Source organism: Apodemus sylvaticus, chromosome 10, assembly GCF_947179515.1.
Source record: "Apodemus sylvaticus chromosome 10, mApoSyl1.1, whole genome shotgun sequence".
Taxonomy (NCBI): domain Eukaryota; kingdom Metazoa; phylum Chordata; class Mammalia; order Rodentia; family Muridae; genus Apodemus; species Apodemus sylvaticus.
In genome coordinates, this window is record NC_067481.1 from 26,009,894 (window position 1) to 26,078,001 (window position 68,108).

Consider the following 68,108-nt stretch of genomic DNA (forward strand, 5'->3'; position numbering starts at 1 on the left):
ATACTGGCTTCTGGGCATCTAGGATGAGGGTCTTACTGTCCACACCCACAGTGGCACATACTCCAATAGGGGCACAGCTGTATTTATTTATTTTTAAAGATTTATTCATTTTATTTATATGAGTACATTGTTGCTGTCTTCAGACACACCAGAAGAGGGCATCAGATCCCATTACAGATGCTTGCTGGGACTTGAACACAGTAAACACATGAGCAGGAAATGAGGAGCTGACCGGGTCCCCAGTGGCATGTCTGCTGTCCATGGTGCTGGCCCACCAGGCAATAGGGCTCTAGTTATGACATTAAGCAGAAAGACCAACCACGAACCCAGAGGAGGTCTCTCATTTGTCTTCTTCTAGCCCTCTAGTTAAACTTTAGTATCTCCCACTAAGATGCAGCATCCTGAGGGTTGTACACTGGGCTGAACTTGATGGGAGGTGAGTCTGTCACACAGCAGACCACAGAAGAAATCACCAAGACACTTCAAAGGGCAGAAATCCTATTTATCTCACTTTCTAACCACAATCTAATTACGTTAAAATTTTAATAATGAAGACAAACACCAGCCACCATATATTTGAAAATGAGAACACCTCTGAATAATTCATGGGTCAAAGAAGAAAACCTAGTGGAAAATTTGAAATACTTATGATTGAACTAAACGATAAAATGGAAAGAAAATATCCTTCTTCCTTATATCAGATCAACAGAACAAAACCGTGATCGACTCCACAGATGTGGAAGAATTGTTGGTTTTGACTTTTTTCAAATCCTACTTTTAATAAGGGTTCTTCAACACTTTAACCTCCCTTCTAGCCCACCACCCATGAGAGGTAGTGGAAAAGAAAGGTTATTAGGATACGGGGGAAGTGGACCTGTTTGGAAATAGTCTTTGGAGAAAATTCAGTCTGTGTCATCAGGATATATACCAGCAATCCAGTTCAGTAGGGTCAGGATAGCAAACACGAATCAGCACAGTGGCGGGACTCAGCAGAAACAGCCAGGCCTCCCTCTGCCCAGTCGGCAGGAGTCAGCAGGAGTGGCCAGGTCTGACAGGGGCACCAGGAGGCGGTCTCTGCTGTGTGTCTCTCAGTGAAGTGGAGATCCAGACAAAGTGTCACAAAGCTAGCTCTGTGACCCATCCACCCCATACCACTGTCGCCTGAGTCCTATTTCCCCTCCCTCCAAACATCACATGTCTTTCCACGGGTCCTCCCTCAGCATGAGTTTTCCCCTTACCTCATCAGTCTGTCTTAGAAAAACCCCACGTAGGTTTGTACCAACTGATATGACTGCCAATCGGCGAGAAGCCGCCAGAACACCACCAGAAGTTTTTCCAGTGCATTTCTTTCTATGAGGTGCTGACAAATGACAATCCTTAAGGAATGGCAAGGCACACCTATACCATCCAGCGCCGTCCACGGTTGGGTCCTTCATGTGTCCTTCCATGTGTTTGCTTTAGCAAAATCCCTTTTCTCTGTGTCTGCTCCAGGAAAGCATCGTTTGACATAACTGACTTTTCAAAGAAACCAGACATTTCCGCTTCAAAGAATGTTTTTCAATTCAGTGTTAATTTAGACTTCAAGAAACAACATCTTAGCCAGACAGTTGTGGCTCGTGCCTTTAATCCTAGCACTCGGGAGGCAGAGGCAGGTGGGTCCCTGAGTTCAAGGCCAGCCTGGTCTACAGAGTGAGTTCCAGGATAGCCAGGGCTGTGCAGGGAGACCCCGTCTTAGGAAAAAAAAAGACAGAAAAGAAAAAGAAGAGACATGATCTTGGCTGGGACAACACAGCTCAACAGGGAATGCTCGCCTAATATGTGTAAGGCCTCAGGTTTGGTCTCCAGCACTATTAAAAGCAGGGGCGGAGGGAAGGCAGCTGTGAAGGAAACATCTTAGTGGATTGTTTATTTATGGGCAAGGGTGTGTGCTTATGCACACATATGTGTGTAGCCATCGAGACCAGAGAAGGGTGCTGGATCCCCTGAAGTGGGCATACAGGGGGTCGTGAGCTGCCTGATGCAGCTTCTGGGGGTGGGGCACTGACTGCTCTCAGCTCCTAGGCGACCCCCAGCTCCAAGGATGCTCTTACTCACAAGAAACAAGTCTAAAGGAACTCTGTAATAGGCATCACTTTAAATGGCGAGATACTGACGTCGCCTTAGCCCGAGGGATTGGTGGGTTGCGGAGACTTTGAGGCATCGCAGTCAGTTAATTTAGCAGCTTTTGTGGTTGTGCTGGTATTTTGTTTGTTCAGGACTGGGTTTGATGTAGCCCAGGATGTCCTCAGGATAGTAGCTGAAGATGGCCTTGAAAGTCTGATTCCTTTGCCTCTGGAGCCCGAATGCTGATATTGCAAGACTGCACTGCTCCTGCTTTATTCAGTGCTGGGATCGAACCCGGGGCTTTGTAGGTACTAGGGGCTTTGCAGGTACTAGGTAAGCGCGATACTCACTAAGCTCTTTGCAACAACCAGAAATCTATTGTCAATCCTGCAGAATATAGTTCCCCCATTTACCTATTTCAGGATAAACAGTCATCAACATGCCCTCAGGAAACAAAGGCATTAGCAAACATCTCCTGCTTGATTTTGGGTAAAATGTTTTATGCTCTTGGTGCATAAAACTATCCACCTGGAACATCCAGAGTATCCAGAGTGGAACAAGAACAAGAACTATGCTCTAAAGCTGTCCAGTGACAATTGTAATAAGTAGCTTTTGTTTCAAAACCTGTAAAAAAAATTGCCTGTAATCCCAGCGTGGGGGGCAGAGAAAGAGAGTGAGCTCAAGGTTAGAGGGGGTGGCATGGCAAGACCCTGTCTCAAAAAACTATAAAAAGTGTTTTGTGTTTTATAGTCATAATCACACATTAGAAGCTATAGCCGGTGCAAGGCAGTGCAAAGAAAAAGAAAGGGCTGGGGGTGCAGCAGAGTGGCGGCCTACTTTCCCAAGATACACGGAGCCCTGGGTTTGAGTTCCAGCACTAAGAGAGAAAAATGAGAATTCTGGAAAAGGTGGAGAGATGGTGTACTGGATGGTTTTGTGTGTCAACTTGACACAGGCTGGAGTTATCACAGAGAAAGGAGCTTCAGGTGAGGAAATGCCTTCCATGAGATCCAGCTGTGAGGCATTTTCTCATTAGTGGGCCAACCCATTGTGGGCGGTGCCGTCCCTGGGCTGGCAGTCTTGGGTTCTATAAGAAAGCAAGCTGAGCAAGTCAGGGGAAGCAAGCCAGCAAGAAACATCCCTCCATGGCCTCTGCATAAGTTCCAGTTTCCTGACCTGCTTGAGTTCCAGTCCTGACTTCCTTTGGTGATGAACAGCAGTGTGGACATGTAGGCTGAATAAACCCTTTCCTCCCCAACTTGCTTCTTGGTCGTGATGTTTGTGCAGGAATAGAAACCCTGACAGAGACAGATGGAGAAAGGAGGCAGAGTGGAACATGCTTATAATCCTAGCTTTGGGAGGTGGTCAGGACAAGAGGAGCAGGAGTTCAAGCCCACCTTCACACTGGGAGGGTAGAGCCAGACTGGTTTCAAAAGAAGAAAGGATGTTGGGCCTGGTGGTACCCACCCTTAGTCTCAACACGGGAGGCAGAGAGACATAGGTGAACTTTTGTGAGTTCAAATTCAGCCAAGGCTACATAGTGAGATCCTGTCTCAAAAAAGAAAGAAAAGAAAAAAAGAAAAAAGAAAAAAGAAAACAAAAGGAAGGGAGGGAGGATGGAATGAAGGGAGAGGGGGAGAGGAATGAAAGGGGAAGGGAAGGAGGGAGGGAAGAAGGGAGGGAGGAAGGAAGGATACACGTGTGTTTTTACAACATGGTGGATGAGAAGTCTCTATCAACAGTTCTGGACTGGGAACTGAGAAAGGCCATCTGTCAACTGACTCTAGGGTTCAGCCGCGTAAACAGTAGAGAGAAGTCTCTACCCAGTCGCCCGCAGAGCCTGGCCCGGAAGTCCGCTGTGTCTGGCTACATTGACGGCTGAAGATGGTGGGGTTTTGGTTCAGGGGTCTGTTTGCACCTGGCTTCACCTACCTTCTTTGTCAGCTGAGATTTTCCCACCCTCTGCAGCTTTCTGTCTTCAAGTACTCTGGTGTACAAGAATCACTTTTGGGGAAAACAAAAACAAAACCAAAAAATACTGACTCGGGCTGGAGTGATGACTCAGCGGTTAAGAACACTGACTGCTCTCCTGGAGGTCCTAAGTTCAATTCCTAGCAACCAATGATGGCTCACAACCATCTGTAATGGAATCTGATGCCCTCTTCTGGAGTGTCTGAAGACAGCTACAGTGTACTCATAAATAAAATAAATAAATCTTAAAAAAAAAAAAAGACTCTGCCAGGTAGTTAGGAACAGGAAGAAAGCCTGGACTCTCCTTGTGACCTTTATTTCGGGTCACCTGATGACCTCTGCAATGGGTTCCTTTATCTCTCAGGAGCTCCTTTATCTCTAGAAACTGCTAACACCTAACCTCATTCTTCCTTAAGGCTGAAGGCACAAAGATAAGAAAGGCTGAGGCGTCACGTACAGCGACCCAGGACGGCACCTGACAGTCTCCAGGCACCATCAGCCAGCAGGACAGCCCGGAACCTGACAAACATGACGGGCCAGGCCACCTTGGCCAGGCTCAGCTGTACAATACCTCTTGCTCATTCCCAGATTTTCTGCCATTTCTTTTTAGACTTATTTATTCGTGTGTATATGAATGAATGATCTGTCTTCAGACACACCCAGAAGAGGACATCAGATCCCATTACAGATGGTTGTGATCCACCATGTGGGTGCTGGGAATTGAACTCAGGACCTCTGGAGGAGCAGCCAGTGCTCTTAACCACTCTCCAGCCTCCCAGTTGTGTGCTTTAACACAAAGCTTCATGTCAGTCCATGAAGATGAACTTGGGGATAACTGGACGGCTTTGTCTGTTCCTTCTCTCAGTGTGTGCTGATTAATACACACACACACACACACACACACACACACTGTTCATCCCTTTGATTGGTTTATTGAAATAAGTGGTCAAGTACACACAGCCTGTTCAGGTTTCTAAGGCAAAAGCTCATGACCTAAAAGTTTGGTTTTAGGTGGACCCTGGCACATCCTTTGTATGTCCTGCTTTATCTGCCTTACCAAAAGGAAGTCCAAAACTAAGGCACAAGGTTAAATTTGGGGTCCCAATTCCAGAATGTGTGGGTTGTGGGGCTCAGGAGAGTTGTTCATATGACTTAGGGAAAGGTCTTCTGGCGGCTCCAGCGGTAGAGAGTCCTGGCCCCACTGTCCCAGAGCCCTGGTACCTGGTAGTGAGAGGCCCAGCTACCCTCCAGTGGCTTCTAAGTATGGTTGGGGTCTACAAGAATAAGAGGTTTGCTAACTCTTGAGTGCTCTGAGTTATGGTGGGGCAGGTGTGATCTAAGTGGGCATTCGTAGGATGTGCGTTGGATGTGGTTTCTTTTGCTCTCATTTAACAGTGCCAATGGTTACATGCTTGGTTTTATGATCATAAAAAGAGAAAGGAGTTTAGAGAATATAGTATACGGTGGTGTGGGGGAACGGGATGCCCCAGCGGGCCCATGCCAAGGCATCCCTTCCCCCAAGGGACCAGACACACACCCCGGCATAGTATAGGACAGAATTTATTCAGGGCATGGGATGGGAGTTAAGGGGGTAGTGGAGGCAGAGAAAGGCAGAGAGAGGAAGAGAGTAGAGAAGCAGAGGCCGCCATGACCACGTGGAGGGAGCGGGGAGGGGAGGAGGGCCCAAGAGGGGCAAGAGAGAAGCTGAGAGTGAGAGAGGTAAGAGAGAGAAAAGAGAGAGAGGAGGGGTGAGCAGCCCCATTTATAGTAGGCCAGGCCTACCTGGTTGTTACAGGGTAATTGTGGAGTGGAGCTTAGACAGAATCCTAACACTTGGGATTCTTCGAGTCTCTGTGTGTGGCAAAATTGTTTATTTCTAGAGTGCAGGGCGCCCTCTTGAGGATTCTTTGAGAATTGCTTTTTTGAGGGGGGGGTTGAGTGTGTGTGTGTGTGTGTGTGTGTGTGTGTGTGTGCTCCTTCCAGCAGTGTCCTGACCCTTCCAGTCCATTCTCCCACTTACCCTTTCCATAATCCAGCCCACCCACTTCCTTCCCGAGACAGATACTTCATTTTGAGGTACCTTTTATATTAAGGATCTAGAATGTACCAGATCAATGGCTTGGGGCCTCCTTTTTGGAACTGCCTGTGTGAAACAACTCTTCTGCTTAGGATATTTTGGGACTTTTTTTCTAAATGCAACTTAGGTATCTCCATTATATTTTCAGTAATAAAATTAAAAATGGTGTTCAAATCCCAGCACCCACATGGTGGCTCACAACCATCCATAAAGAGATCTGTTGCCCTCTTACATATAATAAATAAATCCTTTTTAAAAAATTAAAAATGGCAAATGTATCTTCAGGTAGAGCTGTGTGTGGTTGGAAGACGGAAGGCATCTGGGATAAGAGGGCTGCGACCTCATGGCCCGGCCTTTCTTCCTCCAGCAGGGGGGTGGGGTAGGGGCGGGGCAGGGGGGGGAGCATCTACCCCATGCTTGCCCCAGGCCTCCCTGACTAGTCAGGCCTTACCTTTTCTGTCCCCTTATCCATCATGGAAGGGGCTTGGCTTAACACGCAGCTTGGCTTCAAGGTTTTTGATCATTAAGTCCACATTCCTCCCCTTCACCCCAGCCGGCCCTGCTTTCCAGCCAAAGCCAGACGTGTAGGTCTGTCCAGAGGCCCAGGAGTTAATAGTGCTGTCAGGACCAGACTGAGGGGTCTAGGGTGGAGACCACCATTCCCTTCTATCGAGCAGTAAAAGATGATCACTGTCTATTTGAATGGCTGTTGTAGGCCCCGAACCCTCTCCACAGATCCCATCCATAGCCAGACTGCCAGCTCTCCTTAGGCTGGCCTGATCCTGTCAGCGACAACCTGCCAGACCCTGTCAGGGATGGGGCAGTGGATTCCATACACTTATTACCCTGGTATTTGGGAGGCTGAGACAGTAGGACAGTCCTGAGTAGAAGGCCAACCTGGGCTGCCTAACAAAACCCTGTCTCAAAAAGTGGGGAAACCCCACTGTAGCTAAACTCTGGTGTGTCTGTGCGTGTCAGCATTCGGCAGGCCAGAGGATTTCAAGCTGAAATCCAGACCGAGGTACGCAGCTGCATTCTGTCTCCAAAGGCGATTGAAAAGGAAAGAAAATGCCTTTCTGGAGGGAACAGACTTATGAAACCAGTAAGACTGACTCTAACCTCATCTTGTGACTCTGTCCCCACCCGCACCTGCCCAACTGCACCCGCATCCAGATGAGAGAGGACACCACGCGGCTGAGATGCAGACGCTACAGAAGGCCTGGTCCCTGCCTCTCCGGGACTATCATATCGGAAGTGGGTCTGTTTCAAACCCCACCCAGCTTTTTTGACTCTGTGGAGGAGGGTGAACGCAGACTGGTCTAGCTGGTGTTCTGCTGCTCCAAGGGGAGGGAAGGTGGGGGGTTGGGGAAGCGTTTGCTCAGGGTTATAAAAAGGTCCTGGTGTACGGAGGCTTCAGCTGGCTTGGGGGATGGGTCGGAGTTATTTCCGGCGTATGGTGTTAGGTCAAGTGTATTCATGTTAATAGTCTCCATAAATAAACTGGAGATGTGAGGCAGGAGGATCACAAGTTCAAGGCCAGGCCACATAGCAAGACAGTCTGGGCTGAAGAGATGGCTCAGCAGTTAAGGGCACTGACTGCTCTTCCAGAGATCCTGAGTTCAATTCCCAGCAACTACATGGTGGCTCACAATCGTCTGTAATGGGATCCCAAGATGCCCTCTTCTGGTGTGTCTGAGGGAGTGACAGTGTACTCACACACATAAAATAAATAAATAATTCTAAACCAAACCAAACACATGAAAAATAGACTCTCTAATCTGATAAGACGAAACCAAACTAATCACTGCTGGCACCACCATAACGCTGCCGGGCATAATGGCTCATGCTTGTGACCTTGGTACTTGGGAGGCTGAGGTAGGAGTGCTACTGTGAGTTGAAGACTAGCCTGGGCTACATAGTGAGTTTCAGGACAGCCTTGGTAACATTAGAACATATCTTGAAATGAAATAGAACAAAAAAGAAAACCTCCTGCCACCAACAAAAGCCCCTGGACATGCAGAGTCCACTCTTCCTTGAGATGGGGGATAGAGGAGAAAAGGCCCATGCAGAAGTTTCCACAGGCTTTTGCTTCAGCCTAGCACATGATTCTGGACACCCGGAGGTGGAGGTGATGGGACCTTTTAAGCAGGAAAGGTGCTAATTTGAAACATCACTCGGGAGCTGGGATTGGTAGCTTAGGTAATGTCAGTGTGCAAGAGGCTGAGACAAAAGGATTGCTGAACATTGCACATTCAAGGCCAGCCTGGGCTACATCAGGGGTTTCAGGGAGCCTGGGTAATCTATACCCAGCATAGACACTCTGTCCCACAAAAGACAACTGGAGACACACACACACAGAGCGAGAGAGAGAGAGAGAGAGACAGAGAGAGACAGAGAGAGACAGAGAGAGAGACAGAGAGAGAGACAGGGACAGGGACAGAGAGACAGAAAGAGACAGAGAGACAGAGAGACAGACAGAGACAGACCAACAGGAAGGTAGGCAGACAGACAACCTGCTCAATAAGTAAAGCGCTTGAGGACCCACGTTTACCTTCCCAGAACAATCCATGCTGTAACCCCTCTGGGGGTGAGACGGGAGATTGCCTTCCTGAGGGTTTCATTGCTGTGAAGAGGCACCATAAGGCCACTCTTACAGAACCAGCATTTAGTTGGGGCTGTCTTACAGCTTCAGAGGTTCAGTCCATTGTCATCACAGCAGGAAGGATGGGATTAGGGAAGGCAAGGCACTGGAGGAGTTGAGACTTCCACATCTTGTTCTGAAGGCAAACAGGAGAAGGCTAACTTCCAGGCAGCTAGGAAGAGGGTCTTAAAGCTCAAGCCCAGAGACACACTTCCTCCAACAAGGCCATGCACGCCTTCTAATAGTGCCACTCCCTGGGGCAAGCATAATTAAACCGCCACAGAGATAGATACAGGGAGTGGCTTGGCCAGCTAACCTATAGATGTTCCAGGCCAGTGAGACCCCATCTCAAACAAACAAAAGATAGAAGGTTCCAGAGGAAAGACACCTGATCTCCACATGAGAAGATACACATGTGCACACCCCAACCCGTGTGTACACACACATACACACACACACATACACATGAACGTGCACATACACAGACCAGGCAAATGAAAACCTACAGCTGAGGCCAGAGGTCTGAAAGTTGGGGCGTGAGCAGGGATGGTTCCTTCTTGGGGCCTCAGAGCCACCGTCTGCGTCTGCTGGTTTACAGTGTACTGGACATTTCTGGTTGTGGAGGCCTCTTGCTATTCTGCCTGCATCCCATAGTGCACTGGCCCTGAATGGCCCTTTCCCACAGTGCTCTTCCCTGTGGCCAACTTACTTGTTCACACAGGAACCAGTTGAATCTGCCAGGCCCTGCTTCCAAAGACCACAGTTCCAGGAACTAAAAACATTGTGTGTGTGTGTGCGTGCTCATTTGTGTACACGCATGTATGTTCTGTGGTTCACATGGATTCCAGGGATCAGACTCAGGCTGTCACACTTGCATGACAAAGTATCTTTACCCCCTGAGACAACTTTTATTTTGTTCTGTTTGTTTTTGAGGCAGAGTTTCTCTGTGTAACAGCCCTGGCTATCCTGGAACTCACTCTATAGACCAGGCTGGCCTTGAACTCACAGAGATTCCCCTATCTCTCTGCCTCTCAAGTGCTGGGATCAAAGGCGTGCATTACCACACCTAGCACCCCTGAGTCATCTTCCCCCCCCCCCAAGACAGGGTTTCTCTGTATAGCCCTGGCTGTCCTGGAACTCACTCTGTAGACCAGGCTGGCCTCAAACTCAGAAATCCGCCTGCCTCTACCTCCCAAGTGCTGAGATTAAAGGCGTGCGCCACCACCACCACCGCCCGGCCTCCCTTGAGCCATCTTGCTGGCCTGAACAAGCTAACTTTTGTTAAGCTCTTCCCCAGTCCTTTGTCAGTGCTGAGGCCCGAACCCAGGATTGACCTTCTGCATGCTTGGCAATCACTGTATCCCGAGCTCCATCCCTACTCCTTGGGGGGGAGGGGGGTGGACTTTTTGGGACGACATGAGTCGATGTACATTAGCGTCTGTGAGCATTCCCCAGAGCTCGAAAACCTGTAGTTTTCAATGAGTGGTCACAGGCCAAAGTCTAGGACAGTCTTTATTGGAGCTTGGAATGTAAGACAATTCACCTGACTCAGGCACGCGGAGAGAATGAGCGGCTACAGTGATGGACACCAGCAGTGGAGGTGTCCCGGCGACATTCGGAATCCTGCTCGCCAGCAAGCAGGACACACACACACACACACTCACACACACACACACACTCACACACACACACACACTCACACACACACACACACTCACACACACACACACTCACACACACACACTCACACACACTCACACACACACACACACACACACACACACACTCACACTGGCTCCCTCCCTCCTGGGTGAATCTGAGGCCAGGCACCCCAGACTCCTCCCCACCTCTTGGGACTTCTGCTAAGCTGAGCCTGAGGGGACCACTGGGGAGCGGGCATGGAGGAGCTGGAAGCCACAGGTGCTTTGTGGTTTGGGACCATGGGTGTGTCAGGGCACAGGGGGGATGCTGAAGAGAGGACAGATGGGAAAGGGGACATCTCCACATCTCCTCTCTTTCACTCACTCCAATCTGCCAGCGTAGCCAGCGCCCTGGGCACGGGAAGTCTGGGTAGCATCTCTGTGTCCAAGGAAGGCACTGAAATGGGGAGCAGACCCGGGGAACCTGGCATCTCCCAAACACTCCCAGATGCGGATGGCTGAGCGAGAAGGGTCTGACATGCCAGATTTGGGGTAACAAGGTGGGGGGACGGGGGGAGCACGGATCCCACTTCCACCCCAGTGGTGGAATGAGAGTGTGCTGAGATACAGCCCCCTGCCAGCGGGGGGGGGGGGGGGAGCGGGGGGGGAGGGGGAGGGCAGGAGCCCAGGCTGCCCCTTTGCACTCAAGGGCATCGAGAGGGAGCCTAACCTCGCCCATGTGTCCATAGCAGGAGCTGGGGCAGGAGTGAGGACCTAGAGTCTCCTGCCCCGAGGCCGGGGTTACCAGAGCACAGCCCCATCCAGGTTCCCATAGCCTGGCTCGGCCCGCAGCCTCCAGTAGGTATGGTTGGTCACCCACCACTCCTTGCCGCTGCTGTCTGTCTGTCGCCTGGGAAGAGAAGCGTCATTAGGTGTGGGTAGGGGATAGTGGAATCCAAGCTAGGTCCCTGGTAAAGCCTCCCACGGTCCCCCTGCACAATGCATAAGGGCGCAACGCGCAGACGGTCTGCAGAGGGACCCGGAGCAGGCAGGGCTGAGGCACCTGAAGAAGCGAGCCTGGTGGACTATGTTGTTCTCTTCCATCACCCTCCTCCGATCTCGTTGTAGCTGCTCTATCCTCCTCTTCTGGGCCTCAGCTGCCTGTATGTTCCCCTCCTCCAGGTATCTGATGATCCAAGCCTCGGTCAGGTGCACGGCGAGTCTCAGGAGTCCCCCAACATGAAGTCTCCGCCCCTTCCCCATTTTAAGGAGTTCCTTGAGGAGCCCATTCAGGCACTGACCTCTGGTCAGGCCGGAGCCGTGTGTCAGTGGAAGGCAGCGTCCGCTTCAGCTCTGCTGTCAGCTCGTTCAGCTCCAGGGCAAACTGAGTGAACCCGAAGTTTCGCTCATGGTCTGGGGGCATCGAATCTGGGGGAAGCAAGGAGCTGGGACAGGTGAACTATGTCAGAGCCACCCTCTTCCTCCCAGCCCTCCCTAGACACCCTGCTTACTAGGTTTCCAAATGCACTGCCCACCCGGTGGGGGGCCTCGGTATAGTCCCTCATGCCACTTCCCGAAGAGGCGGTGGAGGACGCGGCCACTCCTGCTGAGCACCGCACCTTGTACCTCATGAATGTTGGAACTCCAGTACTTGGCCTAGGGTAGAGAAGGCAGGGCCCGAGTGAGGAGAACTACTTCCTTAGGGTGTCTGGATCAGAGACCTCTCTCTGGGTGGAGGGGCGGGGGTCGGGGTGGAGGGGCGGGGTCAGGGTGGAGGGGCGGGGTCAAGGTGGAGGGGCGGGGTCAGGGCAGCATGCCTACCTTGCAAAAAGTGATTTTGCAGTGGCAGGAGCTATCTTGTGTGTTTCGGATAAGCACTTCCCCATAGTGCTCGATCCAGCGCTGGCCACTCAGGATGTTGTGAATACAGGATGTCACCTTGTTCCACTCAAAGTGGTCCCCAAACCTGAGAGAGACAGACATATAGGGCTGCAGTCAACCAGCCCAGGGAAACAAATGGGCTTTGAAGGAAGTGTTCCCAACTTGCTGTAGGAGTCCTGGGGTCCTAGTGCCGGCTCTGTGAGATAAGACCCTTGTTCATAAAGTAGAGTCGCCATCACAGAACATCAGTGAACATGTCTGCATCCATTAGAAAGCCCCTGAGTGCTGTGCCCGAGTTGTGGAAATAGGAATATGAGGATCACTACCACTCTCTGGTTCTGGATTTTCTCGAGACAGTCTCTCACTGGGTAGCCCTGGCTGGCCTTGGAATTTGCTGCATAGCTCGGGCTGCCACCACACCTGGCCCCTGCCGCTCTTAGGAAAAGGACCCTTTCCTCTTCAGCTTCGGCTGCCCATCTGTACGATGGACTGAGATGAGGGCTTTCTGTTTTTCTTTTCTTTCTTTTTTTCTTTTTTTTTTTTGTTCAAGACAGGGTTTCTCTGTGTAGCCCCGGCTGTCCTGGAACTCACTCTGTAGACCAGGCTGGCCTCGAACTCAGAGATCTGCCTGCCTCTGTCTCCTGAGTGTTTGAGACTAACGGTGTGTGCCACCACTGCTGACTGAAATGATGGTTTTTTTTTAACTTGGTCTGTGATCCATTTAGTCCCAAGATTCATTTAGGTTTCTGTGTGTGTGTGGTGTGTGTGGTGTGGTGTGCTTTGCACACATGCTGGTTTGAAGTCTCAAGTGTGTTTCTTAATGTGAGTCATGATCAAAAAGTTGTGAAAGACACTTTGTCAGATGACCTCGTTAAGCCCTGCCCCACCCTGTTCTTAGACATCTCACCTTTTTTATTTATTTATTTTTTTACAGTAACTGTTGCAAATGCAGGTGTAACATTCGCAAAAGCTGCCTGCTGTAACCTCCTGAAGCTTAGGGCTAGACTAGGCCCCTGCATCCTCCACAGCACTGGCCCAAGCGGCAGCCGGAGAAGGCGCACGGGCAGGCCTGGCCACAGCGATCTACAGTACTCACCTGGGCAAGCTGACGTTGACTGTCCCCACAGGCACGATCTCTAGGGATTTGCCCCAGAACTTGTTCTTCCATTTCATGTCTGGAGTGCAGTTGGGAGAGAGACAGGGCGCAGTAGAGATAATGCCAGAGTGACCCAGAATGTTCCAGTCACCCCCCACCCCGCTATCCCTGACCTTCGTGGTCATCCAGCCCCAAGTCCCTCACCTTGCCAGAAGATGAAGTTCTCAGATTCTGCGTGACACGCGGAGATCGGGGGATGGTGGGAGACCTTGATGAGCAAAGACGTCCTTAACACTGTCCGTGAGGAGCTTGGGGTCTTTTCCCAGCATTCCTCCCTTCCACCCCAAATTCTCTGACTCTGACTTAGTTTCACAAGAATCAGTCTTTTGTTCCCGCTTCCCCTGGTCGCCATCCAGGTCCACACTCTCTCCTCCCTGCAGGGGGCGCTGTGTCCTCCTTGCTCCTCTGCCTTGCTGGCTAACCTTGACCAGCCAGCCCTGCCGACTGAGCCCTTAACCAGCCCTGCTGCAGGCACATTCCCTGCACCGTACCAAACAGGGCCTCCAGCCTATGCCCTGAAACCGGGCCCTCCCTGAGGACCCGCTTCCTTCTCCACCTGCCTCCTCCCCGTCTGATTACGGTTGGCTCTATTACACGCTCCGGAAACTCTTACCCTCACTTGGAAATGGCTTCACATCTGCAACCTTCAACGGGGACATTCCTACAGCCTCACCTCCTTGCCTCCTTGTTCCCTGACTCTGGCTGCAGCCAAGACTTTCTCCGTACTGTCCTGCTTTCTCATGGCCTTCAGACAGCATCTTGGCTTCCCTTCCTTCTACACAGCACCCCCCCTCCCCTCACCTAGCATCGTCAGCCGCTTGCTCCCCCCACCTCGCCAGGTATGCCAGCGCATGGCTTGATGGGTAAACATGCGTGTCACCGGTCGGGTGGAGAGATGGCTCAGTGGCTAAGAGAACTGAGTGCTCTTCCAAAGGTCCTGACTTCAAATCCCAGCAACCACATGGTGGCTCACAACCATCTGTAATGGAATATGATGCCCTCTTCTGGTGTGTCTGAAGATAGCGACACTGTACTAACATAAAATAAATAAATCTTAAAAACAAAGAACAACAACAACAACAAAATACTTGTCACCAACCCCAATAACCTGAGTTTGATCTCTCGAACTTACGGAAAGAAAATAGTTGAAGCTGCTCTCTGATTTCCATATGCGTGCAGTGTGTGGAACATATGTTCATATACACATACACATATAAATAAATGGAGTAAACAACGTTTTTTAAAACAAGGGCTGAAGAGATGGTTCTGTTCAGCAGTTAAAAGCACCGGCTGCTGTTGCACAGGCCCTTAGTTTAGTTCCCAGAACCCACATCAGACCGCTCACGACTGCCTGTAACTCTAGTCTCTTCTGGCCTTTGTGGCTACCTGCACGCACATGGCATACATTCATAGACACATGCATAATAACTAAAACTAATAAAGAAGTAATCTTGGGGACTGGGGAGTCGTCTCAGGAGTTAAGAACACTGGCTGCCTTCCCAGAGAACCTCGGTTTGGTTCCCAGCACCCACATGGAGGCTCACAACAGCCTGTAACTCCAAGTCCCAGGAGCTCTGGCACCCTCTTTTGGCCTCCATGGGTACTGCATGAACATGACACACAGGCATACAAGTAGGCAAAACATTGACACAGATAGAATAAAAAGAAATAAGTCTTAAGAAAAAAACTTGGCCGCACAGCCACTCTGAGTATGATCTCTAGCTTCAACCTTATCTGGACACAAGTCCTGCCCTAAACCCAAGCCACCTGTCACACCCTTGGCTCCTGCAGTCAGAGGAAGAACAGAGGAGAGGAGAAGGCAACTCCTTCCTTTCAGCCTCATCTCTGCTCCCTGCTCCCCTCATCTGTGGGGCAGCTCCTCCTCCCCTGCTCCTGAGCTCCCCCACACTTTCCCTGCAGTCCTCCCCTCTGCTCTGCATGGCCCCTGCTCTCTGAACTACAGGAGTTCCTGTTTCTCCCATCCTAAGCAGCAAGCCTTCCCTTTCCTTTGCCATGTAAACACTCATAGCACTTTTATTCATAATCTCCCAAACAGGAAACAATTCAAATGCCAATCAAAAAGAAAATAAGCCAATTGCCATGTGTCCACACAAAGGGATATTCAGTGACAAAAGGAACAAAACCATCGGCACACTGGGCCATATGAATAAGGCTTTATACGGAGTGACGGAGCCATCAGCAAGAGTACAAATTCTATGGCCGCACTGTGAGCCTTCCCTTCCTGGATGTGTGTCTCTGTTGGCTTCCGTGGCCGTCCTTTCTGGCAGGACACCAGTCGCAGAGGTCCTGACTCAGAACGGGAGGCTTCTTCCTGATGTATGCTTTATTCTGCTGTGTAAAATTGTCATTCTCTTGCTGGCACACACCTGTAGTCCCTGTTCTCAGGAGGCAGAGGCAGGTTCAAGGCCAGCCAGGCTTACCTAGTAAGACCCTGCCTCAAAAAACAAAGCAAAACACCACCAACGAAAACTAAACAACTGAAGCTGGGCGGTGGTGGCGCATGCCTGTCATCCCAGCACTCTGGGAGGCAGAGGCAGGCGGATTTCTGAGTTCAAGGCCAGCCTGGTTGACAGAGTTCCAGGACAGCCAGGGCTACACAGAGAAACCCTGTCTTGAAAAAACCAAAAAAAGAAAGAAAGAAAACTAAACAACTGTGCCTTGGCTTCTCACACCCCCACATCCCCTCGGGCGACCACTCCTTGTCTTCTCTTTGACTTGTGACATTTCTTGAAAACAGTCTGCATTTTTTCTAGCTTTGAATTTTTTTCTTAAAACATCATGTGAATGAATGTTTGCTCACTTGTATGTCTATGTACCATAGGTCTGCAAAGACCAGAAGAGGGAGTCAGACCTCCTGGAACTGGAGCTGCAGTTGGTTGTGAGCCACACTGTGGTGCTAGGCCCTGAGCCTGGGTCCTCTAGGTCTTCTTCACCCCCGAGCCATCTCTCTAATCCCTAGTTTCAAATTGCATGTGTGTACATGTGCACACGTATGTGTACATACAAATACACACACATATGCATAAGTACACGTATGCATTCAGGCGTGGAAAGATGGATCAGCAGTTAAGAGCATATTCTTGGAACCTCCTCAGAACATCTTGTAACTACAGAAATCCAAAGAAATCTAACCCTCGCCAGACAGCGGTGGTGCACTTCTTTAATCCCAGTGCTTGGGAGGCAGAGGCAGGCAGATTTCTGAGTTCAAGGTCAGCCTGATCTACAGAGTGAGTTCCAGGACAGCCAGGGCTACACAGAGAAACCCTGTCTAGAAAACAAACAAACAAATAAACAAACAAACAAAAACCATGAAATCTCACCCTTTTCTGTCCTCCTTCGGGACTGCATTCATATGATCTCTTTCAATCTCTCTCTCTCTCTCTCTCTCTCTCTCACACACACACACACACACACACACACACTTAAAAAATTAAGTGAGGGTGCTGCTGGAGAGATCTCACAGCTGCTGGAGAGATCTCACAGCTGATCTCAGAGCAGTTAAAAGCACTGGCTGCTTTTCCAGAGTCTGTCTATGTAAACAAACAAGTCCAAGTTCAGTCCCCAGGCTCCGTATGGCAGCTTGCAAACATCTCTTACTCCAGTCCCAGGGAACCTGACGCACTCTTTTGTCTTCTGCAGAACCAGGTAGGCAAGAACTCTACAAACATACATGCCGGCAAAACACACTCATATAAAATTTAATGTATGTGCATAGACATCTATATACGCCTGTTCATCTTACATGTGTATGTACACGGGAGCACGTGTGTGGAGATCAGAGGACAATCTATAGGAGCTGGTGTTTTCTTTCTACCCTGAGGATAGAACTCAGGTCTTCAAGCTTAGCAGCAAGCACCCTTCCCTGCTGAGCCATCATGCTGGCCCCTTTTCTAGATTTATTCTCACATTTTAACTTTCACTTTTTTGGGGGAAAGGGGAGGTGGGGGAGGGACTAGGGGGAGAGAAGGGAGGGAAAACTATTAAGTCAGAATGTAATGTATGAGAAAAGAATAAAGTGTAAAACAAAGCAAAACAAAAACCTTTCACTCTTGCCGGGGTTGTCTGACCTTTTTTGAGGGGGAGGGTTGAGGCAAGGTCTCTCTCTCTCTCTCTAGTCCTGACTCTCCTAGAACTCGCTGTGTGGACAACTGGCCTCAAACTCAAAGAGATCTTCCTGCCTTTACATCCCTAGTAATGGGATAAAAGGAAGGCGTGTGCCACCACACCTAGCCTTGTCCAACCTTTTTTTTTAAGATTTATTTTTATTTTATGTATGTGAGTACACTGTAGCTGTCTTCAGACACACTAGAAGAGGGCATCAGATCCCATGACAGATGGCTATCAGTCACCACGTGGTTGCTGGGAATTGAACTCAGGACCTCTGGAAGAGCAGTGAGTGCTCTTAACCGCTGAGCCATCTCTCCAGCCCATTTCTGACCTTCTGATGTGGCAATATGATGTCATCTACAAATGCATTGGGCTGCCATCATGGCTGCCCAAGGAGGTGCTCAGACAGTGGGCTGCAAGCTGAACACACCTGCTACACTCTCCATAACTTCATTTTTACCTGTCCTTTCTGTCCTTCACTGGAAAAGATAGCCCCCAGTCCGTTGAGTCACTGCCCCTCCCGGTGACACACTCCCTGGTGTCCTGATTTGTCACCTCTTCCCAGCCCCAGGTTCACAGGCCTCAAAGCCAATAGGACATTTCTCTGAGGAAGTCCCACTCAGTGGGCAACACGATACAGTTCTTTTCTGGCCTTCCACCTTCTCTCTCTCTCTCTCTCTCTCTCTCAGTGGCACCTGCACCCATACACAGGGTGTCCTTAACTAGAAGACAGGTCCGCCCAGCTCTCTCCCTCAGCTCACCAACCTCAGTTCCCAGCAAGAGGCCCCTCCACACATGTTCAGTCTGCTGCCCACACAAGGCTGGCAGGTCCTCAGAGCTGTGCCCTCCACCGCACTGTGGGCCGTGGTGCCCTGGCACGGGTGGGTCACTTCCCAGTTTCCTCTCCATCTACCTGGCTGTAGAGTTCTGTCAATGGTGGTGCATACAAGAGCTCCTGAATTCAGTGTGCCGCGGGCTAGGTGCAGGTTGTCCTCTGCTCTCGGGCGGATGACTTTAATGGCCTGATAATGGCCTCTGCCAACTGTTGCACACCAGTGCCTGAGTGTTCTTTAGAGATTGCCACTGTGAACGTGCCCGAGTCCCCCACGCCTCCCACTGCCTTCAGATTTAGAAGCAAATAAAATCCCAGAATGCACCTCACCTTCACCTACAAAGCACAGGATTTAACCTGCCCTGCCGTCAGCGCCATCTAATTTTTCTGCTGTTTTACACACATGAGACAAAACAGACTTCCAGCTCTTTACCCAAGCTTTCTCCAATCCACCCTTCCAGACCCAGCTAGCAGAGCTGCCCCTCCCCCCCCACACACACACAGCACACCTTGGGGTGTGGCTTTTAGTATGTCATGACTCCTGCTTTACTCTGCCTCTCCTAAGAAGAACAGAGCTCTCCCCCATTAGCGTGTCCCAGGCCCGGGGCCACTGCTTCCTGTTCTCCATCCATGCCCTGGCTCCACTGGCCCACCTTCTGGTCCCCACAACCCAGGCCTTCCCCTGGCCCAGCCCCAGAAACAGTCCTCCCACCTCAGAGCCCACACCTGCTCGCTGATAAAACGGAAACCCCGGTCAGGCCGCTCACACTCGTAGGTCTCTCCCAGGACCGGGTTGAAGGGCTTGCATCCCGCCCGGTGGTACGTGGAGGAGTAGGCAGAGACGGCAAAGGCTGCGATGTACACCTGTGGGAGGCAGAGCAGAGCACCCCGGGTGTGAAGAAGCCCTGGGACCCGGACAGCAGCCCGTCGTCGTCGGCGTCGTCGTCATCATAGCAAGCAAAGTCTGGGGTTTGGATGTAGTGCTCCAGCATCAGGGACCCACCCACGGAATGACAGACAGAACCTGAAGGAAACGGGTGGCCCCGAGTGGGTACCATGCGCTCGCAGGGGTCAGCCATGCGGCTGGCCTGGTCCAGGAGGCTGCTGTACTCCAGTTCCTCGCAGAGCCTCTGCAGCGTGTTGAGAGGTTCGTTGAGCTGCACAGGCATCGACACCTTGGACAGGTCTTTGCCGATGTTGTTGCGGAGGATATTCCACAGGCTCACGTCTGTCCCCGGCCCACTGGCAGCTGGCAGGCAGCGGCGGCGAGGGGGCCCCACAGCGATCCCCGGAACACATGCCCCTGGGCCAAGGCAGCCATTTTAGTCTCCCTCTGGACGCTGGTGTTCCAGACATGCCAGGCCCCACTGCACAGGGCTGCCTCCTAACCTCCCGGGGCATCCCAGCGGTTGCCCGCTATGGGAGGTGATGGGGGCATCTGACTGCTCGTGATATCCTGGGGATTTGCATGGGCAGCAGGGCTGAGAACCACCTAGACAGGACAGTTCCACTGCTGTACACAAGGGCAGAGAAGCTGGGCCTGAGTCTCATCCTTGCCTCTGTCCCCCGATGAACCAAACAGATGCTAGGGTCCAGATCATCCACTGTCCTCCTACTTTTCTGGAGGGACAGGGTCCCCTTGAGTTCCAGCTCACTGTGGAGCTGAGAAGAACTCTGATCTGATCCTTCTGGCTCGACCTCCCGAGTGCTGGAATTACAGACATCTGCCGCCATTTTATGCAGAGCTGAGGTCTGAACCCAGGGATGTGTGCATAGGAGGCGTCACGCACAAACCACACTATACTCTCTGTCCTTGGCCATTTTTAGTAAAATGCCAAGCCCAAAGCTACTCTGCTAATGTGCTCAAGTGGAACCGCGTGTCTCCCTACCACACCCTATTAACCTAATGGAGTGGAGGCCCACACCATTCCCAAGCCTGGTCCGCCCCACCCCAGGATTTCCCAACTCATGGTTCCGAGGTTAATTCTAGAATCCGTACCCAGAGCCAATAGCCCACCAGCCACAACGACTGCCTCCTCATGACCTAGGCCACGAGCCAACAGCTGCTCCGCACACAGTCCCAGGTTCCCCTGTCTCACGGCCTTCATCCAGTTGGTACCTTTTTGATATTGGTCGGTTCCCCTGATGTCCAGCACCTCCTCAGACAGGCTGGTGGTGATCTCGCTAGCACATGACTCTTCCTCCTCAGAACCCTGGGAGGGAAGAATTGGTAGGTAGGGGTAGACAGATTGGCAATGCCCAGGACCTGGTAAGAATGTGGTGAGCTAGCCCTTTGGTGAGAAGAGGGATGACAGGCAGGGTGGGGAGGACTTTTAGCCCTAAGATAGCATCCTGTCACGGCTGGTACTGGCTTGCAGAAAAGAGGTTGGGAACTTGGTGAGACACAGAGGAAAGAGAAGTTGATGGTGCTGAGATCCAGAGTCTGGGTCAAAGGAGCAAGAAAGCTGAAAGGGGTGTCGGGAAGGACAGCTTCAGAGAGCAGACAGGTAAGGCATGTCCAGCAAGGAGAAGATGTTTCTGGAGTCACACAACTCTAACAGAGCAGGATACGCTCTCAGAGATGGCTGCTAAGGTAGAGAGAAAGGACCCAGGAATCTCCAGGCCCCACCCCCATGCTGCCCAAGTCCCTTCTCTCCCTCTCCCGCTGCCAGCTCCCTCCTCCCTCACCTCATTCTCGGAAGAACTGGCAGAGAGGAGCACCTCACAGGCATCAAAGAACTCGGTGTGGGAGTCGGCGAGGGACAGCACACTGCTCTGGGACAGCTGGGGGGTCAGCTCTCGGCCTTTCATGTACAGAGCTTCTTGCTGTGGGAGCCAGATGGATGTGAGACCTCAGAGGCCACTGGAGTGACAGTTCCTGGAGAGGGAACTGTCCACCCCCTCCCCACCCTCCTGCCAAGCAGAAGAGGGCGCTTAAGGGAGAGGAAGGAACTTGGACTTAGAAGAGGAGCTGGGCACCAACAGAGCCTGACCCCACCCATCACACCATTCAGACTCAAATTCAGCCTGGCTACTACCATGGGACCATGAGCCCATCGATTCAATTCGTTGGGGTTTAGCTTCGTGAGGCAGATGTGTCCAACCTGTGGCCCATGAGCTGTACACAATGAGGGCGGACTAATGTAAAATCATAAACTTATTTAAAACAGGACAAACATTGTTTGTAACTTTTTTGTTGTTATTAACTTGATTATACATTTTTGTTTGTTTGTTTGTTTGTTTTCAAGACAGGGCTTCTCTGTGTAGCCCTGGCTGTCCTAGAACTCATTCTGTAGAGCAGGCTTGGCCTCAGACTCACAGAGATCCACCTCCCTCTGCCTCCCAAATTGACTCCAGGGGTGAATTATGCTGTTCTTGAGTGTGAACTGTAAGGCTGGAGAGGCTTGCTAAAGGGTAAGACCCAGTGCCTCGCCGGGCAGTGGTGGCGCACGCCTGTAATCCCAGCACTCCGGGAGGCAGAGGCAGGCGGATTTCTGAGTTCGAGGCCAGCCTGGTCTACCAAGTGAGTTCCAGGACAGCCAGGGCTATACAGAGAAACCCTGTCTCGAAAAAACCAAAAACAAACAAACAAAAAAAAAAAAAAAAAAAAAAAAAGACCCAGTGTCCCAGTGTCTCATGGGCTCTGAAGTAAAAGCAAAAGTCCTCAGAAGCCAGACATTCGGCTCAGAGGTAGATTGCCTGCCTAGCATGGGCAAGGCCCTGGCTTTAGGCCTCAGTACTACAACCAAACCAAATGAAACCAAACCAAACTGTGATGCACAAGCCACCAGTCAGTCAAGAGACCTGTAATGCTATGTGAGAGAGGAAAGCTGTGTCCCTCCTACCCCTCAACCTTGGCCCCTGCTCCTGGCCCTCACACCAGAGGAAAAGCACAGGGTGGACACCATTGTCCACCCTAGATCCTCACCTCCTCCGGGTTCAGGGAACTGAAGGAGTCTGCCGTGGTGTCTGAGGAGATGGAGAGTGAGTGCAGACGTCTCTGACCATCCTGGGCCTCAGAAACCTGAGACAGAGGGCGAGGGACTGGATGTGGGAAGAGGAAATCCTCCCCACCTACCACCTGCACCAACTCAGGGACAGCCTCTGTCAACCCCCAAGCCCTGGCACAGATTTGCCAATGAGACCTACAGTCCTCAGTCTCCGGCCCTCCCTCTGATCAGCTACCATGTCCATGGGGCTCACCGCCATCCTTGACAGCTCTGAGTCCTGGTGCAGGTCTCTCAGGCGGTCCCGTTCTGTGGTGAGGGCAACCAGGACACTGCTGAGGGAATTGTGCACTGCCGGAGGCAGGCCAGTTGGTGAGACTCTGAGACTCCGAGACTCCGTTTCCTCTCCCGACCTCCTGACCCCATTCCTAGCCACCACCTAGCCTGTACTCACCCTTCTGGGCCAGAGCCCAGAAACTGCGCTGCAGATGGGCATAGTCTGGAGGTGGTAGGCCGCGGGGGCCAGAAGCGTCCCGAGACTCGAGGTAACGAGACAGGTTGGGAACAGAGCCATGGAGGCGGCCAACCTGACGGTGAACACGGAGGGTGAAGGGGCAGCCTTCTCCAGAGCATTGGGTCCCTACAACTTGAGGCTTACACCCCATCTCACCCGTCCAATGGTGTCATCCTTGGCAAAGCCCTGTGTGCACCACATGCGACTGGTCCGTTTCCCCTTCTTGGGCCTCTCGGTCGTCACTGAGGCCTGCCAAGTTGAAGAGTAATTTCAGTCACAGAGTTGGGAGAGGCCATAGTCGCCTAGGCATAAGGGTCTAGCATGAAAACCAGGAAAATGGAGCAGAGAAACAGCCTAGAAACTACCGGGCAGGCCTGCCCCACGAAGTGATGGGAATGAGGAGCCCTGAGCAGTCCCTGCCCCCTCCCCTGACCCTTACCTGGTGTGTGGGGATCACAGGGGCAGAGGGGATTCGGTGTAGGGACTCCAGGCTCTGAAGGAGTCTGTGCAGTTCCTGCAGCTTACCCTGGCATTCTGAGAGCGCTGGGGGAGAAGGAAGGAGACACGTTGCTCTCCCAGAGGTATCAGGGTTCTCAGTCTCCTGACCCCTTTAGTTTCTTTCCATCCAAAGACATCGCTGGCATCCAGGGAGAGTTTGACACTGTTCCGTGTGTCTCTCTCAGGAGCACAAGCACTTCCTGTTCTCTGGTGTAGCTGCTTCTGATTTTCAGGGAGGCCAGTGGTCTATCCCCACCCAGTCTGCAGACCAGCCCTCACCTCTTCTGCCTGCGCACAGGGGTTGTACCCTTACTATACCTCCTTATTTATACATACTACCCTCTCTGGGTCACTATCTTGGTCTCTTACTGCAGGGATACATTTCTAGGGCACATCCTTTCCCTGTTGCTATTCAGAAATTTTACTGCATTGGAATCAAGCAGGAGTCCCTGTGCCTGCTGCGTGCCTAGGAGATGAGCCTGCTGACTTCTCTAAGTTGGAGCTCCTCGGGGCCAAGAAGATTTGACCAAGAGGATTTGATCATCTTGGAGGCAGAGGGGGTCTCCCCTGGCAGAGGGGCCCCTCTGAGGAAGTGGTGGAGGTAACAGTCTCCCTTCTTGTTGGTACTGCACAGATCTGAGAACATGGGTCCCACCCACTGAGGCCCTGGGCCAGGCGCCCTCACCATGAGAACATCGGTCTAGCCCATCACTGTCCCTCAGCCAGGATGACACTTTCTCTCGAGGTCCAACCCCAGGTAAGGCTGAAGCACTACCTGCTGTTAGCATCTGGGTACCAGGAACCTGTAGGGAGTTAAGTCAAGGGTCAGGAAAGATGATGTGCAGCCCTCTAGATCTCAGTTCTCCACAGTCTCCACCTGATCTTCCTGTCACCTGCTCTCCCTCCAGGGCCTGTCTTACCTTCCGATGAGTGGCACTGGGCATGTCCAAGCGCTGGGCCAAGCGGTGTGCTCGCAGCTGCGCCACCCAGCTATGAAACAGGTCCTGAGATTTGATCTGAAGAGGTGAGGGAGAGAGATTAGAAGGGAGGGGTTGCTTCCCAGGAACAAAATATCAGGTCTCTGATCTCCAGGCAAGCAGGGAATTTCCCTAGAGCACCCAGTTTGCACAAAACCCTATCGCAGACAGAGAGTGAGACATTCCAAGCATCAGAGCTTAGTTCTGTATCTGTTAACAGCCAGCCATCAGCGTGGGCTGGCTCCTGGCTGTTTCACACAACAGCCAGAAGGAAACTTTCTTCTTGGCAAACTCTAAGAAGACCCCTCAGCTCCTATGCTTCTGCTTTGGACACCCCTGCCAGGTTAGTGCCCACTATACTCTGTCCTCAAGAATGTCACCTTTAGGTGGTAAATGTTGTCTTCTGTGTCGAGGTCAATGCGCTGGGCCTTTTTGTTGATGGACATGACAGATAGCCGGACATCAATGGAGCCGTGAACCTTCCCCTTGGTGATCTGGAGTGGAGGGTTGGTGGGGGACAGGGGAATGGCTTGAGGATCTCTGGAGCACAGAGTCACCTTCTCCTTGAGGCCACTCCAGACTCAAGGATCAAGCACTTCAAGAACATTGTGCTACGTCCGACTTCATCCAGGTCTGAGAAGTCATAAAAATACCACCATCCCAGGAATCTACATGGTGGAAGGACCACCCACAGAAGGAACCTGGGAGTCCAGCCTTGTTTCTTGTTCCCAGCACAAGAGGAGGACAAGGTCTAGGGTGACAAAGATCCCATTTCTTGGGCACTTAGTTTGCAGTGGGCATCATTCAAATAGCTCCACAGGCAGCTGAGTGTGACCCCACCCATGTCAGCAGGAAGGAGGCTGAGTCCCAGGCAAGCAGTTGTCTCCTGGTGTTTTGAATTCTAGGAGCCACGGAGGAAACCGAATGCAAAATGCAAACCTGCTCATCTCTAATAATAAAAGGTGCAGTTTCTACACCTGTGTGTCCTTTAAGCATTTCTAGACGATTTCTAGTACCTACTGGCAAGCAATGGGCATACTATGGGATTGGCAGTTCTAGTATTTAGCGAATCGTGACAAGGAAAAAAAAGCTTACTATGTGTTTAGTACAGATGTATTTTGAATGTGTGTGTGTGTGTGTGTGTGTGTGTTTAAATTGTTGAATCTGCAGATGTGGAACCTAAGGATGCCGAAAGCCAACTGTAACTTGACGGAGGTTACTGAAAGGTGGAACTGAGATTCATACTCTGCTCTGGCTAACTCAAGACTCCTCCGACCTGCTCAGAACATCCTGGGGCAGCCCCCCCACCCCCCACCCCAAGCCCAGAACCTGACTCACATCTTGTCGGGTTGTGGCGTAGTGGAGGACCCCATCGTCGAGCACAAAGTACCTCTGACCCGGGGGGGACAGGACCAGGCAGCCAGGCGCGTGAGGGGTGGGGGAGGGGAGAGAACAAACACACATTTTTCTTCTCCTTTCCATCCAGGAATACCAGGGCTGTCCAGCAGCCTCCAGCACTAGCTCCTCCCCTGCCCTGTCACCTTACCTTGTGCCAGCCCTTAAGAGGCCACTTCCTCTTCTTGAGCAGGTGTCCTTCCTGTCTCTCAGGCATGATGTCTGCTCCCAGCCTGCCCCGAGGCTCCTCCACCACCTCCCACAGCTCGAAGGCCTGAAGTCCAGAGCAGAGGAGGGCAGCAGTTGGTTAGGCCACCAGCTCAGTCCACCCCCCAGGGACCCAGGCTCGGCCCACCCTCCGCTGCTCTTCCAGTCAGACCTGCTGGGTACTGCTGGGCTTTGAAGACTGAGTACTCTCAGCCAGCGAGGGAGTGTCCTTTTCCTGGAAGTCCATGAGGAAGAAGTTGCTCCCTGACGAGGACAGCAGAACAGGTTGAGATGGGGAGAACGTCACCTTGTCCTGGGGGACCCTTGAAGCAAGAGAGAAAGCCCCATGAGTTCCACCATACTGCCGTGTGTCCCTAATCTGGTCCCTCCTGCACCGAGATACACATCCTCCATTCACATACCATCCCCACACCCCCCAGTATGCCCTGACCACCCCTGGGCCTGGGCAGCAACACCCAACCCAACCCCCACTGTAGCCACTGCACCCATTGTGTGCCTCTGTCCTGGACGTACACTCCAGGAATCCAGGAAATGCTCTGTGTTTGTGAGGCTGGGGAGCGAGGAAAGAAGAGGGTCCAAGAAAAGATGGCGGGACTCAGACTAGATGGGCATGAGCTCCTCAGCTCAGCTGCTTCCTCCTCCAGGATCTCTTTGCCTAGTGGCTTCGCCACCCCTCTGGCACAACCGCTCTGCCACCCTTGCAAACCACCCCTCAGACTTCTACTAATGGGCCCCCTATAGCTGCCAGTTCTCACACTCCCATTTTCTGCATGGGAAAACTGAGGCCTAAGACAGTCCTATTTTCCCACGCCTCCTCTCACCAGACATGCGGAGAATACACACCTTGGGCTCTCTTCCCTGCAAAGCCTCACCAGCCCCTTGCTACCATGTTAGTCCTCTGTGTTCCTGAGAAGCACCTCCCACCCAGAAGGAGCAGGACACTGGCCGGCTGAGACACTGTGGGTGGGAGAGGAGGTGGCCAAGAACATGTCTCGGTCCACCCAGGTCCTGCAGCAGTGCCCACAGGCGCCCTTGGCACCGGCTCTGGCCATCCTGGCTCCACCATGAGATCAATAATGCATGAGGTTGTGTGTGTGTGTGTGTGTGTGTGTGTGTGTGTGTGAAGGGGGAAGGGACTGCAGGAGTGATGTTGCCCTGTGTCTGTGGAAGCAGCTCAGAGCTTCATGCAGCTAGCAAGCACCTGAGGAGTTGAGGCCCAGAAGGGGCAGGGAAGGGACAGTGTAAGCGTGACCAGGAGGTCACAGCCTAAGGAACCAGGCTATGAGGAGCTGGCCCAAGGGGAAACTCCTGCATTCAGCCATTTAAAGTTTCAAAACTCTTCCGGTGCTGGGGTATTTCTATGCCCTTGTCCTGGCTGCTAGAACCCTGGCTATTTGCCGCTGGCCCCCGGCAGAGGTGGAGGTGTCGACCAGTAGGAAGGAGAAGTCGAGTGAGCCAGGTGAGTGCCCCTGCTAACCACCTCCATTTTCAGCACCTTTACCAGAGGAGTAGACCTACCAGCTCTAGAGGAGAGGAAGCCCTCCCAGGAATGTCAGGCGGTGTCAGCAAGGCCCCCTTACCCCAGGGTCCATGGACGCTAGTGCTTCTTGGTCCGGACGCTGATGTGCTTCTAAGACAGTCTCCGAGTCACCAGCTACCTCCTCACAGAGTCGAGCAGTAGCAGCAGCTACTGCAGGAACCAGGAAGGAAGGAGACGTCGGAGCCTCCCCTCCAGCCGGATCTCCCCACCTGCCCCTCCCCCATTGCCTCCTCCCGCCAAGCTCCGGGCTGCCGCTCAGCTCTGCCCCCCTGCTCTCGGGAGGACTAAGGACGGAGAGCTACTAAATGACTTGGAACCGAGGGGCACAGTCCCCACTGGGCATAGTTCCACATGCTTCAGAGGACTGAACAACGGCTGGCTTCAAGCTCAGACTAACATGGCCTTGACCCCTCAAGGCCATTTCCTTATTCACCCTGCCTCTCAGTTACACCTGAAATAGATGGCACATTTTGGACCAGCAAAGGTATCAGGTTTTCTGGGAAGGGACAGAGCCACCCTACCCCCACATACTCTGGGACATGACAATCTGTGCCAGAAGCACAGTCAGCGGGCAAGAGGGAAGAGGGACAGCTGAAGCCCACAGAGGCTCCTCCTTGAGAGCCGTTCCCTACCAGGTCAGCCCGTGGCAATCAGGAAGTGTGGGTGCAGCAAGTCTCTAGGGACAGAGATGCAGATTAGGTGGAAACAGCTATGCAGTCACTGGCTGGCAGTTATAAAACAAAGCCAAGTTGGGGCTGCTCCCCTGACCCTTAAACACCTTCACCCCACTATGTTCAGTTGCTAAAATAATTCAGAATTGCGTTATGAGAAAGATCTAGAATTCATCCAAATGGATGAGCACCAGCTAACAAGTTTGGTGCCTGAGAAATGGTAGCACCAGCAGGATCTGGGTATGATGGAAGGCTCTTCTGTGGCCTCAGAGATGATGTGGGTCAGTTGTCTACTCCACCTTTTCAGACGCCATAGTCTTACACACCACAGTCTTACATACCTGCTCTCTGGGCTCCCTTCAAAACCTCAGCATGGATTTAGCCTCCCAAGAGGGAGAGATGCAGTGGGCAGCACCTGGCAGGCCTCTGGAGGCACGGCCATGAAGTGGCACCAGGAGCTACTCTGACAGCCAGAGCCTCAAGGGCCTTTTAAGTGATTGAGTATCCCTGGGCATCTGCAGAGGTGGGGACTGTGGGAAGCTGGTCCTGGCCCAGGCCAGAGGATAGCTGCGGCAGATCCTCAACTGTCCAGGACTAAAGACGCTGTGGCACCGCTCCCAGTCTGGGAAGGAATAAGGAGTCACTCCACATTCAACCCTGATCCACTCGGGATCAAGGACAATGGCAGGCCACAGACTGCTCCCCAAGACTCAGGGAGGGCCTCCTGTCACAGCCCCCAGAGCCCGTATTAAAGGAGAATTCTAGTTCCCCAGTCTTCAAAAGGAAAAGCATGTGAGACATAGTATTAGTATCTGTAAGGACAGGCGACTAGGGAAGATGGCTTTTAAGGAAGGAAAGTAAGGATTTGGAGAGTACTTGAAATAACCCAGACAAGAACTCCTCTGACCTCTGTGGGCACCCGGCACACACACGGTGTACAGATATAAACGTAGGCACAGTTAGGTTTTTTAAAAAGATTTATTTTATGTATATGAGCACACTGTAGCTGTTTTCAGACACACTAGAAGAGAGTATCAGACCATTACAGATGGTTGGGAGCCACCATGTGGTTGCTGGGATTTGAACTCAGGACCTCTGGAAGAGCAGTCAGTGCTCTTAACCACTGAGCCACTGTCCCGTAGGCAGTTTTACACATGAAATAAATCTTTTAAAAAAGTCAATAAAACGTATTGCATTTTTATCACGAAGCGGCTTCCCTATTCTTTCCACAGCCCAGCACACCTGAAGGGTGGGGCAGCAACCTCTGAGCCCACCAGGACCCACCCGTGGGTAACTTTCTGAAGAAGTTCTATTTTGAGAATTAAAGCCTCAGAGAATCAAATCTGAGACCTTATCTGGAACTCACACTTCTCTGCTGTTCCCTGAATGGTGAGGGCTAAAGGAGCTGGCATCTGTGTCCGGTACAGTGCTTGGCACAAGCCTCAGCAGGTGCCATGCACAAGGCTTCCTGACTGCTCTGCCATGGCATAAGCACTGAGGCGGGGGCTGGGACAGTGGGCGAGCAGGGGCACGACGGTCCCCATCCGCTCTGTCTTGTGCCGGGACAACTGAGGGAGATGTTCCTATCGGGTCCCTGGTTGGAACAACTGAAGACAGTGATCAGTGAAACCGAGGACAATGGGCAGCCTCACTCTGGAATGGAATTTCTCTGTATCATCAAGAGGCCTGTCCCCAAGGAGGTCATTGTGAATGAGAGCCAAGTCACACAAGGCCACTCCCGCACTCCAAATTCTTTTAGATCTCTGCCAGACAACCAGACAGACAACGGGGCAGAGTGTGTCTATGGGCAGAGCTGGGTGAAACATGCCGGCTAGGAATCTGGAGCAGGGTCAGGAGGATGTGGCTTCCCATTAGCTGACGCAGCACGGTCTCCCTCGTGTTGCTGTTTCACATACTGATCCAACAGGGAAGTCAGCTGGACAGGCTGGTGCTGAAGCAGGGAGCAGGTCTGCGCCGTGAGGTGAGTAAGCCCTCCGACCAGCTCCCCCTGCAGCCGGTCCAGGCTGGGCAGCTTGGCGTAGTCTAGGAGTCCCTGCCTGCTGAGGATGGTGTTGTCCACGCAGCCACCTGCAAGAGCATAGGGTCAGCAGGTTCCCTGCAAACGCCCTCCTTGAGAAGCATCGTCCAAACCCAAGAGTCTGCCCCAGTGCCTTCTCCCCTCACACTTGGCCTTAAATTCAGGGTCACACGTGTGCCTCCACCCACTGTTGGGAATGCACCCCCTCTCCTCTCTCTCCTTGAACATACAAATAAACATCCATCAGACTCTAAAACTCCATAACATCAGTGTCTCCTAAACCTCTCTGAAGAAAAGATCTTGGGGTGAAGAGATAGAGCTGGCATCTAAATAACACAGATGCACAATGGGGACGGTGGGTGGGGGTGCGGCCTGCACACACTGCGGTGTGTCTGTCACTGCTCCACTGTCCACTTACAGGCCAGGATGATGGAGCACTCCATGCTCTGTGTGGTTAGCCATGAGACAGTGGGGAAAGAAAACCATGGAGTGTGTGCTGAGGGTATTAAATACAGGTTCCTACAAAGTCTGAATTTTCAGGGGTCACAGGTAGCCTTTGCTGCAGAATGAACTCCAACACACACTGGTCACAGAATTATTTATCTGAGAGGCTTCTTTATCATTTTTATTTACCTTTTGGAGGGCATGCACATGCCACTTCCAGTAACACAGCACAGGTGCTGAGTGGCACAGCCAGTCCCCAGCAAGCACGCCGACCCAGGCCTTACATGCCGGGCTTGGCACCACCCAACCTACTTCAGCCCAGCCCGACCCGGAGGGACAGCCCACTCACCCAGCAGCGGCAGGAAGGGAACGCTCTTTAAGATCCGCACCATTTCCTTCACCTTGGGTTCTTCACTGACCAGCAGCAGATTGTGTCCAACAAAAAGGGGTAGCAGGTTTTGGTATTTGGAATCTTCTATAAAAGGCTTCAAGACCTGGGCTCACAGGAAAGAATTTACTGGGGGACGAGATGAGGGAAAGCCACATACCTTAGTCACAGGCTGTGCCACGGTGAGTGCAACCCAAGAGCGGCCTCCTCAGCCCTGCCCACAGCTCAGGCTCTAGGGCAGCTTGTCTGGGCTGCCTAGGGCACAGGCAGGAAGGATCCCGTGGGAGGCCCATTCAGCGGACATGAGAGACAGGCCTGAGAGCCAGGGCCACCCTACCTGGCTGGGGAAGACTTTTATGAAGATCTTGTGTTTCCATAGCTGGTGCCTCAGGAGAAGTTTGTCCTCCGCACTCAGGGCCACGTTCTGGCACACAGCTATCATTCGGTTGTCCCGAAAAGCTGCTACTATATCTTGACGCAGGAGCCGGATGAGGCCTGACTCCTGCAGCGAGAAGGAATGGCTGAGGACATCTGAAGTTGGTCTGGTACCCTCCCATTTCCCACACGGGCACCAGGATGGTCAGTGAGGCCAGAATGTGTAACAATGTGGGTAGAGGGGCAGGGCCTGACTCCTACAGCATGGAACACCCCACCATAACTGTTCCACTTCCCCTAGAGGCCTGCAGGTTTCAGAGCGGAATCTGCAAACCCAAGAGCACTGCCATTCTCCAGACACCTTGCCAGGCAGCCTGTGTTACCATATTTAGCAAAAATTACTTCATTATATGCTATAGTAATACAGGCCTGTAAAATTAATGATAGCTACTCGGGAGGCTGAGGCAGGAAAAATCAAAAGTTCAAGGCCAAGGCCTGCTTGAGCTACAGAGTAAAAAAAAAAAAAAATGATAAAAGTTAAAGACTTGGGATAGACTTGGCCACAGACCACTTGTCCAGGATGTGGTTCAATGCCGAGTACCACACACACAAAGTTACTTCAATTGTCAATCTCATACTGTGCCAATGGTGAATTGTTTTACCAATTTAAAATATAGGCTGGGGGACTGGAAGACGGCTCCGAGGGCAAAGGGCACTTGGCATCAAACCTGGAGGAAATGAGTTTGGTCCCCAGAACCCAGGCTTAGCAGGAAGTGCCTTTACCTCTTCAGCCGAGGATTCCATTTTCTTTTTTCTTTTTTAAAAAATGTATTATGTGTATGAGTATTTGCCGGCATGCATGTGTGCGGCCCATGTATGCAGTGACCGAGAAGACCAGAAGAGGGCACTCCAGACAGTTCTGAGCTGGCATGTGGGTGTTTAGGATCCAGCCTGGGTCCTTTGGAAGAACAACTGCTGAGCTATTTCTCCAGACCCTTGCCTTTTTTTTGAGGCAGGGTCTCCTTATAGTCCTAGATGGTCTGGAACTAAGTATGTAGACAAGGCTATCCTGGAACTCATAAGCAATCTTCTTGCTATAGCCTTCTGAGTTATAGTTGAATGCTGTTCTGAATTATAGTTGTGTGCTGCTCTGCCCAGGTTTTTCTTTGTTTTTGTTTTCAAACCAGCTTGTCAAATAATGCAAACCTGCCTGTACAGCCAAGGATGGCCCTGAACAACGGTCCTCAGCTCCCACCTGCTAGCGCTAACATTACAGGCTTGTGACACCACACCTAGCTTCTTCCTGTTCCTTTCAAAAGACAGAAGCTTCTAGCATCCATCCCTCAGGGAAACCGTGGAAGCTTCTGGCTCCTTTAAAACAGGAAAGAAAAGGGTGTGGTAACTCACACCTGTAATCTCAGCATCCAGGAGGCTAAGGTGAAATCACTTGAACTCAGGAATTGAGAAGAGGACGGCTACGACTCCCAGTCTCAAAAAAAAAAAAAAAAAAAAAAAAAGGCAGGAGTGAAATTCCGCCCACAAACTTGTAAAGCTTCCAGATGCTTTTTTTGGAGACAAGTAAAAACTACAGAAAATGCAGATTGCGACGTCAACACAGAACCAAGTGTGTATTTTACTATCAAGGATCTAGGATGGGTGAGATTCAGAGAGTCAAAGTGCCTGCTGTGGGAGCCTGACGCCCGATCTCCACCCCACCCAGGACTCACGGGAGAAAGCCTTGATGTGCTTCCACACATCTGCAATCACAGCTCCTGCAGCGAGACAGAAAAACCCACCAGAACCTGTGGGCCCGTGGGGATCATGCAGTGTGGCAGAAACAAGAGACTTGACAAGGTGTTAAGAGAGAAATGAATCCTGAAAGTCTTCCTCTGTCCTCCATCACTAGCAGTGGCAAGTGTGTATATACATTCATACTCTCTTTCTCTCTCTCTCTCTCTCACACTCACACACACACACACACACACACACACACACACACACTCACTCATTCTCTCTCTCTCTGAACCTTGGGCTCGCAGTGGGAAGGTGAACTGCTGATCTGAGTGACCCAGGGCTTGGAGTGCAGCCTCACCAGCCCCGCACTGAGTACCACGCCCTGGGCCGCCTTACCTCCTTGGGGGGCTTGGGAGGAGGTGGGAGGCATCTGGGGTTGATGGCAGGTTTGGGAGGAATATACTTAGTCACAGCCATCAGCTTCTGCCGCTGGAAGTGCATGACTCGCCAGTGGCGCGTCACCGCCTTGGAGCCATGGCGCACAGTCTGGAGGGTGGGCAGCCAAGCTACAAGGGGAGATGGCAGCGTAAGACATGGCCCTTGGAGGACCTCGCTTATCTCCAACTGACACAGAGAACCCCTCCACCTCCACAGAGAAAGGCATGGTTAACAGAGCTAGACGTGGCACAAAAAACATTCTCTCTCCTTTTAGTGCGTGACCTTAGCAGAGGCTCAATACCTTAAGACACTCCTTTGTCCAGGTTTTGTTACTGTCGCTTTTGATTGTTTTTAGACAGGATCTCATCTAGCCCAAGTTGCCTTGAACTCCCTGCCCACTCCGCCTGTGTGCTGCCTTTAGGACTGCAGATGTATGTCACTATGCCTGCTTTAAGCATGTTAGGGGTAAATACGGGGCTCCAAGGACGCTGGCATGCACTCTGCCCAGTGGCCCGCAGACCCGGCCCTCGACAGGCCCTCCTATGCACAGTCCTAGCATTTTAACAGATATATATATATATTTTTTTTACAAGTTAAAGTATTTTAAAAGTACAAAGGAAACAGAGAGTACTATCCGGAATAGTGTGTACTGCAGTTCACTCAGGAGGTTAAGGCAGAACTGCCATTAGTAAGACCCTAGTACAGGATACAAGATCACCTCAAAAAGCAAAGAAAATGCCCAAATTAACAAACAAATAAAGCATACGGGGAGAGGATTGAGAAAAACGTTTCCTTAAATGGCCAAATAATGAATATTTTAAGGTGGGGGTTCACATAGTCTGTCACTCCACTCTGCTAAAAGCAACCATAAACGCCTAGGCGTGGCTGGAGCTGGAGAGATGGCTCTGTGGTTCACTCCTCAATATCCACACTCACAAGCACCTGTCACTCCAGTTCCAGAGGAGCTAAAGCCCTCTTCTGACACCTGCAGGCACCGGGCAGAAATGTAGTATACGTTATATATGCAATCCAAACACAAATTAATAATAACAATAACCTAGGTATGGTGAAATATGCATATAACTAACCACTCAACAGAGGCAGGAGGACTGCCCCAGGTTTAAGGCCAGACTGGTCTACACATTGAGTTCTATACCAGCCAGTGCCACACTGTGGGAGAGTGTTCTTTAAAATGAAGGAACAAGCTAGGTATGGCGGTGCACACCGTCACTCTTACTGCCTTGCAGACAGAGGCAGGTGTATCTATCACTGCGAGTTCCAGGCTGGCTGGGGAGGCACAGGGAGACGAGTCTCGAGATAAACAAGATGTACAAAAAAATCAACCAACCAACCAGAAACCAGCGCGGCCACAAACTATGCAAAGCAATGAGACTGTGCTCCAGTAAAACTTCAGTCGTAAATAGTCATCCCGGCTGGGACTGCAACGAAGAGGTACAGAACCGGTCTACCTGCCCAGCATAAGGTTCCATCCCTAGCAGCAAGAGAAGCAGAGCAAATGAAAGAAAGAAGCAATCACCACCAGGACCAGCCCTGCCGCAGCACGCCAGTCCTCGCTCTAAGCAGCAGTTCTCGAGCACAAACACCACCAAGCTACCACCATCAGCTTCTGGGAACGCATATGCTTCCCTGCCTGCCCTAGGCCTATGAAATCCGAGACTCAGTAGGGGGGAGTCCAGCAAGTTGTATTTTAATACATTCTTCCCGTGATAATGATGGCTTCATCCCACAGCTCTGAGGCTCCTATGACTTGAAGCAAGAAGGGGGTAAAAACACAACATCCTCACAATTCTCCCAAAGGAGTCTTTCTCCAGGTCAGATACGGTGGTGAACACCTGTAATCTGAGTTCAACGTCAACCTCACTAATGTGAGACCCTGACTCAAAATGCAAAATTAAGGGCCTGAGAGATGACTCCCCCCGGACAATAAATGCACTTACCACCAACCCTGATGGCCTTCCTGGGACCCCCCTCCTCCATGGAGGAGAAGAGAAAAGAGGCATGCAAGCTGCCCTCTGACATTTTTGTGCCCAATGGCACAATCTTGGTGACAGGAAAAGCCTCCTCTGCACCAAGGAAATACTCCAAAGCTTCGAGTCAAGGCGACTTTCAGCCCTAACATAAACACCAACAGGATAGTTTTGCAGGGAGAGGATCTTTTAGAAGACTCCAAGTAATATGGAGAGGATAGCCTGGTTGAGAGATTTTATGGTTAAGGGTCACAAGGCCCTAAACTATACTAAAGTCACTCTGTAACTTCTTAGTGTTATTCTTGCCCGGGCACTTAACTGGTCCAAACTTCAGTGTGCTTATCTGTAAAGGGGTGAATAATGCCTCCTTCCTGGGGCTGCAGAGATAGATGGCTTGGCAGTTAACAGCACTGACTGCTCTTCCAGAGGTTCCGAGTTCAGTTCCCAGCAACCACATGGTGGCTCACAACCATCTGTAATGGAGTCTGAAGACAGCTATCATGTTACCCATGTAGTCCTATACATAAAGTTAATACTTCTTTAAAAGCACAAAAATAATGCCTTCCTCCAAACCTCCCAAGGTGCCTTTGCTTTGAAGCAATGAGCACAATCCTACAGTATGGTGTCAAATTTGCTCATTAAATGCCTGATGCAAATTGCTCATTAAATGCCTAATGCCTATCAACACCATGCCACTTACTAGCTGAGATGGACACACTTTAACATCAGATGAGACAAGTGCATAAGCAAACGAAGAACCTGCTTTATAGAGAGAGGTAGTTGAGAGAAGACTCGAGTCTCTGGGCTAAGACCTTAAGAAGGAATACATAAAATTTCTAGCAAGGACTCTCCAGAACTGGACGAAGGGTTAGAAAAATCCAAAGCGGGGTCCTGGGGTGTAGGAATAAACACTGTTTTTTGGTGGCAGCCTTGCTGTGACTCCCAGTTTGGGGGAGGGGCTGTGGAAGAGATGTCGCCGGCAGGTAAGGACCCAGTCAAATCAGAGATCCTGCGAGTGGCAGGATCCTGAGAGCTGTCGACGGTCAGAGATTACGGGGAGGGTCAGAAGGAAAGGAGGGAGGCGAGGGCTGGAGAGCACAGCCTGCGTGCAGGGAGGCCCTGGGCCGCTCCTTACCCGCCCGGGGCGGGAGACCTCCACGAAGCATCCCGACCACCGCCGCAGCCATAGCTACAGGAAGTTCCCGTAAGGCCCGCGAGGGGACGGAAGTAGCTAAGGATTGTGGGGCAGCAGAGAAAAACCCAGGGCCGGAAACGGTGGGCGTGCCGCCGGATGAGGCCGCTACCCGCATGCGTAGATCTGGGCTTGTGGAGCCCGCCCTCACTCCCCCAGTTCCGTCAGACCTGGCGTCCAGTCTCCTAGCAACGACGCGCGCCTTCAAGGAACGGTTCTTTCTCATCCTCCTGGTCCTTTCAGTTTAAGGCCAGTAAAGCCACGCCACACACCTGACTCCAGATCCTTCGCTCCCATTTATTCCTAACTTCCACCGCACCCCCAGCAATTCTCAGAACCCCCTGTCCTTGTCTCCTCAGTCTCCCCCCAAACCTGGGTTCAACTATCCCAGCCGTCTAAGCTGCTCTGCTTCTCTTCGTCCATCTGCCTCAAGCAGTCGCTGTTCATTTTAGATCATGCCAGGAGACGAACAGGAAGGTGAGTTGACAGAACAGTTGGACAACAGTGAGGTCGGGTCTCCAAAAAAAATGAACTCGGGTGACAAAAGGCTCATCTTTCCCCAGCTAAGAAGGCTGCCCAGAGAAGCGAGGAAGGTGTCCACATTACTGAAGCCCTTATCACCAAGCGGAACTTGACCTTCCCTGAAGATGAAGACCTGTCAGAAAAGTTGTGAGTGGACGGGAAGGAAACGGGCAATAGAAAACGGACACACTGATGTTCAGGTCCCTGAGCTATACTGACTTTCTAACTCATGTTTGTATCTTTAGTTGCTCCACGCGCCAATCAGCATTACTTTCCAATTGGATTTTACTTCTTGAAGATTTTTTTTTTCATACATCCTCAGCTGCCTTGAAGGTCACTACTTCTTAGCAAACCCCAAAATTCTCTGCCCAGTTCCCAGTCTGGCCTCCCCACCCTGTTGTTGCCCCATTGATTGTTGTAAATGATAAATCTAATTACTCCTTGGTGGAAACTTCCTCAGCAACCTAGTACAGCTAGAGTAAACCAATCTTATTTACAGCTACATTCTACAAGTGTGCAGTTTCTCATACCATGTTCTTTTTATTATGTATACAATACATTCCGACCTCCATGCCAGAAGAGGGCACCAGATCCCATTAAAGATCGTTACGAGCCACCATGTGGTTGCTGGGAATTGAACTCAGGACCTCTGGAAGAGCAGCCAGTGCTCTGAACCTCGGAGCCATCTCTCCAGCCCTCATGCCATGGTCTTGCCCCTTGTTAGAGCAGCGTGACATCACCTGAGAGCTTTGGCTTGTTAGAAATGAAACTCTTCCCCCCAGGGATATAGCTCACCTGACACATTGCTAAGAACCACATAAAACTGTCTGAGGTGTAATCCTGGTACTCAAGAGGTCGTGGCAGGAAGATCTGAAGTTCAAGATCACCATCCCCCCTCAGCTACATAGAAAGTCTGAGGCCACCCAGGGCTGCATGAAGCTCTTTGCCTTTATGAGAAAGAAAAAAGGATACCCATCTCATAACCTACTCAATTAGAATCTGCATCTTCCACTACCCAGAGGATTCACAGTTCCTTTTGAACACTGAGTTCAAGGCAGGCTGAGTTAGCACGTGCATGCACTGTTTGTCCTGCTTGAAATGCATTGTCCCTCCCCCCTTCCTCTCTCACTGCCCATGCATTGGTCATCTTTTCTAGGAAGCCCCTGATCCCCCAGGCTGGAGTTGGCACATAGCCCACGTACCTACCTTTGTTTCTTGTACCTGCCTCTGGCATCCACCTGTCATAGATGTCTTGTTGGTTTCCCTAATAATGATGGCTGAGGACCTACGTCATTTGTTTGGAGGACACTCAGTAAATTTGGAAATAATGGGTGTAAGGATAGAACAAGCGATCTTCCTTCCATAATCATTTAAAAGGGAGAAAGGGTCTGCCAGGAGACACGAGATTATTTCTGCATTTCTCCTCACCCCAGCCTTGCCTCCACCGTCCAAGGAAAGCCTCTCTTGTTCTGAATCTCCAGGAAGCATCGACAGCCATCTCCTGGCTATCTGGAGGGCCCCTGGCAACTTGTGCTTTGCTCCTCAGAGCCACCACTGGAGAGCAAGGTGTCTGAGAGCAGCCAGTCTCACGACTAGACTAGTGCCACGAAGCTGTCCTTGCAACCTCAAAGTCACTCATTCCTGTTCCTTTCCTTGAGACATGTCTCCTCTTCCCTCCCTCCCATCTTTTTCTGAAAGCCACAGGTGTGAACCCTGCCTCCTCTCCTCCAGGTTTCACACTCTGGATGAATTGGAGACTGTCCGCCTGGATGGGGAAGGGATTACTTGTATTGGGAATTTAGAGAGCCTCCGGAATATTCACAGCCTCTACCTGCAATCGGTAAAGTCTGCTCCCTCCTGCCTTGTGCTTCCTGTCCTTCCCCTGATCTGAACCTAGTCTGTCTAATCTGAAGGCAGCTGAACAGCTCCTTTTTGTTTGTTTCTCTGGTGTTTTGGCCAGAAGAACATTCCCAAATGATCAGGAATCCTCCTGAATTGAAACACTGATTTCTGGCTGGGTGGTGGTGGCACACACCTTTAACTCCAGCACTTGGGAGGCAGAGGCAGACAGATCTCTATGAGTTTGAGGAACTCAGTCTGTTTTACAGCATGAGTTCCAGGGCAGTCAGGGCTACACAGAGAAACCTTGTCTCGAAAACACAAAGCAAAACAAGCAAGCAAAAAGACTGATTTCCTACTCCACCTTAGCAAGAGCTCCTGATTGTGCTCTAGAATCACTATTGTTCAGACACTATTGTCTTGATCTAGTTCCAGACCTTCTAGACTGTAGAAGGTCCTCTCAGGCCCAAGCCTGCTCCCATTTGGGGGTGGTGGCACACACCTTTAACCCCAGTACTTGAGCACTGAGGTTGAAGCAGAAGACTCACAAGATCGAGGCTACCTAGGTTACGTAGAAAGTTCCGGTTTGCCACACACAACTCTGTCTTAAAAATAAATATGTGTAGTGGTGCATGGTTTTGGTCCCATCACTTGGGAAGCAGAGGTAGGCAAATCTATGAGTTGAGGCTAGCCTGTTCTACAACTTCCAGGCCAGCCGATGCCAAATTAAGTGACGAAGTCTATAAGCAAGCAAACAAGCAAACAAACAAAAGACTGGCAAGGTGGCTCAGTACATAAAAGGGCTGGCTTCCAAGCCTGGTAAATTGAGTTCAGTCTGCAACTTTTCCATTTCCCTAGTGGCCCCTCGGTTTCCTCTTGAGTCTCCAGTCCCTCTTTGGTCAACTTATTGAACTAACCCCAAGTTTACACATTGACCATTGACCAGAGAAAACAAATCATCTCTCTCCAAGAAAATGGCATCCAGCTACTTAGTCAGGCTGTAATGGCTGCAGCTGAGCATAGACACGGTCTTAGACCTTCACCCCCTTCAGAAGACTTCCCACACAGCTGCCTTACCTCGGTCCCCACCCTGGTTCCCTCCTGCAGAATAAGATCCAGCGCATCGAGAACTTGGCTTGCATCACATCCCTGCGGTACGTGGCACCGAGGCAGGGAGGGAGGAAGGAGGGGGTGGTGGGTGGCGAGAAACTGGCTACACCCCTAGAACTGGCTTGCGGCTCTCAAAGCCTGGTTCTGCTTCCCTCACCCCACAAGGCTTTGAGTCCCCTCTTGTCATCCAGCTGCCTACACAGGGAGCCCTCCTCCCTTTTCCCTCCTCCTAGCAGTCCTGGAGCTCAGCCTTGTCTCTGTCCCTCCCTCCTTGCTTGCAGCTTCCTGTCTCTGGCAGGAAACCAAATCAAGCATGTGGAAAACCTCCTTGACCTCCAGTACCTCCAGTTTCTGGACCTTTCTGAGAACCTGATAGAAACACTGAAGCTAGGTAGGGACAGCCTGGTCCGTGTAGTGTGTCCTGGGTGGGGTCCACCCTCTTGGCGCCAAGCTCTGTGTGATCTTTGCTATAGCCCCTGACGCTTGTCTCTTTTGGGGGGGGGGCAGAGCAGGCATGAGACCACCCCCCATTCTTTCTGCTGTACAGATGAGCTCCCCCAGAGCCTTCTCATTCTCAACCTGTGTGGAAATCCCTGCACCAACAAGGATGGCTACAGGTGAGGAGGGCTGAGGGTGAGCAGTGTCACCTGTACTCTAGCGGCCACTTTCAGCCTGCAAGCCATCGTGACTGAGTCTGCCACCTTCCAGTCCCATATCCAGCACCTCACAGGAGCCAGCCTGCTGCTCTTTGAGGCTGACCCTAGGCGCATCCCCAGAAGCCATTCCCATCCAGGGATGGGCACTAAGGCACACATCACTGTCCCCCCCCAGGTCCCACACCAGGGGTGCCCTCATGCGTAGCCTCTGCTCCTTCTGCCTCACAGGAAGCTGGTGATCGGAGCCCTGCCACTGCTCTTGGACCTGGACAAGCAGCCTATACTGGAGCGGTGGACCTCAGATGAGGAGGACAAATCCTCAGATGATGAAGAGGAGTTTCCAGAGCTCAATGGCCCCTTCTGCGCAGAGCGAGGTGACCATTTCCACAGCTTGCAGTTTCCCCAGGCACACTCTGCCCCAGGAGAGGGGGGCGGACCACACTGACACTGTCCTGGGCAGCGCAGCTACTGCTGTGGAGTGACCGCGGCAGCTCCGTGGTCTCCTCCACTCCAGGCCCTTCATGTTTCCAGAGTGCCACTCAGGAGGGTGGCATGTGTGTCACCCTCCCAGCATGGGGCATAGTCCCTGGGGGTTACATGCTCAGCCTCGGGGCCACCTGCTCCCCACGATAAAGTGAGTGAGGGCCAATGATCCACCTCTGTCCGGAGTCACGGCAGGATCGAACTAGGGCACGCCAGGAACTCATCCCTTCCAGCCCCAGCCACACACTCCTTTTACTGGGGATGGCAGGAGGTTTCCCAGGGGTATCCCTGAGCCTAAGGCCCCCCTGCTGAGCCCAGGGCTACAACTCTTCTCCCCCAGGATTCTTCAAGGACCTGGAGCAGGAGCTGCATCAGCACCAGGAACGCAGGCAGCAGGCAGTCCTGACAGAGCACTTGTCAAGGATGGAGACACAGCCTGTCCTCACGGACCTGCCCCTGCTGCCTGCTGTGCCCATGGCTGGGGACTGCAGCCCTGCTGTCACCGAACAGCCTGGGAAGGAGTCAGCCCCTAAAGCCTCCTCCTCAACCCAGATTGCCTCTTCTACCAAGAAACAGGTTCCCAGGAACCAGAAAAGCTCTGTCCAGGCAAGGAAGGGGGCTCTAGCAGCCACAACCTCCAAGACCTCTCTGGCTGCAGCCCCCAGCACGACCAAAACTACAAGCAAAAGAAGCACAAAGTGATGCATGGCCTCTATGCACACGCCTCCTTCTCAGGCCCTCCCCCAATAAAGTGTCTCTGGGCTTCAAAGGCTTTTCATGTTACATGGGGCAAGTCAAGGAATCAAACCACAGTCACTCAAAGCAGCTTAACCTTTTAGGGGTGACCGAAAGGGCTGGCATCTCTCTGGGTCCCCAGATGGCTTGATGGTCCGCAAGTGGGCAAGAAGCAGGAGCACCTTGCTGTCTCCCGGTGAGATAGCTTTGTGGCTCTGTAAAGATAGTGCCTCACTGTATAACCCTGGCTGGCCTGGAACTCACTATGCGGACCAGGCTAGCCTGGAACTCACAAATATCCAGTTGCCTCTGCCTCCTGAGTAATTATTTTAAAGACATGCCACCATGCAGTCCAAGCTAAGGACTAAACCTTGGGATCCTGATTGTCTCCAAATAGAAGCCAGCTACCTAATGAGGGGTCTTCATGAAAACATGACCACCACCACCACCACCACCACGCACAGTCAGGTCCCATCGCACGCAACATTAGGTTTTATGGCTCGGCACCACAGGTTTAGCAACCAGCCACCTGGGAGCTGCCCTTTGCCCTGGCTCAGCTCTTCTCAATAGATGTGAGACCCAGTTCACTGAATAAGGAAAGAAAACATTTATTAAACCACTGGGAACCTGGATGAGCGGTGTGAAGGGGTGGCTGTGACTCACCCGCACCACCCAGCTCAGGGCCCCCAGCCCCGGAGCTCCTGCACGCTTAGGCATAGGCCTGCTGTTCCTTCTCCACAAAGGCCTGGAAGAGGCTGCCCAGCCCCTGGGGAGGTGGGGTCTGTTCCCCAGTAAGCAGTCCTCTGAGAGCCGCCAGGCCTTCCTGCTCCAGACTCTGCTGCTTTTTTCGGAGTCGTGCCTGCTCCTGTTAGAAAATTCAGAGGTGAAGAACGTGGACCCTCTTCCCCCAGGCAGGAGGAACCCAAGACTAGCTGAAGGTCCCACCTCTCCCAGATCTACAGCCTCCTCAGTCCCAGGCCCTTTGCTGTTCCAGCAGATCCAGAAGGTGTTTCCCACCTGCCCTCAGCACAGTCCCCAGGGTTACCTGCTCATCCTCCATCAGCCGCAGGGCTGCCTGGTGTCCACGGTAGAGTGAGTGTCGACGGTCCACCTGAGTCTGGAATCTGGGGACGATCCGAACAGGGTCCTGGGCTCCAAAAGTGGGGGACAATACCTGGGGGGCCTGGGACACCCCCACTTCAAAGATGAAAGGTTTGAATACCGACCTAATAAGACATAGGTTGAAGGACTTGAAATCATAACAGGGGACATGCGCTGTCACGTCCCTGACTAGTATGTCCTCTTCACCCCTCACCTGGATGGGTCTGGTGTGGCAGTGAGGAAGTGGACACAGGGCTTTGTGGGATCCTGGGGCAGGACCGACACCATGCTGGCTGTGGTGCGGAAGCCTCCGGAGTCCATGCAGATGCCACTCTCCTTGTTCCTGAGGATGTCCATCATCACCTCTGCTGTGATGCTCCCTGCCAAGGGCGAGGTGGGGAGGGCTCAGCAAGCAGGTGTGAGAGAGACCCCAGCTGGGTTGCCACGGCCCTCCCACCCACCACTCACAGACCTTGTTGCCGCTGGAGCATCTCACACCCTGCCCGGAAGCGGGCCTTGGCAGCCTCCATGCGCACAGGCTGCTGGGTCAGGGAAAAGACCTTTGCAAAGTCAAAGATGCCCTGCCCAGTCCACCAACCCTGAGCCTTGGCATGGCTGCGGAGCTCCGGGTGTTCTGCTGAGATGTCCGTGCCAATGCTCAGCTGGTTGGAAATATTTCGGGCACCTCCTGTGTAAGAAGAGGAACTTGTTTATTATGGGGCACCAACTATGTGCTAAGTAGGTCCTGCGTGATGTACTTAGACGACAGTTTAAACAAGTACAACCTGCTCTCAAGGGGCCTATGGTAATGAGGAGACTGACAAATCAATCAGAACTAAATCATAAGGACAGATGTGGCAGCAAAGTGGTAGCTGCTTGCATAAGACCTCGGAATCACACAGAGAGATCAAGGAAGGCTTCCCAGAGGAAGGGGCAGGCTCAAGCACGGGAGCATTTGGCTAGGTGAAGGAGAAAGAGTTCATAAGAGTCTCCCAGGGCAGCCCTCCCGGGCCCTCCATGACCCACCAGCTCTCCCACTGCCCAAGGCTGACAGGAAGAACAAAAGTGGTAGCATCCAGAAATAGAGGGTAGTACCTGGGGAGGTCCAGGCTCCCTCTTGGAGGCAGGCTCTATGCTAGACTCCTACCCTGGATCCGCTGAGCAGCCCACAGCCTCCCAGCTGTCTCCAGCACCCACGCCTCTGTCCGATCAGCCAGCAGAAAGGTGTTGTGATAGCAGAACGGCTCAGGATCCTCCCGGCAGCTGCCCCCCTGCCCATAGCGGTCCAGCAAGCCTGCAATCACGTGCACAGCCTCCTGGGCGGTACTGCTCCGTTCCAAAGCCAGCCTGATAGAAAGGTCAGTGCACAGAAGGGATGCACACAGGTTATGTGGGCTTGATGAGAAACCCATGTAACACAGCAAACCCAGCAGCGATGATGGTATTAAACAGTCACGCAGGCCAGGCCTGTGATTCCACTGAAGGGGTGGAAGCAGAAAGATCAGAAGTTCGTCTCTAGACTCAGCTACATACTACATGATTTTCTTATCTTAAAACAAACAGAATACTGAAACAAAAATACCAAAGCAAAATGAAAAATCAGTCGGAGTAGTGGTATACACTTTTAACCCCAGCACTTGGGAGGCTGGCAGATCTCTCTAAATTTGAGGCTAGCCTGGGTCTACATAGTAAATTCTAAGTCAGTCGGGGTTATGCAGTGAGACCCTGTCTCAAAACATAAAATAAAACAAAAACAAACAAACCTGAAGAAACAGTAATAAGCTATATGATTGCCAAGCTTTGAACTGAGAATTCCACGGAAAGGTCTGGAACACTCTCTCCAAGGAAGAACCTCTCCTCAGGTCGGGCTGCCCTGCATTTATCAGTTTTCATAAATCCCAACTATGTATTATTTCAATTAACAAAAGTAGTTCTGAGCTATGTGGGGTGGCACACAGGCAGGAGGACCTCTGTGAGTTCAAGGCCAGCCTGGTCTACAAAGCAAGTTCCTGGACAGCCAAGGCTACACTGAGAAACCCTGTCTCAAAACAAACAAAAGAAGTACTGGAAAAAAAAAATGAAAGCACTCTAGGCCAAGGGAGGTCCTTTATCAGACTAGGAAGATGTAAGACTGTAGCCTCCTTAGAAAGGCCACAGGGCAAGGCCAACAGAGACAAGCCCGCAGGGCACTGAGGAGCAGGTTTGTACCTGAGGAGATCCATACCCAGCAGGGCTTCCCCGTGCCCCACGGGCTCTTTGGTCCACACTGCTTCGTTGCCAATGCAGACACCAAGCTCATTGGCACCCATCTCGGCCCCCCACAGCCAAGAAGGGCGGCTCAGAATCACAGCATGTGTCTTCCACACCTGCTCCACCTCGATGTAGGTGCACTGGAGGCAAAGAAGAAAGAGAGGGGGCTTGGAGAGGTGGCTCAGCGGGTAAGAGCACTGATTGCTCATCCGAAGGTTCTGCGTTCAAATCCCAGCAACCACGTGGTGGCTCATAACCATCCACAAAGAGATCTGACTCCCTTTTCTGGTGTGTCTGAAGATAGCTACAGTGTACTTATATATAATAAATAAATCTTTAAAAAAAAAGAATGAATGAATGAAAGAAAGAGAGGAAGACTTCATTGGAGGGAAAAAAAAAAAAAACAGAACTCACATTGCTCGGACACCTTGTCAGCCACTTTAAATGGTCCCGAGAAAGGTCTTACTCTCAGCTCACACATGAGTAGCCTGAGTTAGCAGAAGCTAACTCGACTCAAAGTCCAGGTTGGTGGACTTGAAGTCCAGACTCTTTCTGCTTCATCTGCTCCCATCCCAGGGGCAAGAAAAAGAAGGTCTGGGAATAATGTCTACACCTTCCAGCTTCTTCTAAGTTCCAACCCACCTGAAGCCGGCTCCCAGGGATGTGAGTGCCTGCCGGTATAAACACAACCTCCTGCACCTCATCTCGGGGCCGGTCTGAGTTCTTTGCAAAGATTACAGCTGGGATGGCGGAGGCTGGGGGCACAGACACAAAGCAGTCGCAGGAACAAGGGGCATCGGGGCTCGATGACGCCATCTGCGAAGAAGTGGGGATGTTCACGTGCCTCAAACCTCTCCACAATCTTGGCCACCGGTGGGGCCTAGGACACTCCCTCCCCACGTGTGCACTCTGAGAAGACAGGGTCAAAAGCCGGACACTGGGACATACAGCAAAGTGCACACACTCAAAGCGTGGTGTGCACTAACAGTGCACTTGGCTTGGAGTCAAGAGACAGAGCAAACTCTGCAAGTTAAGAGCGGCTGCTTTGGAGTCCTTAGCCCTTCCAGGGCTAAAGATAGTTTCTACCGCTGGCTCCAAGAAGCCCACGCTTCTGCGCATGCCCACATTCACGCTCCTCTTCCGTCCACCCCTTTCCAAGTCCTCAGTGCCTCCGTCTCTCACCCTCTCTGCCTCCAAGACCCTCAGACTCGGTTCCGGGCGCTGCTTCCTCCTCTTCAGGTCAGATCTGTTCCTCTGGACCCAGGTTCTCAGGTGACCTGGAAGGCCTTTGTCCCCGGGGGCGGGGCCGGCACAGAATGCCTGCAATGCCACAGTCTTCCACGAGGGTGCGCACTAGCTAGCACCACTTCTTAGAGCGGAGAGGCCTTTCAAATCCAGTTTAAGTGTCCTGGGCTTTCCCTTCAGGTTTATCAGATAGAGTCATTCTATTGGGGTGGGTCTGAAGGAGAAAAGCCTGAGTGAAAAGAGAGAATTCACAAAATAATCCATCACTGCTCGGGGTTCTGGAGATTAAGGAAAAACTTTCACTACCCACTACCTGCTTCCTGGCTTGAATTTCTTTTTCTTCCTTCCTTCCTTTTCTTTTCTTTTCTTTTTTTCGGTTTTTTGGAGACAGGGTTTCTCTGTATAGCCCTGGCTGTCCTGAAACTCACTCTGTAGACCAGGCTGGCCTCGAACTTATAAATCCACCTGCCTCTGTCTCCCAGAGTGCTGGGATTACAGGCGTGTGCCACCACCGCCCGGCATAGATGCCGTATCTTAAGAACTGTCCACCTGTTGTTGTTGTTTAACCTATTTTACAACCTTGACTTTGGGAGATTATCTGGGTGTGTACATGTGCGCAAGTGCACAAGACCACGTAAGTGCACGTGTGTGCAGACCAGAGGTCAACACCGGGTGCCTTCCTCCATTGCTCTCCATCTTGTTCTTTGAGCCTCTGATGAAGGCTGATCTTGATGATTCCGCTTCACTGCTGGCTGCTGAGCTCAGAGAGCCGCCTGGCTCCACCTCCGCAGGGCTGGGGCACAGAACTCAGGCCTTCGTGCTTCTGTGACAGGCACTCGGTTGTTTGGTCCCCTACTGACTGAGCCATCTTCCTGGCCGCCGTGTCTCCCCACCCCCACCCCCCCATGTCACAAGGAGACACACGCAAAACCCGCCTGTCTCCAAAAACCCAAGTTCAGTTCTGCCCACTGGGTGCTTAATAGTGTGGAAAGATAACTTTGAAAGGGGGTTTAGAAATTTCTAAGTGTGATACTTCTACCTTCTACATACAGTGAGAAGGAGATTGGAAAGGAGAAACTTGGGCTCAGAGGGGCATACAGAGGTGTGAAGCTGGATTCAGACTTCGTATGTTTTTGGTTTTCAGTTCATTTTTTTTAAAGATTTATTTATCATATGTATATGAGTACACTGTTGCTGTCTTCAGACACACCAGAAGAAGACATCAGATCCCATTACAGATGGCTGTGAGCCACCATGTGGTTGCTGGGAATTGAACTCAGGACCTCTGAAAGAGCAGTCAGTGCTCTTAACCGCTGAGCCACCTCTCCAGCCCTTCAGTTCATTTTTTAAGATTTATTATATATGTAAGTACACTGTAGCTGTCTTCAGACACCAGAAGAGGGCACCAGATCTCTTTACGGATGGTTATGAGCCATTATGTGGGATTTGAACTCAGGACCTTCAAGAAGAGCAGTCAGTGCTCTTACCCACTGAGCCATCTCTCCAGCCCCCATTTTTTCCCCTCTATGAATCATCTCTGTAGTTGACATTGAAGAATATGAGTCTCACTTATGCTCCTATGGCCTCTAGGAATTACTTGTAGGGATTACATGGAGTATGTGATACCTCTACCATCTTAATTATTGCAATATATAAACACAGAAGTGTGTGTGTGTGTGTGTGTGAGCACGCGCACATGTGCACATATGTATCCATGTGTGTGCATGAGTATATGTACGTGTGTGTACATGTGCACATGAGTATGTGTATGCGTGTGTGTATGTGTTCATGTGCACTTGTGTGCACGAGTGCACGTCCCTCCATTTCTCTAATCAGTTTTTCAGTATCTGGGCTGAAGGCAGAGCTCAGTTGGTGTGATGCTTGCCTGACATGTGTGAGCACTGGACTCAAACCTCAGCATCGCATGAACTCAGTGTGGTGAAGAACACCTGTAATACCTGGAAGCAGAGGCTCAGAAGTTCCTGAGCATCCTTGGTTACACAGGGGTTCAATGCCAGCCTGGGCAGGCGTCTCTGAGTCCAAATAAATTTGACTTTTCATGTACAGATTTTTCCTCTTTGATTTCTTAGAACTTTTTGGGAGGGTATTGTAAAGGGTGTTGCTTTCTGATTTCCCTTTTTGAATATTTTGATATTAGTATATAGAAATCTCTCTTGCTAGGCATTGGTGGTGCACACCTTTAATCCCAACCCTTAGGGGGTAGAGACAGGCAGATTTCTGAGTTCAAGGCCAGCCTGGTTTACAGAGTGAGTTCCAGGACAGCCAGGCTACACAGAGAAACCCTGTCTGGGGACGGGGAGGGGGGAGGGAAAGAAAAAAAAAAGAAATCTCAGCCAGGCATGGTGGGGTACGCCTGTAATCCCAGCACTTGGGAGGCAGAGGCAGGCGGATTTCTGAGTTTGAGGCCAGCCTGGTCTACAGAGTGAGTTCCAGGACAGCCAGGACTACACAGAGAAACCCTGTCTCAAAAAACCAAAAAAGAAAGAAAGAAAGAAAGAAATCTCTCCTCCCCCACCCCCATGTGTGTGTGTGTGTTTGTGTGTGTATGTCTGTGTATGTCTGTGTGTGTGTCTCTGTGTGTCTCTGTGTGTCTGCATGTGTGTCTGTGTCTGTTTTCTCTGTGAAGCCGTGGATGTGCTGAACTTACTCTGTAGACTAGACTGGCTTGGAACTCAGAGATCTGAGAGTCTCTGCTTATCTCCCAAGAAGTGCTAGGACTAAAGGCATTTGCCACCAACGTCTAGCTAGAAATATTTTTCAAGAGCTGGAGAGGCAGCTCACTAGTTAAGAGCGCTCGCTCTTGCAGAGAGGCATGGCATTGTGTTCCCAGCCCCTAGACAGGTCGTTCACATTGTCCTGCAACTCCAGGGCCAGGGGATCCAACACCCTCTTCTGGCCTCAGTGGGCACCTGCAGCCAAGTATACATATTCCTTGTGCACATTGTACTAAATAAAACGAAATCTTTATGTCTGAAGACAGGTAAATCTTAAAAAAAAAAAAAAAAAGGAAAGGAAAAAAGAAAAAGACAATAAACAACACAGTTAAGTAGCTTAAATTATTCATGTGGCTCCTGGCTTGTAGCTGCCCACTCTGCCTCATTGGGATTACATCTTTGGAATTAAAGTCAGGATGGAGCTGATGTTCTTCCTAATCTTCATACACCACAGTCACCTGTAGCTCCAGTTCCAAAATATTGATGCCCTCTTCTAGTCTCTAAGGGCACTGCCCACACGTGATGTGCATACATACATGCAGGCAAAACATTCGTACACATTAAAATGTTTTAAGAAATATTTCTTATTGTTTTCTGTTGACTGTGTTCTGTGACTTATTGTTTGATTAGTTCTAAATGTCCTCTGGTGGATTTTGTTTTTTAGATTCTTTGAAAACCTGCGTTGCTAGTGTAACGCAGTATAGGGTTAATGGACATGTAAGAGCTGCTTCGGTGTGTTTGAGAGGAGGGGTGCGAAGTGCCATCGGATGTCATCCCGCCTCAAACCTCAACTAAAGCTGTAGCTACCCACAGACACTGCAGGGAAAGCGGGGTCCTCTTCTGCATTTCCTCAGATAGCCGCTGGGAGGAGGGACAGGCCAAGGAAGGAGGCAACCGGAGGAGCAGGCGGAGCCGAAGGGGGCGGTGGCTGCAACCCCAGGTTGCCATCCGTCAAGTTTCCACTTTTGACTTCATTCACCCGCCCCAGAGGCATTCTACTTTACTTCTCTCGTTAGGAGAGGACTCAGAAGTCGTCCAGAGGGTCAATCCAAACATGATGATTTCCCTCCCTCCCAGCCTCTCCCCGACAATACGATCCTGCTGGGGTGCCACTTCTGAGGGGTCAGAGGTGACCCTGAGTTCCTTTAGGGGCCCAGGCCAGCCAGGCAGCATTGCAGAGGATCAAGCATGCATCAGAGCCCCACCAAAGGCCCCTGCTAAGAATGCAGGTCAGCTGGAGGAGTTGCAAAGGGAGGAGGGAGGGCCCTGGCCCTGCCCAGACAAGCCCAGCCGGCCCTAAAGCTGCCCTCCTGTCCCTAGAGGCAGATCTGGGGAAAAGGAGGGGACTCACTAGGTTTCTGGGGTCTAATTCCCCCAGAACCAGGAAGACAAAAGAGGCGCCCTGCAGGAGAGCCTCAGGCAGGAGGTCACAGGTAAACAAGACTCTAAACTCTTAAATCCAACAACAGATGGAAACAACGCCCCCCCCCCCACCCAGTCTAGGTTTTCTCCACAGCCCCTAAATCATCCTGATGCCCTTTTCTAAGTTTCCCTTAAAACTCTAAGGCCCCCAGATTTCTCAGAGGGGTGATGGGATGGGCCAATCTGAGAGCCAGATTTGGCTGGAGAAATTGAGTTAGAAGTCGTCAGGGATAGGAATCCCAAGAGGAGAAAACAATATATTTGAACAAAAGCAAGTTGAAGGTATGTGGAGCAGGTGGAAGAACACAGCGACCAAACTTATCCTACATAGACAGGAAAACAAAACGCATTCCCTGTCACTTTCCACGCACCAGTCCTCTGGAGTCATGAGACTTTCTCTCACTGATATAAATTAGGTACCAACAGTGGATGGGCATTTCCAGTCTCTCTGAAGATAGTGAGTCCCGTGAGGGTGCGTCTGTGCGCACTGCGGTTGCGCAACCCTGGCAGGTTTCTCGCTTTGAGTAGTAGTAGCAACCTTTCCCTGGCGCTTTCCAGCTGGGCAGCCGCCCATCAGATATCGTGGCCGCCTTTCATCGCCTTGTCTCTGATACGGATCATCCTGGGTGAAGAAATCGCTGTCAGTCACCCCCGCCTCCCTCCGGGCCAGAGGGGACCGGCTGACAAGCATGCTCCCATGGGGGGTGGAGAGAGGGGGCCGTGGGGCCAGCTCTGACTTGGGAGGAGGGGATCTTTGGGAAAGTAGGACTTCTATGTAGAGTAAAGAAGTTTCTTGAAAGTTCTCATTGCCACAGGTGCACACCAGAGACACTGTAGAACCAAAGGCAGCCATCCCTTCAGGATAGGATCAGATCCCAGCTCTGACCCAGCCAATCGAAAAGAGGTGCTTGCCCAAATATCCCCCCTACCCAGTCCTCACCACAGAGGCAAAAGAGGAGGGCGAATTGGAAGACAAATAAAGCAAGAGTGTGGTTGGTTGATGACTTTATTGTTGCATAAAAAACACAGGCCGTTTCTGCCTCCTCCTTGCCCCCAAGTGGGTTCACAGCAGTTAAAGAAAAAAAAATCCTACATTTTCCTCTAGAGGGGCTGCCTGGAAGGACAGGCAGCTGAGAAACCTAGATTGATAAAGAACAGGCCAGACAAAAACCTATCTGAGCCCCACTTGCAGACCTCAGGGTTCAAGGCCTCTCTATAAGGGGGAACATCTATGTGCTCCCCAATACCCCATGTAGGAGTTCCCCTAAGCATGGTCATTGGAAAAAAGTTGTCTTGGTAGCACAGGGAGAGGGTGGCTGGTTTCGATGGGTGGAGGAGCATGCATCCCACACCCACCCACGGTGCCCTCCTTTCTGCCCCTCTACGCCTAGCCAGGCAGCCTGCAGGCACGGCCAGCTCTGCTCATGCCTTCAACCCTCTTTGTAAGAAAGGGGGCCTCTGGCTAGGTTAACAGGAGGTGGAGAAAGAGGGAGAATACAGAAAGAACCTTATTCTTAAACTACCTCAGGCCCCTAAGTCCTACAGGGAGTCACCCTGTCCCTTTTAAGGAGGAGGCCTTTCTACAAACACATATTCCTACCCAGATCCCAGCCCCTACTTCCCATACAGTCCCCAGTCCTTGGACTGGGCTCCAGCATCACCCCCCATGGAGGACAAGATGCCGTGGGTCTAGACCCCAGGCCTTGGACGGGGTGAACAAGATGGGGTCTCAGGAGACCCCAGGCTCAGTAGAGAAACACATACATGCACGCATACAGGTACGGACAACACATACGCACGCACGCACACTCACACCCTAATTATTAAATAAAATACCCTTTGCTTATAACTTAAAAATCAACACACAGCTATTCCCTGCAGAGGGTTCGGAGTGGAGGGACGAGAGCAAGAGAGAGGCTGGAGGGTCTCAAGGCCTCTACCTCAAACCTGAGAGAACCCCAGCCCCAGTCCTACCGTCTGCCAGGCAGAAGTCTACCCTCTCACCCTATGATCCAAACCCAATGTATCTCTAGACTCTAAAGAAGGGAACAGAGAGACAGCTTCCCAGAACCCCTTCCACTGGGGAACAACTCTTCTTCACATGGAAGATTTTTCTACTGGGGAGGACTCTATAGCAATGGTGGGAGCACGGGAAGGGTCAAGCTATGAAAGAGAGGGACGGGGCGTCCAGGCAGGGTCTTCCACTGTAATCCCTCTGCTAGGACAACCCCTCTCCTTCTATCCCTAAAGGGAAAGCAAGGGATGGGGACCTGGGAGTGGGGTGGGGTGTCTATGTCAACTCTAGAGCTGGTGCTCCTGGCTGACTTCAGAAAACTACCTAGGGTAATGGATGGGGAATGCGGACTGCTGGATTTGATTTCTTACAAGGTCTAAGAGTTAAGGATTGAGTTGGAGTTGGAAGGAGGGGCTAGTTCTTCCACTTTGTAAGAGGATTTCCCTGCTGGACTCTCTACCCCATCCAGCTCTAACCTCCAGGACACAGCTCTGGCTGCGGAGATGAGCAGCCCTTCCTGGCTCTATCAAACCGAATCCGGAAGGGTTTAGAAGAAACTCACTGAAGGGAGTTCTTTCTCTAGTAATAACCCTCCAAGCTAGGTAGACAACCCCTCAAGGGGATCCAACCCGGCTTCCCCCATCTCTGCTTTCTCTCCGGAAATTTTAGGGGGAGCAGCACTAGAAGAGGGGATGAAAGAGGACCTAGGCCGTAGGGTGGGCTCCAAGGTGCTTTTATGTCCCAGGAGCTAAAGACGTGTCCAGACAGCTACCCCCAACGCCCCGACCCAATCTTGATCTCCCTCAGTCATCTCTATTCCCGAACCCCTCCACATGGTAGGGGCGCTCCACCCCAACTCTTCAGCAACTCAGGGGTGGGTGAAATAGTGAGAAAGGGAAGAAGCGAGGGGCGTGTTCAGCTCCTGGCAGCCTAAGTATTCAAGTAGCCTCCCATGCAGCCCCCGAGACTAAAAACCCCTAGCGCCCCCTTTTCCCTGTTCCCTCACCACCAATAAATAACCATCTTCCCCTCTTACTCAGGCCGCCCCCTATAAAGAACAGCAAGGATGTGACATCCATGGGGCTCAGTTGGAGGATGCCGAGTTGCCTTCGGCCTCACGTTTGCCTTTGGCCCCGGGTGACTCCACCACGCCACCGGCCTTGCCCTCGCCCTGGGCCGCCGCCGCAGCCTCCTCTTTGGCGCCTTCGTGGGTTTTCATGTGCTTGGCCAGGTGGTCGCTGCGCATGAAGACTCGGCTGCAGACCGCACAGGGGAACTTCTTGGTCCCCGTGTGGGTCTGAAGGTGGCGCTGCAGCTCGTCGGAGCGCGTGAAGCGCTTGCCGCAGAAAAGCCAGTTGCACACGAAGGGTCGGTCACCGCTATGCCACCGCAGGTGCGCCTTCAGATGCGACGTCTTAGCGTACGCCTTGCCGCAGCCTGGGATGTGGCAGTTGTGCAAATGCTTCTTCTTGCCCCCATCGGGCCCGCATGGAGCCCCGAGTCGCTCCGCCTCCAGGCAGTTGGGGCAGCGACACACGGTCTGCCCTGAGCTGCGGGGCACAGATCGCCGGGAGCCTTTGGGTCGCGCCGTGGCATCCAGCCCGGAATCCAGCCCTTGGGATTCTGGTGCCGCCGCTTCCAAGGCCTTAGCCCCGTCGGGTGGCCCCAGGAGGTGCTGCCCACCAGCGGCTGGGAGGAGATGGTGTGGGTGCGGGTGGGGCGGCGGAGCACAGAGCTGGTGGTCCCCGACGTATCCTCCCAAAGCAGGCTGAAGTGCCCCCGGATGGCCGGGTGAGGTCAGCGCTCCCTGAGTATGGGGGAGGTCCATCCAGCTGGTGCCGGGATGAAGATCCCACCACGAGCCATCCTCCGCACCTGGGTGAGTCGGCCGGAACCACGATTCGTAGTGGTGTGACATGTCCGGCTGCAGGAGCTTGGAAAAGGGTCCCGGTGCCAAGGGACTGTCACTTTCCAGGTCCTCGCAGGTTACCCGCGAGGAGGCCCCTGGCAACTCATAGCCCTGTGAGAAGTCTACCTCTGGGCCCAGTGGGAGGCTCTGCAGCTCTCCTGGCTGCAGCGGGGAGGGGTAGTCCCCAGCCTCCGGGCTTGTGTGACCCTGGTATGTCTGGAGAGGCTGCAGGTCGAGGCGCGGCGGTGATGCGTGAGGCGCGTCGGTGTGCTGGCTGCCCAGAGAGCCACAGACAGCGGTTAGCATTGCCGGGATCCGGGGTGGGATGAGGGCAGGGACGGTCAAGGGTACCTCAGGTGGGACCTAGAAGAGGTGAAGATGAGATGTGAGGAAGGTAACCCGCTTCCTTTCCCTTCTAACCCAGATCCCTCCCCAGCAAAGTGCTCCTTCCGTGCCCCTGTCAGGAAAGGGGGCGTGCCTCTGGGTGAAAACTACAAATCTGTTAGAGCTTGGGAAGATATGAATGTGAAAGTCCAGGTCAGGGCACAGGATGGCCTTTCCTCTAAGTGACCCCACCCTCAAGACTCAGCTTATCCCGCGGTTGGGCTGGTCCCAATGCCACCGGAGCTATCTCCATACAGCCTTCTGGGCATTTCCCCCTGCAGACTTGCTACCCACGACCTATATGGTCGAGCGAGTCTTAGCTCCAGTCTAACTCAGGACACAGACCTAGTCTGCTGCTGACTGTTTGAGGTGATTTGCTCTTCAGAAAGCCCAGAATAAGTCCTAAGGCCGATCCCAGACCCACTGTGCCTATGTGGAAAAGCATTTAACCTTGCTATATGCGCCCCTGTTCCCTGACTAGCCTGGTTGACCCACTCTCTCACCCACCTCCTTTCCCTCCATATGAAACTGGGACGGGGTGGGATTACCGCAGAAAGGGATCACCCAGAGATGCTTGTTAGACACTCAAGAAAATCTAAACACAGCTCCCTAAGGGAGACAGCACCAGAGCTTGAAGGAGCCAGTATTCCTTATCCTAGAACCCAAGGCCAAGCATGGGGGAAAAACACGTATAGAAGCCTCTAATGTCCAGCCAAGTATTGCGAACTACTGTCCAGAGCCTGCTCTCAGTTAAAGAAAGCTGAATTTGGATCAGTGACTAGAATAAAATGTTCTTTTGGGTTTTTTTGTTTTTGTTTTTGTTTTTTTTTTGTTTTTGTTTTTTTTTTTTTTGGTTTTTTGGATCCGATTTTTTTTTTTTTTTTTTTTTTTTTTTTGAGACAGGGTTTCTCTGTATAGCCCTGGCTGTCCTGGAACTCACTCTGTAGACCAGGCTGGCCTCGAACTCAGAAATCCACCTGCCTCTGCCTCCCAGAGTGCTGGCATGACAGGCTTGTGCCACCACCGCCCGGCTTAAAATGTTCATTTAATCATTCAATCAACAAACACACTTTGTGCAGTCCCTCTGTGAATCAGTTCTCTTTCTTAAAACATGAGAAACCTAAGGCCCAGCAGAAACCTAGAGATCTGGCCTGAGTGTGGTGATGCCTTTAATCTAGCCACTCAGGAAGTTGAAGCAGAAGAATGCAGAGTTCCAGGCCAGTCTAGGCTACACAGCAAAAGAAGGAAGAGAGAGAGGGAAGGAGGGAGGAAGAGGGAAAGAAAGAAGAAGAGAAGACACTGCTAAGGGTGATCGGAACCATGTAATAAATATTTCCAGGACTCTACTCAGGAGCCTGGGACAGAAGGCTTCACAGCGTGGGCTATGCAATGAGACCCTGTTTCGAAAGAAAAGAAAAGAAAAGAAAAGAAAAGAAAAGAAAAGAAAAGAAAAGAAAAGAAAAGAAAAGGAAAGGAAAGGAAAGGAAAGGAAAGGAAAGGAAAGGAAAGGAAAGAAAAGAAAAAAAAAGCTTACAACCTCCACCCCTCCCTCTCCTACAAATCTGTGACCTGAAGGTCCCAGTCTTCTCTCCATCTCTCCCTAGAGCCTTGGTACCTCACCTGCCTGTGTGGGCACTGGAATGGAGGAGGCCAATGATTTAGGGCCTTCCCCAAGCGGGGCTCACCTTCCGACTCGGACCAGGGAGGTAGCACTGATAGTCTGGGAGAGACAAGCAAGAGGAGGACCCGGGCGCCTTCTCAGTCTCTGGCTGCCTTACCACAGAAAGGGACTCGGTGAGGCTGCAGGAATGGAGCCTCAGGCTGGGGCGGGGCAGCCCAGAAGGGGTTGGGGCGGGAGCTGTGAGGCCTGGGACCCTAAGAGCTTTCAGGGGCCTGGGAACTGCCCCAGGGTCTGGGGGATGGGAAGGCTAAGGTGACCGGGCTGCAGAGGGGCCTCTCTGGACAGAGAGCCTGAGCCCAGGCCTAGCATGTAATGGCCTGCCATCAAGGTTGCACGAAAAGAAAGAGGAGCGAACACATCGGCTCCCCAGTTGGAGAAAGACGGTAGAGACACCCTTAAGTCCTATTGGACCCGCTGCCTCTCCCGTTTCTCGGTGCCCAGGCGGTGAGGACTTCCGTTCAAACAAGGTTTTCAATGTTTCAATCCTCCGGTTGTCCCAGTTGCTCCAGTTTCCCCAGTTCCCAAACTCCCTTCCAGTCCCTCCCGTCCTCCCGGTTTTTCCTCCGTCGGGGCTCCCAGCCCCCCGGATCCTTTAGGATGCCCCCCACCCGCAAGAAGCCAGCGAAAGCTGCAGGGTGTTCCGAGCACCTTTCTCCCCCGACTCCCCGACCCCAGATCTCCGCAGCGCGCCCGTGACTGCGTCGACCCTGGCTCCTACCTGGCGGCTGCGCTCGGGCTTGGGGCACCGCAGGCTGGCGCGCTACAGACGGGCGCTCATGGGCCCTGCGCGCTGGCCGGCTTTCGGCGGCGTGGGACAGGAGCCGAGGGCGGCAAGCCGGGGCTGCGACCGGGCTGGGCGATCCGCGACGGTGGAGGAGCCGGCCGGAGGGCGGAGGGAGGGCGGGCGCCGGTGAGCAAGTAAGCGAGCGAGCGAGCGAGGCCAGCTCCGCCCGTGACTCACCGCGCTCTCTGCCTTCATCCTCTCCCCTGCGCTCCTTTTTCCCCCCCTGAACCCGCGGCCCCGCCCACCTCACCTGCGGCCGCCTTTAACCCTTGCAGGCTCGGCTGGAGGCGAAGCCCAGCCCCGCGCGAGGAGGGGGCAGACGAGAGGGAAGGCTAACCAGGCCACCTCCCTCCTTCTTCCTACTCCTCCCAGGTCCCCACCACTTCGGAGTTAAGGGCTTGAGTTGGGAGTTCCCCCCCCCCCGCCCCGAGTACAGAGACCCGTCCGATCCCATGGAAACCTAACCCGGAGCTGGCCGGGTCCAGACAGGGGACTCAGCCCCAATCCTGGATAGGACGAAGGACGAGGGTCCTGAAGAAGCCTTCTTAGGGCATGTGTGGTTACCAGTGCCTTTGACCCACCCGTCCTAGCGCCGCAGTGCTAGAACTGAGTGGGAAAAACTGGAAACAGGTTTGAAGATTAAATTTTTGGCCGACCTCACCCCCAGGACTAAGCCATAAGAATTGTATCTTGGCTACGCCGCTTCTTCCCTCTCCACCATGCATCGAACCACCCTCATGGTTTCCTGAGATCCTTCCTCTCTCTCCCGTCACTGGCCTTTCTGGGTGATCACCATGCCCTCAATGTCTACCTCAGTTTCCCGCCTCACTCGCTCCCAGATTCTCTCAGCGTACCCTCACCACCTTCCTTTAGGTGGCAAGCCGGGTACCGCAGAAGTCCTCCTCCTAAACCCACCGCCTTCCTCCCGGTCCGGGCTGCTCAGCTCGCTCCTGACACCCTGGCTGCCGCGCGCTGGGATCGGAGGGTTGGGCGGGCACCTGAGTGGCCCTGGGAAGGATCGTTTCAGCAACAGATTGAACAAGGCTTTTTGGCTTTTTGTCACTGGCTCTTTCCTTGTCTCAGCTGAGTATAAGTTTAGAGAAATATCTTGGATGGTTTTGGGGGGAAATATGCCGGCACGCAAAGCCATATTCTGGTGCATTTTCAACACATCCACAAAGGCATTCACCTAAACCTAACTCTCAAGATCCAAATTAGTGGAAATCCTGAGACATTGTTCCACCCCCTGCTCAGGTGGGTCCCGGAGTCCCCCCGACTGTCTGCCCTGATGACCAGATTGCAAGTAGCTCGTGTCTTTCCCGCCGCATTCCGTCCGCCGTTTACCTCTCGAGGCGACTTGACCCTTTTTCAACACGGGATTTCAAAGCGATTTTCGTTGTTTGTTTCCTTGTCGCTGCTGGCTTTGCCTATGCGCGTTTTACATTCAGGTTCTGAGAGTTCTGAATTTAGGCTCATTTAATCTCTCTCTCTCTCTCTCTCTCTCTCTCTCTCACCCCCCTCCGCCCCCAGGCTGGCATGACTCAGTTGCTCATGCTAGCTTCGAACAAACAGATATCTCCCAGACTCAACTTTCAAATTCTAGGGTCACAGGTTCTCATTCTACTCCGAATAGTTTACCTCCCTCTGTTCCCGTTTGAGACGCCCTGCTTCTGAAGCATGGCTTTGAAACGGCTTAATTGAGTCCATGAAGCTTCTGAACATCAGTGCGTGTGTATAGCTTTCCCCAAGTGTGCACACGTTTCTAGTGATCAGGGTTCCAGCCATTTGAGCACCTTTGTGTTTTCTAAAACTGGAGTCCTTCACCTGGATAACCTGCGCACATGCTGTGAGGCTTTCCTGGGGCTTAAATAAATTGTATCTAAAAGAGTAAATTCGGGGCTGGTGCGATGGCTCAGTGGGTAAGAGCACTGACCGCTCTTCCGAAGGTCCTGAGTTCAAATCCCAGCAACCACATGGTGGCTCTCAACCATCCGTATTGAGATCTTGGCATATCTAAAGACAACTACAGCGTACTTACATATAATAATAAAATAAATCTTTGGGCCAGAGCGAAGCAACTGACCTGGGCGAGCAGCGGCTCAATTCCCAGCAACCACATGATGACTCACAACCATCTGTACAGCTACAGTGTACTCATATACATACAACAAATAAATAAACCTTTAAAAAATAAAAATAAAAAATAAAAGAGTGAATTCTGTGAGGTCCCTGCTAGAAACAGAATAAGCCCTTAATTATTATTAAAATAAATTTGTTACATGTACAGCGTAAAGTACATTCACAAAACCCTTTGGATTAGAAACTCAAGAATCCAAGTTCTGAATCCAGCACTGCGTCTATTACGGTGGCCTCGAGGATTAGATTATTCTATGCCTCTGTCTCTTCACTGGACCTGGGAGTGAAGGATAGACATTCAGAAACAGAAGACATATGAGGGAGAGATTGGTAATCCGCCAGGAGTTCCCTCTTCCCTGCCTTTAGCTTTACACAACAGATTCTTAATAATCCCTTTGGTGCGTTGTATCCAAATTCATACTTTTTAATCAACATGGCTGCTCCACACTCAGCCTCCAAATCCTGACTGATGGGGTTTGCGTTCTCAGTTCATAGCTACCTCCTACCTCCTCCAGAGCAGAGTTAGAGCTTCATCAAGCAGGAAGCAGAACCTGACCTGGGTGACTACAGCTGCTGGAGGAACTCGTTAGATCTCTCTCGCCATTCCAGCCTCCCTTCCCAGTTGTCTGTAGTCTGTTGCATCTACTGTAACCAGTGGTGTGTGGGTCTCATCTTGAACCCTTTGGGGGCCACGTATCAGATGTCCTGCATACATTTATATTACAGTTCATAACAGTAGCAAAATTACAGCTATAAAGCAAAAGGGAAATAATTTTATGAGGAACTGTATTAAAGGGTTGCTGCATTAGGGAGGTTGAGAACCATTGATTTACTGTTTTCCGGGGGGCCAGGCGGGCATGTGATAGCACCAGTCTAAGGTCACCTCAAATCAGCATATCAATTTACAGGGTGCAGACTACCTTATCCCCCCACCCCCACCCCCACCCCCCACACATGTGCTCCTGAGCTGCTCATCTTCTCTTGGAAAGCACCAGGGAAAAGGATGGTGGAAACCTCACCCCAGGTTCACCTTAACACTGCCCCATCCTGGAGCAAAGACCCTTCCACTGCTGGTGCTGGTGGCTTATCAGGATGAGATCCCATGGGGAGGCTGCTCCTGTGCCACTCAGCCATTCCACCTCTCTGCCCTGCCTGTCTCTCTCTCTCTCAGACATCCTAGACTTCATTCCTTGGCTTCCAACTTGATTTTCCACTTGCTGGCTGTTTTCCTACCAAATGACATCTGGCGATCTAATATTGACTTGACTACCAAGGTCACCTTAGCCCCTGTTCTCATCCTGACTCAAAACTGAACGGAGGTGTGCTCGGAACACGGGTCATTTCTCTCTCTTTTTTTCGTTATCTCAAAGTCTTAGAGACATTTTCCCAACTCTCTGTCTCCTAGACCCTGCCAGCCCTCATCGCAAATACCTTTTATTGCAAGCAATTCATGCTGTACCTAGACAGCCTCCTTGGCTGGAAGGTTCCTCAGAAGCAGCATTTATTTACTTAGTACTGCTATATGTACTCCAGGGACTTACTACTCACAAATACCTCTAATTCTCATGACATGCAAAGAAATAATTATTGCTATCATTCCCACTGTACAGATGAGGAAGTCAGGGATCAAAGTAGCTAAATGCCCAAGATTACAGACATGATAAAAGACACGAGAAGGAACGGAGTCCAGATAAGTCCGGCTCCAAAGCCCACATTCTACATGCTGTTCTGTATGGTTTCACTCTGACAAAAAGTGACGGTCCTGGGGGTTGCTCCCCTAGGTCCCCAAGGTGAAAGAGACAATGTTCTTAACAGTTCCCTTGATTCAAAGTACTGACATCTTGTGTCTTACAGGGTGAAGGGATCCACCTTGAAATTACCAGAACAAATCACATTTCGCATACATGTTCCTTTCTAGACCTCAAGTTGCCTGTCCAGTACAAGGGGCTGGGGGGTTAGCTCAGTCAGCATGGTACTTGCATGTATGAAGCCTTGGGTTTAATCTCCAGCACCAAATAAAACCGGGTGTGGTGGTGACCACTGGAATCCCAGCACTGGGGAGGTAGAGGTAGGGGCTCTTAAGATCATCCTCAGCTATATAGTAAGTTTAAGACCAGCCTGGGCTACATGAAACTCTGTCTCAAACAACAACAACAACAACAACAACAACAACAAAATTGTTCTAACAATAAAAATTATCTAATTGAAGTACTGATAAGAAAACTGAACCCTTCAACAGAGAGACAAGGAGCTCAAAGTCATTCAGCAAGTTAGAGGCAGAGAAGGCTAGACCCTATCTTTTAGTTTCTGGGTTCCTAGTTCCTCACTGTTTCCTACTACCTGTGTCTCCCAAACTTCAAGCTGGTGACTCTGGACACCAACTCTTTCTTCTGTTACTCTTGACTTTCCCAGATTCCTGGAAAACCAGGCAGAGTCTGGGATCAGTCAGTTTCATTTATCCTTCCCTTATTTAAAAGACATTGAGCATCTACTAGGGCCAAGCACTGTGCTGAGGACTGATTCACTGATACATCCAACTGTCACTAGCAATTATCTGTTTTCAATCTAAAGGATGAGCCCTCTTAGAACAGCATTATGGTGTGTGTGTGTGTGTGTGTGTGTGTGTTTATACCCTGTATGTCTGTCTATTCATATTTACTCATACTTTCTCTCAAATTGAAGTCCCCAGTCTTGAGTCCATGCCCCACATTTTGCCCAGATCTCAGCCCAACCCACTCCAAAGACTTCCCAGAGATCCTTTCTGGTCCTCCCCCACCCTCCATCTCCCTTTTATCCCCCTTCTTAAACTGAGAAAGTCTGAAGCTTTCCAGATCTCTCTCTATGATCTCTTTAGAGTGGAGACCTGGTCTTCTTTGCAGAGGTCCGGGTGCTAGAGAAGGGATAGATAGCCTCGCTTACCGGTCCATGGAGCCCGGAGCTGGCAGCAGCGGTGAGGGGCACGTGGGTGACAGGAGAGGCAGGCTTTATAAAGGAGGCGACAGTCAGAGCCAAGGAGGGAGGTGGGAGAACAGGCAGGATGCTGCCAAGTCCTCACGGCCTCAGAAGCTTTTAGGATAATCCAGGAAGTAGTGGCCTGATTCTCATGGGGGAGTGGTAGTGGGTGAGATCTGAGTCTCTCCGGGCTGCCAGGAAAGGAGACTTTCAGCTGGGGGTGGGGCAGAGTGCTACACAGGACTTCCATCTCCAGGGTCCAGGGTGGACAGTGGGAGACGGACCTAGTGGTTCTTGTGGGATAAAGGAAATGAGCACATTGCTAAGGGGGAGCACTGGTGGAGCTGGAACTCTCTGAATTCCAGCCTCCCCCACCCTACCTCCCCCCACCCCGCCTCCCTGGGCTTTTGAGGTTTTTCTTCCATTGACTTGGACTTGGTGGGAAAGAAAAGAAGTTCCACTGTTTAAGACCCATAAAGCGCACACACACACACACTCATATTCACATGCTCATACATACACACACACTCACACAGAAACACATCCACCCAAACTCACACACACACAAAAGAACACATCCACCCAAACTCACACACACACAAAAGAACACATACACTCATACACACATCCACCCAAACTCACACTCACTGACAAACACATCCACCCAAACTCACACTCACACACAAAAGAACACATACACTCACACACACACATCCACCCAAACTCACACTCACTGACAAACACATCCACCCAAACTCACACTCACACACACTCACACACACACATCCACCCAAACTTATACTCACATACAAACACACTCACATAGGAATACATAGGTGCTCACACATACACATTCACATTCACACACTCATACACACACCCACACACATACTCTTACACACCTACCCAAACTCACACACACACACACACACACACACACACACACACACACACACACACCTGAGCTCCAAGCCAGTCTTTCCCCAAAAGCCCCTGACTAGAGTCTGGTTACTCTAACAACAGGTCTTTCTTACTTGAAGGAGCCCATTTTCCCACCACCCCCAAAGTGATTTATATCTGTTTTGTTCAAATTCCAACTTGGAACCCCCCTCCCAGAAGAAGCCAATGTAAAACTTTTATGAGTCTGGTGCCTCATTCTCAAGTGAACAAGAAGACCCTCCTCCTCACTGAGCAGGGACCAGGTGGCTTGGGATGGACCAAGGGTCTCTTAAGCCTAGAGTTGAAGCCCACTGTGGACTTTTACAGACAGCAGCCCGCCTGGATCCACAGGAAAGCAAAGATACTGCAAAGACAGCAAGGGCCTGGAGTTGAATCCAGATGCCCCCAGGAGGGGGGAGGCATACAGGAGCCTAATTTAGGGTGTCCATTGACCTTCTGGAGTATGTCCTGGAGCAGAGAGTGAAACAGAAGATCAGGAAGAAGAAAGGAGATTAAACAGAAGGCCGTTTTCCTGAAGCTCTCTGAACTGGGCATTCAGACCCACATTGGAGAACAGCCTGGGGCCTTATCATAGGACACGTCCCATTCCCAACCACAGGCACCCTAAACACTGAGGGCAGGTGCTTCATTGCTCCCGCTTCACACACACACACACACACACACACACACACACACACACACACTCTGAACCCAGTATCTCAAGGTTTGCTCGATACCTCCCTCCTATAAGTGAGCCAGGGAACCCCCACCCTAACTCCTCCTCTTCCACCTCCTCCCAGCAATCTCCAGACTGGGGATTCCCAGTCTGTTCATTAGCTTTTCAGTAATTATTGAGTAAAGGCCCCGGCAGGTTCTTCCTCTCCCCATTTCAGAGATGAGAAAACTGAGGTGGTAGAAAGCCACCCATCAAGCAGGAGAGACTAAAGTGATGGGGGAACTTGGGAGGCAAAGCTGTACCTTCAGTCCTCTGCAAAATTAAGAGGACAGGGCCAGCACAGAGGGGATTGTATGGCAAGACCCAAGCTGGTTCCAAGGAGGGGCTTCCCTGTCCCTCCCCACCTTCCAGTCTAGAAAATCCCAGTGGGGGGGGGGGAGGCGTGCAGGAGACCACACAGGTGGAGTAAATAAAGTTAATACAGGAGTATTATCACCAGGGCATTTCCTCATGGATAAATGTCTGAAATACCAAAGGATGCCTCCAAATTATAGTTAATTACAGAGTTGATTTGCATAAATTATAAGGTGAGCATACAAATTCTTTCAATCGGTTCCATATGCTTAGGTAGCAGGTCCAGTCCAGAAGATGGGAGAATCTGGGGCTGGGGTATTTGAGAGGCATAAGGATTATAGCTCTGGACCTGGACCTGCAGGGCCAGCATATCTTCCCCCAGGGCCAGTGGAGCTGGAGCAGAGGTGTGAGGAGCCCAGTGGGGAGGGGAATCATGAACCCAGCCAGGACCCTGGTTCTCAGGAGACCCCTCCTCCCTTTCCACTTCTCCTCTCCCAACAAAGCGTTTTCCCCACCACCAATGGAAATGAGATAGGATGGGCTCCACGGGGCTCAGAGCTAAACAGGATGGCATTCTTAATACTTTGGAGTCAGCCCTCACTCTCAGCCTCCTTTCTGCCTTAAGAAAAGAGCTGCAGCAGGAGCTGGAGGAAGCTGAAGGCCAGCAGAGTTAATGGGAGATTCAGCTCCCACTAAAGCCAGCCCCAGCTCGCTCCTGGAGCCAAGCCTCCATCTCAAGCTTGACGTTCTGCTGCCTGCACCTTCCAGGTGGCTCCTAAGCAGCTCAGACACCCAGACTCTTGTCTCCAGAGCCTGGGCCCATTTCCACTGAGCTTGCCTCCTGTTCCCCTCCCTCCTCCCTACCTGCTAAGACTCTGCTTCCTTCCCCTGCTCTCTAATTTGTCCTTCCCTCTCTCCCTCCCTCCACCCCATCATCAGCCCCAGAGGCCTATCTCAGACTCATCCCTGCTCGCTCCCTCTCTCAGTCCCCAGCCCCCATGGCCTGCAATCCACGGTTCACAGGCATTCACGGGACCTTCTTTCCCACTCTCTGGCTGACTGTCTCCAGCTCCCAGACCTCCCTTCTGCCTGCGTGTCTCTGACATTCTTCCACATGCCTGCCCCAAAGGGAGGGGGTTGGAAACTACTAAATTAGCTGGGGAGGGGTGTGTGTACAATGGAGTATCTGCTGAACTCCCCCAGGTTTGTGTGGGTGGAAAGCCTTTGTCCTCTCCTAATTTCAGATGGGTAGAGGTGAAGAAAGCTAACCATGCCTGGCATTTCCTATCTCTTAATTATTTGTTAAATGAATACATTAAGAAGAACTGAGCACTATCCTGGGGAAATTCTAGGGAAATACCAACTTGGTGCCTGCGGAACTTGAGTTACTGGATGAGTTTCTGGGGTCTCTTGTGGGATCTCTCTGTCTCTCTGTGTCTCCCTGTCTCTTATCTCTCCATGCTGAGGACAGAACACCCGGTCTGATCAAGCCCTCAAACACTGACCCCAACCCCTCCTGTGGGTTTGCTGCCACTTCTATGTCCACTGCCTAAGCTGTCTTGCAACCCAAACCAAACCAAATCAAAGAAAGAGATTCATCATCCTAAAGTGCTAGTCCCTTCCTGCTAACCAACCCATCCATTGTTCTCCTGTGCTGTGACGCCACAGACTCTAATGTCTGGCCTTAAAACCTCTGCAGTCTTGACTTCCTCTGGTTCCTATAGAAACCCAATGGCCCTAGCTGGCTGGATCTATTGATGTTTTCCAGCATACAGCTTTAGTTCTGTGCCGCAGTCTGTCTACCCCATTGCCACCCACCCCTGCCTGGGGAAAGCCCACCGTCCTCCAAGCCTGCTTCTCTAGCAATCTGCTCTTATCCGAACATCAGTGGCCTGCTCCTGGAATTTCCCTAGCTAAATTGCCTCACGCTCTGTTTCCATAGGGCTGGTGTCTTATCTTCCCTGCTGGTTGCAGCTCCTCCGGGGCAAGAACTACCTCTCCATACCACGCAGGCCTCCTTTGTGAAGGAAATGGAGAAGCCCTGGCCAAGAGAAAGAGAAAGGTCTCCCTGAGAACCAAGCTTCTAAAAGTCCCTCAATTAGAGAAGGCAGGTGAGGGGGGCAGGGACAGGGCCTGGGTTCTGAAACCTAGAGATCTATTACTAGAATGGACCTGTAGCTTCCCTGGTCTCCCTTAGTGGGCTACCATCACATGATGAAGGCGGAAGGACCCAGAGGCGATCAGGGACAGACCCAGCTGGTTGAGAACTGGAGCTTGAAACTCTCCATGTTTTTAATCTTATTACTGCCGAGAGTTGAGTAAAGAAGATCTGGGCTAAAGGGCTCGCTGGGTAGCAGCAGCCAAGCAGAAGTCAAATCATTTCCCCCTCTGGATAAGTCAAAATTCTTGTCCTAATGGTGGATAAATCTTGATCATAACGCAGCTTGAAATAGTCGCTATCAGCCGGGGGTTGGTGGCGCACTCTGGGAGGCAGAGGCAGGCAGATTTCGGAGTTTGAGGCCAGCCTGGTCTACAGAGTGATTTCCAGGACAGCCAGAGCTATACAGAGATACCCTGTCTCGAAAAAAACAAAAACCAAAAACCCGAAAAAAAAAAGAAGGAAAGAAAAAAGAAAGAAAAGAAAAAAGAAAAAAAGAAAAGAAAAAGAAATAGTCACTATCTCCCCATTGCCGACAAGAGAAGCTTACTCTCTTTTGTCTTTTTTTTACTTCTCTCTCTCTCTCTCTGTTTTTGTTTTTGTTTTTTTTTTTTTTTGTTTTTTGTTTTTGTTTTTTTTTTTCTGAGAGAGGGTTTCTCTGTGTAGCCCTGGCTGTCCTGGAACTTACTCTGTAGACCAGGCTGGCCTCAAACTCAGAAATATACCTGCCTCTGCCTCCCAAGTGCTAGGATTAAAGGTGTGCGCCACCACTGCCTGGAGAGAAGCTTACTCTTTGTCCTAGAATTTAAGCGCCATCCCCCATCTGCCCCAGGCTGTTTTCCAGCCATATTCCTCCCGCCTTTCCAGTGTTTAGCCTCAGGGACACATGTCCCGAGCTGACCGACTGTGAGCTTCTGTGCCCCACAGTGTCCCTCATAGAAAGTCACTTCCCCATTTTTCCTTAGGGCTCTGTTGGACGAGCCTATCTAGGCGCTTCCATACTCATGTCCTCCTGTGTGTCCCCCATTCCAGTGTCTTCCTGAGCCCCTGTACCCCACTTCTGTGAAGCCTTTTCCTAGTCTCTCAGCCAAAAAATCCAGAGCTGTCTGATGGCTGACCTGACAGAAGTTGAGCTACCTGAGTGGCAGGAGTTTTCTCTGCTAGCGTTTGGGTCTCGACAGCTTCTCCGTGACTGATTCTGGGTGCGCACATGATAGCTGTGGGCTG

At 51.5% G+C, this 68,108-nt stretch overlaps 5 protein-coding genes across 7 annotated transcripts; 1 reads left to right on the forward strand and 4 right to left on the reverse strand.

Annotated features, from left to right (window-relative positions):
* Positions 1–10,286: 10,286 nt before the first annotated feature.
* Osbpl7 (oxysterol binding protein like 7) lies at positions 10,287–27,724 on the reverse strand. Its single transcript, XM_052194302.1, has 23 exons — positions 27,569–27,724; positions 26,140–26,290; positions 25,912–26,034; positions 25,704–25,757; positions 24,746–24,859; positions 24,309–24,404; positions 24,074–24,191; positions 23,330–23,433; positions 23,047–23,139; positions 22,831–22,963; positions 22,633–22,727; positions 22,358–22,453; positions 21,118–21,255; positions 20,549–20,642; positions 19,485–19,732; positions 19,156–19,293; positions 13,614–13,677; positions 13,410–13,488; positions 12,254–12,398; positions 11,944–12,088; positions 11,734–11,860; positions 11,496–11,618; positions 10,287–11,342 (listed from the first exon to the last, which is right to left on the reverse strand). Exons 2-23 carry the CDS (start codon positions 26,212–26,214, stop codon positions 11,234–11,236), a joined length of 2,511 nt encoding a protein of 836 aa, XP_052050262.1. The 5' UTR covers positions 26,215–26,290; positions 27,569–27,724; the 3' UTR covers positions 10,287–11,233.
* Positions 27,725–29,158: 1,434 nt separating this feature from the next.
* Positions 29,159–36,839, reverse strand: Mrpl10 (mitochondrial ribosomal protein L10). 2 transcript variants are annotated; one of them, XM_052194304.1, is made up of 5 exons: positions 36,740–36,839; positions 33,575–33,744; positions 31,407–31,571; positions 31,031–31,175; positions 29,159–30,287 (listed from the first exon to the last, which is right to left on the reverse strand). In XM_052194304.1, the coding sequence occupies exons 1-5, from the start codon at positions 36,789–36,791 to the stop codon at positions 30,031–30,033; spliced, it is 789 nt and encodes a 262-aa protein (XP_052050264.1). In that variant the 5' UTR covers positions 36,792–36,839; the 3' UTR covers positions 29,159–30,030. The 2 variants fall into 2 exon arrangements, with proteins under 2 accessions (XP_052050264.1, XP_052050265.1); XM_052194305.1 differs by lacking the exon at positions 33,575–33,744 and having other exon boundaries at positions 36,740–36,810.
* A 68-nt stretch (positions 36,840–36,907) lies between these two features.
* On the forward strand, positions 36,908–42,152 carry Lrrc46 (leucine rich repeat containing 46). The gene is made up of 8 exons (XM_052194303.1): positions 36,908–37,273; positions 37,360–37,465; positions 39,050–39,158; positions 40,265–40,311; positions 40,549–40,658; positions 40,815–40,884; positions 41,152–41,297; positions 41,747–42,152. Exons 1-8 carry the CDS (start codon positions 37,252–37,254, stop codon positions 42,106–42,108), a joined length of 972 nt encoding a protein of 323 aa, XP_052050263.1. The 5' UTR covers positions 36,908–37,251; the 3' UTR covers positions 42,109–42,152.
* A 572-nt stretch (positions 42,153–42,724) lies between these two features.
* Positions 42,725–46,797, reverse strand: Scrn2 (secernin 2). Of its 2 annotated transcripts, XM_052196978.1 has the most exons (8): positions 46,675–46,797; positions 46,135–46,308; positions 45,451–45,632; positions 44,390–44,589; positions 43,715–43,930; positions 43,457–43,622; positions 43,187–43,367; positions 42,725–43,006 (listed from the first exon to the last, which is right to left on the reverse strand). In XM_052196978.1, the coding sequence occupies exons 2-8, from the start codon at positions 46,306–46,308 to the stop codon at positions 42,851–42,853; spliced, it is 1,275 nt and encodes a 424-aa protein (XP_052052938.1). In that variant the 5' UTR covers positions 46,675–46,797; the 3' UTR covers positions 42,725–42,850. The 2 variants fall into 2 exon arrangements, with proteins under 2 accessions (XP_052052938.1, XP_052052939.1); XM_052196979.1 differs by lacking the exons at positions 42,725–43,006; positions 43,187–43,367; positions 43,457–43,622 and having other exon boundaries at positions 43,844–43,930; positions 44,338–44,589.
* Positions 46,798–53,942: 7,145 nt separating this feature from the next.
* Sp6 (Sp6 transcription factor) lies at positions 53,943–57,734 on the reverse strand. Its single transcript, XM_052195327.1, has 2 exons — positions 57,601–57,734; positions 53,943–55,180 (listed from the first exon to the last, which is right to left on the reverse strand). The coding sequence occupies exon 2, from the start codon at positions 55,121–55,123 to the stop codon at positions 53,993–53,995; it is 1,131 nt and encodes a 376-aa protein (XP_052051287.1). The 5' UTR covers positions 55,124–55,180; positions 57,601–57,734; the 3' UTR covers positions 53,943–53,992.
* Positions 57,735–68,108: the final 10,374 nt, after the last annotated feature.

Coding starts and splice junctions, on each gene's coding strand:
- Mrpl10 (XM_052194304.1), bottom strand. CDS start 36,791: ATGGCTGCGGCGGTGGTCGGGATGCTTCGTGGAGGTCTCCCGCCCCGG. Junction 31,176..31,406: donor TAAAAGTCTTCCCCAGCCAG/GTAGGGTGGCCC, acceptor CTGTGAGCCCAG/GTCTTGAAGCCTTTTATAGA. Junction 30,288..31,030: donor TCCCTTCCTGCCGCTGCTGG/GTGAGTGGGCTG, acceptor ATGCTCTTGCAG/GTGGCTGCGTGGACAACACC.
- Scrn2 (XM_052196978.1), bottom strand. CDS start 46,308: ATGGCGTCATCGAGCCCCGATGCCCCTTGTTCCTGCGACTGCTTTGTG. Junction 43,368..43,456: donor GCCACACCAGACCCATCCAG/GTGAGGGGTGAA, acceptor ATGTCTTATTAG/GTCGGTATTCAAACCTTTCA. Junction 43,007..43,186: donor GGCTGATGGAGGATGAGCAG/GTAACCCTGGGG, acceptor ATTTTCTAACAG/GAGCAGGCACGACTCCGAAA.
- Lrrc46 (XM_052194303.1), top strand. CDS start 37,252: ATGCCAGGAGACGAACAGGAAG. Junction 40,659..40,814: donor GATAGAAACACTGAAGCTAG/GTAGGGACAGCC, acceptor TCTGCTGTACAG/ATGAGCTCCCCCAGAGCCTT. Junction 41,298..41,746: donor CCCCTTCTGCGCAGAGCGAG/GTGACCATTTCC, acceptor CTTCTCCCCCAG/GATTCTTCAAGGACCTGGAG.
- Osbpl7 (XM_052194302.1), bottom strand. CDS start 26,214: ATGGACTTCCAGGAAAAGGACACTCCCTCGCTGGCTGAGAGTACTCAG. Junction 19,294..19,484: donor CTGACCCCTGCGAGCGCATG/GTACCCACTCGG, acceptor TGCCTCCCACAG/GTGTACATCGCAGCCTTTGC. Junction 11,619..11,733: donor CGGCTCCGGCCTGACCAGAG/GTCAGTGCCTGA, acceptor TTGGATCATCAG/ATACCTGGAGGAGGGGAACA.
- Sp6 (XM_052195327.1), bottom strand. CDS start 55,123: ATGCTAACCGCTGTCTGTGGCTCTCTGGGCAGCCAGCACACCGACGCG.